At 39.0% G+C, this 72,089-nt stretch overlaps 1 long non-coding RNA gene across 5 annotated transcripts; it reads left to right on the plus strand.

Annotated features, from left to right (window-relative positions):
• Positions 1–10,150: 10,150 nt before the first annotated feature.
• Positions 10,151–43,875, plus strand: LOC113902468. 5 transcript variants are annotated; one of them, XR_003513833.1, is made up of 4 exons: positions 10,151–10,298; positions 36,990–37,291; positions 38,582–38,715; positions 43,546–43,875. It is a non-coding gene; the product is annotated as an uncharacterized LOC113902468 (long non-coding RNA). The 5 variants fall into 5 exon arrangements; XR_003513836.1 differs by having other exon boundaries at positions 37,047–37,291; XR_003513835.1 differs by having other exon boundaries at positions 10,152–10,298; positions 38,616–38,715.
• Positions 43,876–72,089: the final 28,214 nt, after the last annotated feature.

Here is a 72,089-nt window from a genome sequence, read left to right on the forward strand (position 1 = left end):
CTTGCCACGTCTTCTTAATATTTTCTGCTTCTGTTAGGTCCATACCATTTCTGTCCTTTATCGAGCCCATCTTTGCATGAAATGTTCCCTTGGTATCTCTAATTTTCTTGAAGAGATCTCTAGTCTTTCCCATTCTGGTGTTTTCCTCTATTTCGTTGCATTGATCGCTGAGGAAGGCTTTCTTATCTCTTCTTGCTAATCTTTGGAACTCTGCATTCAGATGCTTATATCTTTCCTTTTCTCCTTTGCTTTTCACTTCTTTTCCTTTCACAGCTGTTTGTAAGGCCTCCCCAGACAGCCATTTTGCTTTTTTGCATTTCTTTTCCATGGGGATGGTCTTGATCCCTGTCTCCTGTACAATGTCACGAACCTCATTCCATAGCTCATCAGGCATTCTATCTATCAGATCTAGTCTCTTAAATCTATTTCTCACTTCCACTGTATAATCATAAGGGATTTGATTTAGGTCATACCTGAATGGTCTAGTGGTTTTCCCTACTTTCTTCAATTCAAGTCTGAATCTGGCAATAAAGAGTTGATGATCTGAGCCACAGTCAGCTCCTGGTCTTGTTTTTGTTGAATGTATAGAGCTTCTCCATCTTTGGCTGCAAAGAATATAATCAATCTGATTTTGGTGTTGACTATCTGGTGATGTCCATGTGTAGAGTCTTCTCTTGTGTTGTTGGAAGAGGGTGTTTGCTATGACCAGTGCATTTTCTTGGCAAAACTCTATTAGTCTTTGCCCTGCTTCATTCTGTATTCCAAGGCCAAATTTGCCTGTTACTCCAGGTGTTTCTTGACTTCCTACTTTTGCTTTCCAGTCCCCTATAATGAAAAGGACATCTTTTTTGGGTGTTAGTTCTAAAAGGTCTTGTAGGTCTTCATAGAACTGTTCAACTTCAGCTTCTTCAGCATTACTGGTTGGGGCACAGACGTGGATTACTGTGATATTTAATGGTTTGCCTTGGAAACGAACAGAGATCATTCTGTCGTTTTTGAGATTGCATCCAAGTACTGCATTTCAAACTCTTTTGTTGACCATAATGGCCACTCCATTTCTTCTGAGGGATTCCTTAGTAGATACAATGGCCATTCACAAATTACAATGGATAAAAAAAAAAAAAACAGAATCTAGAAATCAAAAAGGATGGGAGATTGCCCCACAAAGAAAAAGAAAAGCATTTCTGAGGATTAGGAAAGAAAAATAAAAATGATTACATATAATGTGACTATTTTCTTGATAAGGAAGATACATGAATTAAGAGTATATGTTCTCATTTGTGACTGTATTTACACAAAAAATTTCAAGGTTAACAAAATATGACATTTTTATATATGACATGATTTTATTTGTAACTCAGGAAGAAATGAAATTGCAACAGACCCAATAATATACATGAATGCCATTAATAATCAGTCCAAAAAATTATAAACCTAAATATAATGTTTATTTTAAAAGTCTATTGTATTAGCATTAAACAGATGTCTGAGTCTTTAAGGCATTGATTTTTGGAAAAATGAGAAAGCATTAGTTCAAAGAGTAAAATCATGGAATTCAGTGACTTAAAAAATACATTAAAAAGCAGATAAATTTTTCAAAGTAAACTTCAGAATGACAATTTTTCAAATGAGATCATGAAATACTTAAGAAAGCTAACTTGAAATATGTTCTGAGATGGAGACTGATGTCAAGAGGTTAGCCAGACCTTAGCTAATATACACAAAGCAAATATTGATTTGGTGGGATTATAAATCGAACCAAACTTTTATATGTCCATAAATAAGAAAGGGTGAAAGCAAATAAACAGTAATAAGAGGATTAGATGCATGTAAGATCAATAGTTGTTGGCCTGGTCAAAGTAATCCCAAGCAGGTTTGCATTTTCTTTGTTATTAAATGATTCAGACACAAGGATTCTCAGCTTCACGTGCAACAGAATCACTTAGGATGCTTTTTAAAATACAGGTACCCAGGTCCCACCTCAGATTTCGTTAGTCTAACATTGGTATTTGTTATTTAAAAGATCTCTGCTAAGTCACTTCAGTCGTGTCCGACTCTGTGCGACCCCATAGACAGCAGCCCACCAGGCTTCCCCGTCCCTGGGATTCTCCAGGCAAGAACACTGGAGTGGATTGCCATTTCCTTCTTCAATGCATGAAAGTGAAAAGAGAAAGTGAAGTCGCTCAGTCGTGTCCGACTCTGTGCGACCCCATGGACTGCAGCCTGCCAGGCTCCTCCATCCACGGGATTTTCCAGGCAAGAGTACTGGAGTGGGGTGCCATTGCCTTAGGCCATTTAAATTGTAACCAAGGTTAAGAAGTATCACAACTTTCACCCATCCCCAGAATATATAAGTCAATTAATGATTAATTACAGTTGCCAACTAGCCGGTCGCAGGCTGGTCCCCATTTCACTGCATTCAGCCTGATTGGGTCATGTACTCTGATTATCATAACCTGGAGGAACTGTCAGGTTATTAAATATTTACAAAGTAACACAGTGATACTTTGGTAAGCTGTGTCTCTCAGTCACCAAAGTAGATTATATAACAGATAAAGGCAACAGATTACCAATTAACCCCACAAAGAATCTGCTATACCTATAGAAAAGCTTGTGTATGCAAAAAATACTAGTTCCCAGTTATACGAAGCAGTGTGTGTGTGTTAGTCACTCAGTCTTGTCCAACTCTGTGACCCCACTGACTGTAGCCTGTCGGGCTCCTCTGTCCATGGAATTCTCCAGACAAGAATACTGGAGTGGGTTGCCATTTCCTTCTCCAATATGAAGCAGAGTACGTGTTTAGTTTCAACATTATGCGATGGAAAAGACTGGAAAACAGAAAAGCACTCTGACATCTTAGGTTCAACTTATGAAAAATCGAATACATTTTAAATATAGGTAACATAATATTGAGCTATATTTACAGGTGATTTATAAAAGAGACACAGAAGAAATATTAGCTGAATATTGACCAAAGTCCAGGTGTAGGAGCTAGATACATGAAATACAATAGAGCACAAGAGTGGCTCCTTTTGGCTTACCAAAAGGAAAGAAAGAATGAAAGAAGAAGAGAAAGAAAGGGGAAAATCAATTTTGGGGAAAATCAAGCAAATAAAAACAGTGGAACAATTTCAAACTTACAACTTGCCAACCTTGCTACTTGATTGAAGTGATTACAATAGAAAACTCCTTTTGGAGTTATTTTCTGTAAATAAAATGATGTGCTTGCAATCAGAACATCTCAAAAGCTCTTACAGTTATGTATAGTCTACAAAACATCGGGTAAAAAAACAGATAGTAAGATCCTGAGCAGCCTAGCAAGAAAAAAATGTTTAACAGCATGGACTGCGCTCACTGTCCGTGTTTCTCTTCCAAAAGGCAATCTGATTATAATTCTCCCAGATATGGAAGTTTCTCATCCAACTAACAGGGGAAATTTATCAGCCTCCTCCCACCACTGGCTGGGCAGATGATAGAACAAAAGGGCAGCAGACAACGTGAGCAGAGGCAGCCAAGTTTCCTGCCCAGGCAAACAGAGAGGATAACAGGAGAGGGGGAAGGAGAGAAAAGAAAATGGTAACATAAGCTTTTTTTCTTTTTAATGTCAAAAATGTAAGAGTGCCTTTGTTATACAACATGGGCGTTGATTTCCTGTTTCATAACTTGTGATTGGTGAGTTATTTTTATATTTAACTTAATGAGGTTACACCCTGCTCTGAGATTTCATAAGCCATTTTCCTGCCTCTGAAACAAACAAAATATTCTCTCGGAATCCGTTTTTTCATTGACCTTGGGATAGCTGAACAAGGGAATGGTCCGGGTTACACATTAACCTCTGGGTCTAAGATGTGTGGCAAGAAGGAACAATCAGGCTTTATTTGGAATTCTTTACCTGTGAGACTCCAAAGTCAGTTATTTCCTGCCTTTTTATTTGTATCTTGAAAAAGTTACAAAGGACCAGAAAGCAAGCGTTTCCTGAATTGTGCAGTAAAAAGTTCTCCAAAAAAAGTGTAAATATATCTTTGGCCTTGAATGATGCATCTTAAATCAATTCTGACAAAAATCTTGTGTGGATGAATAAAAATTAATGGAACATGATTCACTGTGGGCATCAAATATTCAAATGAATAAAGAGCATAGCCAAGGAGACACAATTATTTTATTCTTCAGTTATGCCCTGCTTGCTGCGGTGGACAGACGAATTTGGGCTGTGTCCTTTATCGCCACCACACTGCTCTGGGCGCTGGCTTGGGAATTAAGGATTCATGCCTGTACATAATGATATATGATTAGCACTGTGAAAGTAATTGAACTCTTTGTTCTAGACAATCCCTTGCAGTGTCAGCAAGAAGCTGGAACAAACTGTGTCATTTAACAGAGTTATGCTGTAAGTGAAAAAAACCTCTGATCCCTGCACAATTAACTTCCTAATAATTTTTAAGTTCTCGAGATTAAATGAGAGAATTAATATAATAGACCATGTAAATGTGCATCAGAGAAATAAAGCGACACAAGGGCACGAAGAGGGATGGGAAATTTAAGGAAATTAACAATTGTTCTCAAATATAATAAGAGACAGGTGTCAGGCTGTGAAAAGGCTGATTGTTGTAACTGGAGCAGCTGAGGATGGTAAATGCACAGCTGTTGCAAAGATTAGTTGTATTGTAACAAAGAATACTACTTGTTTTGCTGTGCCCTCCACAAACTAAACTCTATTAGGACAAGCTTATAAAGTATCCAGAAAGTGAAGCAATAGTGATATTAACACCTGTTTTACATAAAACACTATAACTCAAATCAATGATATTGACACCTATTTTATAAAACACTATTACTCAAATCATTTACTATAACTTTGTGGCTTCAAGTCTTAGCACACTAAGACTTGATTATTTGTGAAATTTCTCAATTTTCTTCATTAAATTGATCAATTAGCTCAATAATCATTTTAAGATAATAATCTAATTGCATTAGGCTGCATTAATTTCCCGAGAAGGCAATGGCACCCCCATTCCAATACTCTTGCCTGGAGAATCCCAGGGACGGGGGAGCCTGGTGGGCTGCCGTCTATGGGGTCGCACAGAGTCGGACACGACTGAAGCGACTTAGTAGCAGCAGCAGCATTAATTTCAAAATGATGACATTTTGAAAGAAATAAGTTCTCTTTCAAGTTCCCTTGTTCCAAACACCTTTTTATACTGATAGTGTAGTTTTGTCAAAATGTTACTGTATTCTACACAGAGCAATGAATTGTATTTCAAGTAATTCTATAAAGAGGATGGGCGTACTCTTGGATAAGGTCTGGACTTGGATAAGGACTTGGATAAGGACTGTTATATTTGGTTAGAATCACACTGACCTTTAGGAAACAAAGGAAAGGAGAGATTGCTTTGTTGTTCAGTTGCTAAGTCATGTCTGACTCCTTACGACCCCTTGGACCGCGGCACGCAGACTTCCCTGTTCTTCACCATCTCCCAGAGTTTGCTCAAACTCGTGTCTATTGAGTCAGTAATGCCATTCAACCATCACATCCTCTATTGTCCCCTTCTCCTGCCTTCAATCTTTCCCAGCATCAGGGTCTTTTCCAATGAGTTGGCTCTTCGCCATCAGGTAGCCAAAGTATTAGAGCTTCAGCTTTGGCATCTTTATAGTTATTCTCAAATGAAATTTTTGTTTCTTTCAGTACCATCTAATTAATTAACACCCTCTTGTACAACAAAAAAAAAACATAAAGCTGAAAGGAAAAAATGTCAAAACAGAGATGTGATCATATTTATGGCTGCCTCTGCTATTTCTTTTTTTTAAAGAGTCTATGACTGAAAAAGGTCTTCCCTGGTGGTTCAGTGGTAAAGAATCTGCCTGCCAAGGCAGAAGACTCACGTTCAATCCCTGGGTCAGGAAGATCCCCTGGATAAGAAAATGGCAACCCACTCCAGTAGTCTTGCCTGGGAAATCCCATGGACAGAGGAGCCTGGCAGGCTACAGTCCATCTGGTTCAAGAATCTGGCACAACTTAGCAACTAAACAACAACAATGAAAGAAAACGATTCCAGTCACTCATTTACAAGAATATACATTCTTTGGTGGCAGGGACCTGGGTTTATTCAGTGAGGTTTTTGTTGATAATGTTTTGTTTTTATAAATTATAAAATTTCTTTTTCATACCTCTCTAAGTCATTACCCTCTCCTGTGAGTTCCAGTCATGTTGGCCAGTGGTTGCTAGTTCTGGCAAACATGTGAATTGAAAACTGAAATAGCAATATATTTGAGCCAATAAACTACTATGAGAATTGATGTCACCATTTTTATGCAACTTTGGAAACTCTTCTATGTTTTTATATATGTTTGATGGCTGACTAAATAAACAACAATGTTAAACTGATTAGATCCAAGATACTAGACATTAATTTCTTATTAGTGATCAGAAAAGTTTTGTTTCTACCTGGATAGATTTAAAGAAAGCAGTCATCTTTTCTTATTATTTTGTTACTGCAGGATTCAACTGCTTATAATTTAATTCTGTGGGTTTTTTCTGTCTTGTTTTGTTTGTGTGTTTGGTTTTTGCTGGAGTAAGGTTGCTATGCAATTAAGCTTCCACTAGTTTTTAATAACCACTGGCCTGTTGAATTTGGATGCAAGGTTTGATCAACATGAACACTTTCTGGCTGGTTCCCTTGCAGATTAATATCAGAATAATCAAAGAGACAATGTGAAGTAAGGATGAATTTTTATATTACTGAATGTTCTCCTTATGAAGAAGGAAAAATAAAAAGAATTATATTAACTGTTAAAGGAAATAGTTTTGGTTTAACTGTTTCTAAACATTTCTTAAAGTTTGGTTGAACTTTTTCTATACTTTAAGCAGCTACTTCACTTGCAGATTCTAAAACCTTAGTAAAATTTTGTTTATAAGAGAGTGGGTTATAATAATGTAATGGAAAATTCTACTGTTGCTGCTGATATGGAGAACTGTCAAGGATATGTCTTCAGGGTAACATCAGCATTCTGAAGTGGTGAATCTGGTTACAGCATATTTAATAATATATTGTAATCAGTTGATTTTTCCACTATCTGTGCCATTGAAATTATAAAACAAGCTCCTCTAAATCTTTCGTTCGTCGTTAAAGTAACAATCCATTGGCCCAAGAGCTGAAATGCTTAGTGAAGTTTATAGAAATATAAAGATGCATGTGAGTAACAAAAAATAAGCCTATTATATACAGTTCTAGAATTGTGACAGTTTCCAGAGCATTAAAAAAAAGAAAGCATGATTATTCTAGAAGCCAGAAAATTTAGGATTTAGATTATGTAGTATGTCAGCAACAAAGAGCATGGCGAGGCATTTAGAAGTGCCTGTGGTTCTTACCTTACTCTAATGTAGTAGTTGTTTACACACTTTTCCTTTCTTGATCTCTGCCTTATGTCTTTATCTAAAAATGTGCCAATAAGAGCAGGCTTTTGTTTTTTTCATAGTTACATCCTCCCATGTACAACAGATCATCTTTCGTTTAAAGGGTTCACAAATACATTTAAATGAATTGATCAGATGAACACACATGGATTCAGTTCAAAATAATGCACAGAAACCAACAAGAAAGAAGGTATATCGAAAGAAATGGGGAAAACAAATGAGAAGCAGCAGAGGCGCCAAAAAACGAAAAAGAAGCAACCAGACAGGCTTCAGGATGGTTATAGCAACTGGAGAATCAAGATGAAGTGAGAACTCATTTCATTCAATACGCAAATATTAGCCAAGTGCCAGGCTGAATGGCAAGCACTGGGTGACAGCAACGAATAAGACAAGCATCTTCTCCGACCTCCTGTAGTTGTTGTCTAGTGGAAAGCATAAGGAAGGAAATAAACAACGTTCTTGGGTAAACAGTAACGTATGGACAAAGGGTGGAGTCAGCCAGGACTTCTGAAAATAAATGACTTCTATTCTGAGACCTAAAATGTGTAGGGAAAAAAAAAGAACAACCATCCAAAAAGTGGGAAAAAATGTTGTCCCAACAGCATGAACATGTACCAGTTTCCTGAGAAAGGGAAAACAGAATGTCTAAGAAAGTGGAAATAAAACCTAGTGATGCCAGTGGAGTTAGCAAGAGGGGGATTGGCAAAAGATGAAGTTAGAGAAAAAGGCAGTGGCCAGATAATGCAGAGCCTTGAAAACTAAGATAAAAATCTTATTCCAAGTGCAATGAGAGAGTTTCACACCTATTCCAAGTACAGCCAAGGTCATGATCTAATTTAACTTAAAAAAAAAAAAAAGAACACTTTTCTGGTTGCCAGGTGAAGATTAGATTTTAAGGGAAACCAGAGTGGAAGTGGGAAGGCTAGTTAAAGGCAACAGAAGCATCTCTGATGTGAGGTGACGGCAGCCTCATTTGGGGCAATTATGGTAATGACGGAGAAGAGTTGGGCTCTGATTGAAGAGCATTTGCTGAAGGATTAGATGGTGGAGATGGGAGTGAGGAAAGTGAGGAACCAGGACTGACCCTTAGAAGAAATGAGCGAACTTAGGGTAAACTGATTTGGTCTTCCCTTCACCACAAAGACGAGAGATGGCCACGGTTGTGTAGAAGTAGGAATCAGGAGTCCATGCTTAGTTATGTTCATGTGGAAATGCTTATTAGCAGACATGTCTGTATATGTGAGTTTGAAGATCAAAGGACACATCTTGGCTGAGATATTAATTTGGAAATTATCAGCACAACATAGTATTTAAAGGAATGAAAATGTATGAGATCATCTGGAGAGAAGAAGAGACAAAGATAGAGAAGATACACAAGTACCACCGACAATCAGAAATGCCGTGAGATTTCCTTCAACGTATTCTGTTTCTGAACTTGGCACATCCCCAAGACCTTTCCAACTAAGGTCAGCTACAAGAAGCAAGACATAATCTTCATAGGGTCTTCCAATATTTAACAACTGGGGGAAATAATGTAAGGGATTAATAATTCCAAGTTTATGTTTTAATGTCAGCAACACAACTTTTAAGAAACACCATGTGATCTAACTCTAAATCCAAAACCCAGTCTGCAACCTGGGCACAAGGAAAGTTTTCTTCCAAATAAACATTCAAGTTATATGCCAATCCTGCAAAAAGCCTTAAGATTCCTGGCTGCAGTCAATTAAAATTATTCATGAAATGTTAATCTTCTGTGCCCTAAGTCACATCCTCTGTCTTTTCCACTCCCTACTATACATGGTTTTCCTTCCTCGATAAGACATCAAACCTTAGGAATGGAACCAACATTAATTCTGACACAGGGAAGAATGACTGATGACTTTAAAAATATTACCTTTCCCTGAGAAATTGTCTTTTCAACAAAGATTTGGAAAATTATGGTGGCATTGAAAACATCAAAGGCAGAAATAAAGCCTTCAGTGGTGGAATTTCAGGGGACTGCATTCCGAGAGATTTGGGAAGGTGAAGGAGGGAGGGTGGGATTTTATGTTACTATTGGAAGTATTAGCATATGCAATGAAATGCCCATTTACAAAGAAAAGAGTATATTAATAGATTTAGTTTAAAATGCTTATCTTAGATAAAATATCCCCTTTATTGACTACAAAGCATTGGTACCCTGAGACAACTGAACTCTGTACAGACATTAAAATGAAGGGACTTCCTGGCAGTTCAGTAGTTAAGACTTTGCCTTCCAAGGCAGGGGGTATGGGTTTGATCCCTGGTCAGGGAACTAAGATCCCACATGCCTCTAGGGCAAAAAACCAAAAACATAATACAGAAAGAGCACTGTAATAAAATAAATAAAGACTTAAAATTTTTAAAAATGTTCACATCAAAAAAATTCTTTAAAAATTGAAGCAAGTTTTTTCCCAACAAAACTTTTGTCATAAAGAACTGAAAAGTCTTCTCTTATAGGGTAAAAATAATACTAACCATGTTTAAAGTTTGTTTTGTATTTATGTATTTATATTTCTCATGCCAAAAGAGAATACGATTACTCCTTTAAAAAATGCCTCCAGCACCCTTCCTCTTAGGAGAAGCAAAAGCTACACACACTAAAAAGTACTAGATTTAAAAGTAGAGCAGAGGCCCTATTATTTGAAACACAGTTCAAGGCAACACTGACAATAAAGCCATTGGCTGGGGTAAAATTTAACTGACCCTTTCAAGGTTGAAAGAGATCTTCAATCAAAACGCTTCCCTGTCACAGGAGGAAGAGCTCTGCATTGAACTGATTTAAGCGTAAAACCTACTGAAATCGCTCTTGCTGGGGAAGCATAAGCTAAAACAAAAGCAACAACAATATAAACCTGCTACAGTTGTGGTAAGTAGATTGTGGAGCTGTATTTTTGCTACTTCAAAGGATACCATAGATGAGAGGATTTCTGTTAAAGTAAAACAAGTCCTATGGACAAAAATTGTGTTATTCCTCACTCTTGTTATCAGTTTACTCACTCATTGTAAACTCTTCACCAGACTTTAGATATCTCTCATATTAAAATCTCTGATACTTAAATAAAAGGCTATATTTTTGAGGCACAAAGGGATATTTATGATTTGCTCTAATGCGTTTACTGTCGATGTCACGGGCCTACCTTCAGGGTTGAATCCACGAGGGAACGTTCCCCATGAAGTAAATGAGTCACAGTAAGCACAACGGTAGCTGGTGCTTCTTGGGAAATGGAAAACATTTTCTCTGGAAGTTGAGGCTGTGATTTTCATCCTAGTGAGGTATCTTTCAAGGACTCTATTTTGTTTTTCGAGCTCTTGACCACTTTAGCCACAATCACAACAGGTGTGCAGGGCTATCAAGCTGGACACGTTCCGATCAGTGGGTGGTTTGAAAGGATTTGACAAGGTGAGACCGATGTGTCATCCCAGTTTTGAAATGAAGGACCACAAATACTATTGCTGTATTTCTGCTGATTCTCTCTGGGAACAAAGCTGATTGGTGCACAAATCCCTCACCAAGAAATGTTAATAGAAGCCGTAATTCTGACACCTCCTCAAATTGGGGGAAGTGAGTCAGAGGCCACACAAGAAACCCAGCAGCGTTATTAATTTCACACTTGAGCAGAACCACACAGTTAAGCATGCACTGCCTGAATTCAAGCCACAGCAGACAACTGGATTCAGTGATAATCAAAAAGCAAAGCTGATTTAAAAAAAGAAAAATAAGATGAAAACCACAGTATACAAGGCTTTTTAGCACAAAGAGTCACTTTTGCTGAAATATGTACTTACTGAATTTGATCATAATTGATAGGTATGTAGTATGAACTATCAATGAGGTCAAAGCTTATACTATATGAATGAATTAAAGTACAACAGTAATTTTCCAGAGAGTTCTATAAATGACCATTCTTCTTGCCTGGAATCTGAATTACGTGGAAATATACTCCTCCCTTTCTTTTTCTATCTGTAATTGTCAGTTATTTTTACCATTTGCTCAGTTCTTCACTTTGATAATGCACATCTCTTACCATTACCAAATTTCTCAAATAATTTTGTGATCCTTAGAAAGGCTATATAAAACATTGAACACAGCTCAGGAGATCACCAGGGAAACAGTGATCTGCATTATAAATCAGTATCAATATAAATTTTGTGGTTGCTTGCTTTCTCTTTTCCCTACAAGAAATGTGTCGTTGTTGTTTTAGTCGCTAAGCCCTGTCCGACTCATCTGTGACCCCATAGACCGTAGCCCGCCAGGCTCCTCTGTCCATGGGATTTCCCAGGCAAGAATACTCGAGTGGGTTGCCAGCTCCTTCTCCAGGGGATTTTCCTGACTCAGGGATCGAATCCACTTCTCCTGCATTGCAGGCAGATTTTTAACCACTGAAGCCCATCAATATAAATCAGTATAAATACCTTCATTGATTGAACTGTTAAATAAATGGACAATACGAGTTTGGAGTGGTACTGGCTTAGAAAAATGTATAGTGAAAAAAAGAAAAGGAGAGATTACCCAGAAAAAAATATTTGCTTGCTAAATGAAAGAGAATTAATATGTTTTTCAAAGTAACATCAAAGTAGTTTTTATGTTAAGAATTACACCTGACTTTTATCAATGTAAAACCTAACAATTTACACACACACACACACGTACACACACACACACACACACACACATTCCTGCATTTATTTTTTGTTCCTGCTTTTGTCTTAAGCCCTGCATCTGAGATCTCTTGGTGGCTTGAATTAGACATGAGTAATGGACTCATGCTCACTTAGCATTTCACTTTCTTTGTACAAGGAAACATATATTCTAGTCTAGATCCACAACTTCTTTCCTGAGCTAATACCTACAGCTGTGCTCCATCTATCAGATGAGTAGATGTTAACACAGATATTAACAACCAAAAAAAAAAAAAAAGTGAAAAGACTGGTTTAAAAAATGTTACATGTCCTTCAAAGCTCATTGTTACTGAGGAGTATTTTTAAAGCTTATTCCAAGGGAAACTATTTCCCAGGCTCCTCTCTCCATGGGGATTCTCCAGGCAAGAATACTGGAGTGGGTTGCCGTGCCCTCCTCCAGGGGATCTTCTCAACCCATGGACTGAACCCAGGTTTCCCACATTGCAGGCAGATTATTTACCATCTGAGCCACCAGGGAAGCCCGAGAATACTGGAGTGGGTAGCCTATCCCTTCTCCAGCGGATCTTCCCAATGCGGGAATCGAACCAGCGTCTCCTGCTTTGCAGGCAAATTCTTTACCAGCTGAGCTACAAGGAAGACCCATAATTGGAACCATGATCATTCAAATCCAAAGACTGATTTGCTGCAAGCAAAGGTCAAAAGTATTTGACTTAAAATTCTCTATTTTCTACTTCAATTTATGCATATAAACATGGTCTCAGAATATACAAGCTGTCCCCATGAGAAAAATCACATTTTATAGTTGGAAAATGCTTTCAAGACATTGAGCAAGAAATAGGGAAACTTATGTAGCAGGCAAGGATAGCCACAAAGCAAAATGTAACTGCTTGAAATCCAGATAAAGCAAAAAAAAAAAAAAAAAGCCAGTGGACTGGTAGCTTCTGACATGACTTTTTTGAACAGATTTACTACTGCACCCGATGCCTCCTTGCCTCATATTGTGAAAAGCTGACTAATCCATACCACATCTCATCTCAAGAAGAACATTTTTAAGATTTATGAGTGTATTTTGAGATTTTATGATGGTCATTTGATTTATGATGTATGTAGTGAATTTTCCAGTAACAGGCAGGGTACAGGCACTCAAAAGCAAAACACATACTATTTTCCAATCATTTCCGTCAAAATGCAGAAAGATATGATGGTGGGATTGAAATAATGCTACATTATACTGTTCCCTGACTGCCTCTCCTCTCCTTCACACCCCACGTTCCCCTCTGTGCATGGTGGTATGTTGAAGCCTGTCCTGAAGGCATATTATGCTCTTACTAAAGCTACTGCCGCAATATCTTTGATCTATGTACCCACTGTGTTTATGTTCCATATATTTTCATGAGAAATCAATGGTGCTGATTTCTCTTTTTTCTGAAGGGTTCCAGGAGGCCAAGGGTTTAAGGGAGGTTATAGTTCAACTTGACAGTGTTTATAATTAGAGAAGTTTAAAATTTTTAAAAGGGCTCTTTATATTCTCATGTCATAGGCATAATTTCTTCATGTGCTAAGTTGCTTCGGTCGTGTCTGACTCTGTGCAACTCTATGGACTATAGTCTGCCAGGTTCCTCTGTCCATGGGGTTCTTCCGGCAATAATACTTGAGTGGATTGCCATACCCTCCTCCAGGGATCTTTCCAACACAGGGATCGAACCCACGTCACTTACATCTCCCACGTTGGCAGGTGGGTTCTTTACCACTAGTGCCACCCAGAAAGCCCAATTTCTTCACAAAGAAGACATTAACCAAAAGGTGAGGACTGAACAGACGGCACTGGTTCATTCTCTTCACCATACCTCTGTTCCATTCTTTTGGTGGTAAAGTCATAGACGCACCACTCATCTTGTTTGAACTAAAGAGAAGGCTTGAATGCTTTTCTGACAGTCAAAAGATCTTGGAAGACCAATTAGTTAAAGCCATGAGTGAGTGATAGTTGCTCAGTCATGCTGACTCTTTGTAACCCAGTGGACTGTAGCCTGCCAGGCTCCTCTGTCTATGGAATTCGCCAGGCAAGATTACTGGAGTGGCTTGCCATTTCCTTCTCCAAGTTAAAGCCATGAGATATGTTCAAAATTTAATCATACACCATTATTATATTTGAAACATTGTATGGCCCCAAGAGATAAATTGAATATGAAATGAGTGCATGATCCCCTCAATTTTTAAGGTCTTTTTAAATTGCATAGGAAGTCATTTAAATATTATTACTTTTTTTATGGTTGTGCCAGGTCTTCGTTGTTGTCCATGGGCTTTCTCTGGTTGCAGCAACAAGGGTTACTCTTTAGTTATGGTGCATGGGCTTCTCACTGTGGAAACTTCGTATGTGGAGCCCAGGCTCAAGGGCATGTGGGCTCAGTAGTCGTGAGGCTGAGTAGTTGTGGCACACTGGCTTAGTTACCCCACACCATATGAGACGTTCCTAGACCAAAGGTGGAACTCCTGTGCCCTGCATTGGTGAGCAGATTCTTAACCACTGGACTGCCCCATTTAAATATTAAGAGAATGCAAAGACAAATCAAATAATATAGCACTATGGGTGGGAATTTCAGGTTTTCATGAGTAGCCCTGGAAAGTAGACTTTGGGGGCTATAGGTTTAGAGCTTAAAATATGAGAGGTTATAAATAGGACATATGTATGTTGTCCCATTGGTGTCCCAAAAAAAGAGGCCAGTGGATATTCTGTCAAATGCTTCTGGTTGTTGAGCAATCACAACCAGCTAAGCATATATACCTCAAATTGCTTGGCATGGTAAACGTGTTTATTTAACAAACAAGATTCCTTAAACCCAGGGAGGTTTTAAAATTCATTGTAAAAAGGCCTAAGAGAAGCAAGCATGTGATGTTAATGCTGTTGTTGTTGTTGTTCAGTCACCCAGTTTTGTCCGATTCTTTGCGACCCCATGGATTGCAGCATGTTAGGCCTCCCTGTCCCTCATCATCTCCCGATGTTTGCCCAAGTTCATGTCCATTCATCGGTGATGCCATCCAGCTACCTCATCCTCTGACGCCCTCTTCTCCTTCTGCCCTCTATCTTTCCCAGCATCAAGAATTTTGCCAATAAGTCGGCTGTTCGAATCAGATGACCAAAATACTGAAGCTTCAGCATTAGTCCTTCCAACGAGTATTCAGGGTTGATTTCCCTTAAGATTGACTGGTTTGCTCTCCTTACAGTCCAAGGGACTTTCAGGAGTCTTTTCCAGCACCACAGTTTGAAGGCATCAATTCTTTGGTGTTCTGCTTTCTTTACAGTCCAGTTCTCACAACTGTACCTGACCACTGAGAAGACCATAGCCTTGACTATACAGACCTTTGTTGGCAAAGTAATGTCTCTGCTTTTCAACACACTATCTAGGTTTGTCATCACTTTCCTGCCAAGAAGCAATAATCTTCTGACTTCATGGCTGCAGTCCCCATCTGCAGTGATTTTAGAGCCCAAGAAGAGGAAATCTGTCACCACTTCCACCTTTCCCCCTTCTATGTCCCATGAAGTAATGGGGCCAGATGCCATGATATTAGCTTTTTTAATATTTAGTTTTAATCTGGCTCTTTCACTCCCTTCCTTCCCTCCCTCCATTCTGCTCTTTAGTTCCTCTTTGCTTTCTGCCCATTAGAGTGATATCATCTGCATATCTGAGGTTGTTGATATTTCTCCTGCCTATCTTGATTCAAGCTTGTACCTCATCCAGCCCGGCATTTCTGATGATGTGCTCAGCCTATAGATTAAACAAGCAAGGTGACAGCACACATCCTGCCGTACTCCTTTCTCAATCTTGAACCAATCAGCTGTTCCATACAGGGTTCCAACTATCGCATCTTGACCCACATACAGATTTCTCAGGAGACAATATCTTTGTACTAAGATATCTGGGCTTCCCAAGTGGCTCAGTGGTAAAGAACCCACCTGCCAATGCAGGGGACATAAGAGATGCAGGTTGGATCCCTGGGTCAGAAAGATCCCCTAGAGAAGGGCATAGCAACCCACTCCAGTATTCTTGCCTGGAGAATCCTATGGACTGAGGAGACTGTCGGGCTGCAGTCCATGGGGTCACAAAGAGTTGTACATGACTGAAGGGACTTAGCACACACACATTAAGATATCTGGGCTTTTAGTTTCTACAATTTGTAATGTTCCAGAGAATTTGCCCTATTAGAGGAACAGCTTTATGATTTCAATTTAATATGCCTTGCTGAATAATTTATTTCAACTCATAATTTAAAGTTGGAAGTGTAAATGAAATAATAATGAAAAGTATTGGACATTTAATGGAACTTACAAATAACTATATTAATAATTTTAATAAGTAAGTGTACTACTTGAGCATTTGAATGTTGGTCAGTCAAAAAATCAAATTACTTTAAAAGTATGTTTGACTATGTCAAATGAAAATTTGGTTTAAAACATTTACTAGTCTTTAAGTTATAAATAGCACTAATCATTAAAGATGTCTTTAAAGTATCATTAAACCCCTCTAATTTGAACTCTATAGATTGATTTACAACTAAACAAAGAACTACATTTTAGAATTTCTGACTTTAACAAATTTAATATTAATTTTCACAAAAATCCTTGAATAGTTATTTTGTGCCAAGACACACATACACACTTATTTTAGAAGCATCTATAAAGTCCCATTCATTACAAAGACTTTACTTGGTTTTTTTTTGAAAGAAGTTATTTTTAATAATGCTATAGGTTACATAGTAACCCAAGAAATGTCATTTATAAAATATTGCAGGTCTAGAGAAATTTAATTTTTTATTCCTTTTTTTAACTTGTTATTTTATATTGGATTATAGCCAATTAACAATGTTGTGATAGTTTCAGGTGGACAGCAAAGGGTATTTGCCATACATATACATGGATCCATTCTCCCCCAACTCCCCTCCCACCCAGTCAGGCACATAACATTGAGCAGAGCTCCCTGTGCTATGCAGTAGGTCCCTGTTGGTTATCCATTTTAAATACAGCAGTATGTACAAGTTGATTTCAAACTCCCTGACAATCTCTTCCCCTGTTATTCTTCTCTGGAAGCCCTAAGACCATTCTCTAAGTCTGTGTGTTTGTTTCTGTACAAAGACTTTTGTGATCAAGAGAGTTTGGATTTTTTTCCCCTTTAGAAGTACCTATTATGCCTGGACTACATAACAAAAAGTAAACAAGAACTGTTAGGAATTAGAAAATTGATTCTAAAATAAATAAACTGCGTAATAATTTCAACAAAAGAGATGAACTAGCTATGCTGATTTTTTTTTTCCGATTGAATTTAGTCAAATTTAGTTGTATGGAGAGAAACATCTAAAGCTGTTAATTATCTGGTTGATTTACGACATTCTTACTCTCTGTCTATAAATTTTGGAAATGGTAAGTGTAAATATAATTGAAGCCATGTTATTCACTGAGTTTAGAGCAGTAGTTTGTCAGTTAGTGGCAAAAAAAGAGAGAGAGAGAGAAAAAACAGTTCAAGCAAATAATCATTAGTAGTAATTAAAATTATTTTTATTTTAACATAAAAGCACATTGGTTTGCCTCTCTTTACATATGGCTATTTGCTTTGATTATAAACAGATTAGTATTCTCCACAATCAGAAGTTCATTATCTAAAATTTCCAGTTTTATTTCTGTAAAGGGGTCCAAGAACTTAAAGAAGCGGCTAGTAGCCCAATCAGATACAGAAACTCTCAGCTGGTCCTCCTTATATCTATCCTTCACAGCTCTTGCTCATACCTAGAAACCTTTTAAAAATTTTTTGCTTTATTTTTTGGCCATGCTTTGAGACATGTGGAATTTTAGTTCTCCAACCAGGGATTGAACCCATGCCCCTGCACTGGAAGTACATTCTTAACCACTGGACCACCAGCGAAGTCCTAGAGACCCTTTTCCAGTGACTCACCTTTCTTAATTCTTTCCATAGCATTCAACATGTTTTTTATAGAAACAAAGATAGGTCCTCTACTCTATCTAGATACACTGGCAGATATGCTATGTCATGATATATAATGAAAGTATATATTGTAAAATCCTAATTGAAATAATAGCCTTCTTATTTCAGTCCCCATGTCAACACCATAAATGAGTAACTTGATAATTTGTCCAAACTGATATCTGCCCATTTAAGTCCTTGATGTCTGCAGCAAATCTGCAAAAACCTATAGAAAGAAGGAAGGAATGCAAGAAAGAAGGAAGGGATATGACAGGAGGTTAAGTTCCAGTATCTTTAACCTATGTTATTATGTTATAAAGGGCAACATCAACTAGCATGTATACATATGGAAGTGCTATTCTTAAAGCCTGCTCCTATAAGCTTATAAGCAGCAGTTCTTTAATTTTCTGGCAGTTTGAAAGTCAGTCACTAAACATAGCCATTATCAAATATTTAATCATATAAATTTAAAATTAAATAATTACATCAAAATCAAAGGCAGTAAATACTTAAATTCATCACTTTAATGGATTTTCCTATTATCTATGCTCTTGAGGTTATTTACAATGTTTATGGTGGAAATATCCTATAATGATATCCTACTAATATCTCTCCCAAAATCTTCCTTTTTGGGGTGGGGGGAGGATGGGTGTCAGGGTGCAGCAGTTAAGCATTTACCAGCATACCATTATATATAGGGTGTAATATTACCAAAAGATATGAATATTTTTGTCATGTTCTTAAAGTACAGAAATTAATTTGAGGACAACGAACCTCAAAATGTTCCTGTAGGTCATTTCTAAATGTGTTACCCCACTTCACTCAACAAGAAAAAAAGAGTGCTTTGGCAGGCTCAATGAGAAATCAATAACACACCCTGCTTTCCAGTCCAGACTTGACCCATTAAATTTCATTCCATTAATTGTTAAAAATAAATGTCAGCATATATTTTCCATTGTTGGCTGAGATACTAAATTACTTCATGTCCTATTTTATATATTTATACAACTTTTACAAATAGAATTTAAAAATTCCCACAAGAACATACACACAATATGCACACAAAATGGACACATTATAAAATAAAAAATATAGTCTTCTATATTTTTTATAAGTCTTCTATATAAGTCTCCTTCCTCCCCACCAGATACTCATGTACCAGTCACTTCTGTTTCTTAGAAAGATACTTTATTTACCTGCTCCAAATTTTACTGGGCTCTAGACTTTATTTGGAGAAGGCAATGGCAACCCACTCCAGTACTCTTGCCTGGAAAATCCCATGGATGGAAGAGCCTGGTGGGCTGCAGTCCATGGGTCCACGAAGAGTCGGACACTTACTAAGCGACTTACTTTCACTTTTCACTTTCATGCATTGGAGAAGAAAATGGTAACCCACTCCAGTGTTCTTGTCTGGAGAATCCCAGGGACAGTAGAGCCTGGTGGGCTGCCTGATGTGGGGTCGCACAGAGTCAGACACGACTGAAGCGACAGCAGCAGCAGCAGACTTTTATTGGGCTATCTGCAATAATGGGTAGAGAATTATGCCTACAAAAGCTAAGTTGGTTCATGTAAGAAAGAAAAGAGCTACACTTAGAAAATAAGAAAACAGTTGACCTGAAAGAAAGTGACATAATGAAATAAGCTAAAGACTTAAAAGACCCAAGGGAAAGAAATTTGAGAAATAATTGTCACTATGAGTGAAAGCAACATAAAAAAGACATGTTTTAAAATTAGTAGCAGTAATGAACATTCATTGATTATTAATTATGTAATAGGTATCACTCTTAAGGGGCTTACATGTACGAATTCAATTTGATCCTCACAACAACACTATAAAATAGTAACATCATCTTATCATCCTCCAATTTGCACATAAGAATACTCTGGAACTTTGAAAAGTACCTTGCTAAAATGAGTTTAACAGTAGTAGAGTTGGCATTCATACCCAGATAGTCTGGTTCTTAGCTTCTTCACTCAGCCACTAGACTGCACATAGTTTACTAACATAATATCTTTTATAGAAACATCAAAAATACAAAAAATATCAACAAACTTTACTTTCTAACACTTTTGGAAATAATATTTGTGTCTCTTTTAATCATACAAGCACATCTAAACTGGCCTCAATGGATACAATTTCATTTGGACCATAAAAGACAAATTAGAAGGATCTGAAAACCAATGTCCTAGTAGTCACTGTGACATTTTAGGAAGAGTAAATATAAAATGAATTTTGTCATTTAATGTGTTTTGGCTAAAAGCTGAAAATTTGACATTTCTTACAATGTGCATTTTTTGTTTGCATTCAGTTCAGTTCAGTTCAGTTCAGTTGCTCAGCCGTGTCGGACTCTTCGAGACCCCCATGAATCGCAGCACACCAGGCCTCCCTGTCCATCACCAACTCCCGGAGTTCACTCAGACTCATATCCATCGAGTCTGTGATGCCATCCAGCCATCTCATCCTCTGTCATCCCCTTCTCCTCCTGCCCCCAATCCCTCCCAGCATCAGAGTCTTTTCCAATGAGTCAACTCTTCCCATGAGGTGGCCAAAGTACTGGAGTTTCAACTTCAGTATCATTCCCTCCAAAGAAATCCCAGGGCTGATCTCCTTCAGAATGTACAGGTTGGATCTCCTTGCAGTCCAAGGGACTCTCAAGAGTCTTCTCCAACACCACACTTCAAAAGCATCAATTCTTCGGCACTCAGCCTTCTTCACAGTCCAACTCTCACATCCACACACGATCACAGGAAAAACCATAGCCTTGACTAGACGAACCTTTGTTGGCAAAGTAATGTCTCTGCTTTTGAATATGCTATCTAGGTTGGTCATAACTTTCCTTCCAAGGAGTAAGTGTCTTTTAATTTCATGGCTGCAGTCACCATCTGCAGTGATTTGGGAGCCCCCCAAAATAAAGTCTGACACTGTTTCCACTGTTTCCCCATCTATTTCCCATGAAGTGATGGGACCCAGTGCCATGATCTTCATTTTCTGAATGTTGAGCTTTAAGCCAACTCTTTCACTCTCCACCTTCACTTTCATCAAGAGGCTTTGAGTTCCTCTTCACTTTTTGCCATAAGGGTGGTGTCATCTGCATATCTGAGGTTATTGATATTTCTCCCAGCGATCCTGATTCCAGCTTGTGTTTCTTCCAGTCCAGCATTTCTCATGATGTACTCTGCATATAAGTTCAATAAGCAGGGTGACAATATACAGCCTTGACATACTCCTTTGCCTATTTGGAACCAGTCTGTTGTTCCATGTCCAGTTCTAACTGTTGCTTCCTGACCTGCATATAGGTTTTTCAAGAGGCAGGTCAGGTGGTCTGGTATTCCCATCTCTTTCAGAATTTTCCACTTTACTGTGATCCACACAGTCAAAGGCTTTGGCATAGTCAATAAAGCAGACATAGATGTTTTTCTCGAACTCTCTTGCTTTTTCGATGACCCAGCGGATGTTGGCAATTTGGTCTCTGGTTCCTCTGCCTTTTCTAAAACAAGCTTGAACATCTGGAAGTTCACGGTTCACATATTGCTGAAGCCTGGCTTGGGGAATTTTGAGCATTACTTTACTAGTATGTGAGATGAATGCAATTGTGCGGTAGTTTGAGCATTCTTTGGCATTGCCTTTCTTTATACTGGTTCCAAATAGGAAAAGGAGTTCATCAAGTTTGTATATTGTCACCCTGCTTATTTAACTTATATGCAGAGTACATCATGAGAAACGCTGGACTCAAAGAAACACAAACTGGAATCAATACTGCTGGGAGAAATATCAATAACCTCAGATATGCAGATGACATCACCCTTATGGCAGAAAGTGAAGAGGAACTCAAAAGCCTTTTGATGAAAGTGAAGGTGGAGAGTGAAAAAGTTGGCTTAAAGCTCAATATTCAGAAAACAAAGATCATGGCATCCGGTCCCACCACTTCATGGGAAATAGATGGGGAAACAGTGGAAACAGTGTCAGACTTTATTTTGGGGGGCTCCCAAATCACTGCAGATGGTGACTGCAGCCATGAAATTAAAAGACACTTACTCCTTGGAAGGAAAGTTATGACCAACCTAGATAGCATATTCAAAAGCAGAGACATCACTTTGCCAACAAAGGTTCGTCTAGTCAAGGCTATGGTTTTTCCTGTGGTCATGTATGGATGTGAGAGTTGGACTGTGAAGAAGGCTGAATGCTGAAGAATTGATGCTTTTGAAGTGCGGTGTTGGAGAAGACTCTTGAGAGTCCCTTGGACTGCAAGGAGATCCAACCAGTCCATTCTGAAGGAGATCAGCCCTGGGATTTCTTTGGGAGGAATGATGCTAAAGCTGAAACTCCAGTACTTTGGCCACCTCATGGGAAGAGTTGACTCATTGGAAAAGACTCTGATGCTGGGAGGGATTGGGTGCAGGAGGAGAAGGGACGACAGAGGATGAGATGGCTGGATGGCATCACTGACTCGATGGATGTGAGTCTGAGTTAACTCCGGGAGTTGGTGATGGACAGGGAGGCCTGGCGTACTGGGAGTCATGGGGTCGAAAAGAGTCGGACACGACTGAGCAACTGATCTGATCTGATCTTCTTTGGGATTGGAATGAAAACTGACTTCTCCAGTCCTGTGATCACTGCTGAGTTTTCCAAATTTGCTGGCATATTGAGTGCAGCACTTTCACAGCATCATCTTTCAGGATTTGGAATAGCTCAACTGGAATTCCATCACCTCCACTAGCTTTGTTCGTAGTGATGCTTTCTAAAGCCCACTTGACTTCACATTCCAGGATGTCTGGCTCTAGGTCAGTGATCACACCATCGTGATTATCTGGGTCGTGAAGATCTTTTTTGTACAGTTCTTCTGTGTATTCTTTCCACCTCTTCTTAATAGTTTCTGCTTCTGTTAGGTCCATACCATTTCTGTCCTTTATCGAGCCCATCTTTACATGAAATGTTCCCTTGGTATCTCTAATTTTATTGAAGACATTTCTAGTCTTACCCATTCTGTTGTTTTCCTCTATTTCTTTGCACTGACTGCTGAGGAAGGTTTTCTTATCTCTCCTGCTATTCTTTGGAACTCTGCATTCAGATGTTTATATATTTCCTTTTCTCCTTTGCTGTTCGCTTCTCTTCTTTTCACAGCTATTTGTAAGGCCTCCTCAGATAGCCATTTTGCTTTTTTGCATTTCTTTTCCATGGCGATGGTCTTGATCCCTGTCTCCTGTTTGCATAGGTATACAATTTTGCATATCAAAAACCTTTACAAGGGGACATATGTATACCTATGGCTGATTCATGTTGATATTTGGCAGAAAACAACAAAATTCTGTGAAGCAATTATCCTTCAGTTAAAGAATTAAAAAAAAAAAAAACCTTACAAATGAGCTCATACTCTTCTTTAGTAATGAGAATTTAAGAGAAAAAGCTGGTAGGCAGGATAGACTCAAGGAATATAAATTCAAAGTTAATTTTGCATTAGGTTAAGATTCATGAAAATGAAGGCTAACCTTTTGAGACATATGCCATCATTGAGAAAAACATGCACTTAAGTTGCTTGTGGCCATAAGTCCAATCTTTGACCGGTACTCAAAGGTTTATGTGCTGGAAATGCTGGAAATTAATGAAGTGAATACTCCTTTTAAGCATGAGAGCAGAGTGCCAGGAAAAGGCCAGAGGGAAAGTAATACATGAACCTGAGTTCAGAAAAAAAGCAGAGTAGAAGTATAACCTGAGACTGCAATCTTTGCCTTTTGCACAGTCATCTGTCTATCTCCGAGTCCTTTTAGCTTTTTTCTATAAAGGAGATTCATATTTCATCAAATAAAAGACATCAATTTTGAAATGTGCCCCTGGTTCATAGAGCTATTTTTTTTAATCAGCCAATTAAATTGAGTTTTTTTGATGTAATTGCTTTAAAATGTTGTGTTAGTTTCTGCTGTACAACAATGTGAATCAACCTGACAGTACTTTCTTATAACTAGAATTTTTATTTTATGTTTGTTGAAATAATATGCTGGGACTTCTTTGGCAGTCCACCTTGACTTCTAATGCAGGGATGTGGGTTCTATCCCTGATCAAGGCACTAAGATCCCACATGCCCTGGGGCAAAAAAATAACAACAAAATATAAAGTAGAAGCAGTATTGTAACAAATTCAAATGAGACTTTAGAAATGGTTCACATAAAAATGTAAATTATTACATATGCATATAATATTTTCATATCGGTCTCTTTTGCACTCATAAAAAAGGAAAATAGAATATAAAAAAATTGGTAAAGGAACCATAACTTCTTCACCAGAACTTACTCTTTTGAATCACTTCCCACAAAGAGTTATAGATAAGCTCTGCTTTGTCATAAAATAGAGGAAACAATAGAATGGGAAAGACTAGAGATCAATAAGAACTCTGTTTCACTTTCACCTTTTACTATACTCTTTTACCATATTTCTGTGTTTATTAACAGCATTTGTCAAGGATTTGATCATTTTCTTATTATGCATTATTTAACATTTCATACAATATATTCAAACAAAAAAACACATAGTTCACAAAGACACAAATTATTTTCAGAGATTTAAGTTGTATATTGCATGCTACCTGCCTAAGTACTTACTATTTCAGGACATTTCAATATAATTAATCTATGGATCTTTGTTACTGTATTTAAAAATAATTAATCAAAGTATTACTTCATTATTACATCTAATACTGAATGTTTATATGCTTTTACCTCGAGAAATTTGTGGTAATTTATATAACATGGTAAAAAGAATGAATACACCAATATAGTTATTTTACTAATTATTAAAGAAATACCTGGAGTGACAGGCAAATTTGGCCTTGGAGTACAGAATGAAGCAGGGCAAAGGCTAATAGAGCTTTGCCAAGGGAATGCACTGGTCTTAGCAAACACCCCCTTCCAACAATCCAAGAGAAGACTCTACACGTGGACATCACCAGATGGTCAAAACTGAACTCAGATTGATTATATTCTTTGCAGCTAAAGATGGAGAAGATCTATACAGTCAGCAAAAACAAAACCAGGAGTTGACTATGGCTCAGACCATGAACTCCTTATTGCCAAATTCAGACTTAAATTGAAGAAAGTAGGGAAAACCACTAGACTATTCAGGTATGACCTAAATCAAATCCCTCATGATTATACAGTGGAAGTGACAAATAGATTCAAGGGATTAGGTCTGATAGACAGAATGCCTGAAGAACTATGGACGGAGGTTTGTGACATTGTACAGGAGACAGCAATCAAGATTATCCCCAAGGAAAAGAAATGCCAAAAGGCAAACTGGTTGTTTGAGGAGGCCTTAGAAATAGCTGTGAAGAGAGGAGAAGCAAAAGGCAAAGGAGAAAAGGAAAGATATACCCGTTTGAATACAGAGTTCCAAAGAATAGCAAGGAGATATAAGAAAACCTTCCTCAGCAATCAATGCAAAGAAATAGAGGAAATCAATAGAATGGGAAAGACTAGAGATCTCTTCAAGAAGATTAGAGATACCAAGGGAATATTTCATGCAAAGATGGGCACAATAAAGGACAGAAATGGTATGGACCTAACAGAAGCAGAAGATATTAAGAAGAGGTGGCAAGAATACACAGAAGAACTATACAAAAAAGATCTTCAGTAATCATGATGGTGTGATCACTCACCTAGACCCAGACATCCTGGAGTATGAAGTCAAGTGGACCTTAAGAAGTATCATTACAAACAAACCTAGTGCAGGTGATGGAATTCCAGTTGAGCTATTCCAAATCCTAGAAGATGATGCTGTGAAAGTGCTGCACTCAATATGCCAGCAAATTTGGAAAACTCAGCAGTGGCCACAGGACTGGAAAAGTCAGTTTTCATTCCAATCCCAAAGAAGAGCAATGCCAAAGAACACTCAAACTACTGCACAATTGCACTCATCTCACAAACTAGTAACGTAATCCTCACAATCTCCAAGCCAGGCTTCAACAGTACAAGAACCGTGAACTTCCAGATGTTCAAGCTGGATTTAGAAAAAACAGAGGAACCAAACCAGAGATCAAATGGCCAACATCTGTGTCTCTTTTGCTGTCTTGCATACAGGGTTATCATTACCATCTTTCTAAATTCCATATATATGCATTAGAATACTGTATTGGTGTTCTTCTTTCTGGCTTACTTCACTCTGTATAATAGGCTCCAGTTTCATCCACCTCATTAGAACTGATTCAAATGTATTCTTTTTAATGGCGGGGTAATACTCCATTGTGTATATGTACCAAAGCTTTCTTATCCATTCATCTGCTGATGGACATCTAGGTTGCTTCCATGGCTTCCTGGCTATTATAAACAGTGCTGCGATGAACACTGGGGTACATGTGTCTCTTTCCCTTCTGGTTTCCTCAGTGTGTATGCCCAGCAATGGGATTGCTGGGTCATAAGGTAGTTCTATTTCCAGTTTTTTAAGGAATCTCCACACTGTTCTCCATAGTGGCTGTACTAGTTTGCATTCCCACCAACAGTGTAAGAGGGTTCCCTTTTCTCCAGCATTTATTGCTTGTAGACTTTTGGATACAGTCTTTTGGACTCTGTGGGAGAAGGAGAGGGTGGAATGATTTGGGACAATGGCATTGAAACATGTATAATATCATATATGAAATGAATCGCCAGTCCAGGTTCGATCCAGGATACAGGATGCTTGGGGCTGGTGCACTGGGATGACCCAGAGGGATGGTATGGGGAGGGAGGTGGGAGGGGGGGTTCAGGATGGGGAACACATGTACACCCATGGTGGATTCATGTTGATGTATGGAAAACCAATACAATATTGTAAAGTAATTAGCCTCCAATTAAAATAAATAAATTTATATTTTATAAAATAAAATTAATAAAAATAAAAGTAGCAGCTGTAATTTTCATTGAGAGGAAAAAATTAAAGGAATTGGTGGACTTCAAATAAAATTTTTTATCACAAAAAAAAGAATTGCCAACATCCGTTGGATCATTGAAAAAGCAGGATAAAACCAGAAAAACATCTATTTCTGCTTTATTAATTATGCCAAAGCCTTTGACTGTGTAGATCACAACAAACTGTGGAAAATTCTGAAAGAGATGGGGAATAGCAGACCACCTTACTTGCCTCCTGAGAAATCTGTATGCAGGTCAAGAAACAACCATTAGAACCAGACATGGAACAATGGACTGGTTCCAAATTGAGAAAGGATTACGTCAAAGCTGCATATTGTCACCCTGCTTATTTAACTTATATGCAGAGTACATTATATAAAATGCCAGGCTGGATGAAACACAAGCTGGAATCAAGATTGCTGGGAGAAATATCAGTAACCTCAGATACGCAGATGATATCACCTTTATGGCAGAAAGTGAAGAGAACTAAAGAGCCTCTTGATGAAAGTGAAAGAGGAGAGAGAAAAAGCTGGCTTAAAACTCAGCATTCAAGAAACTAAGATCATGGCATCTGATCCCATCACTTCATAGCAAATAGATAGGGAAACAATGGAAACAGTGACAGATTTTATTTTCGTGGGCTCCAAAATCACCTGCAGATGGTGACTGCAATCATGAAATTAAGAGATGCTTGCTCCTTGGAAGAAAAGCTATGACCAACCTAGATAGCATATTGAAAAGCAGAGACATTACTTTGCCAACAAAGGTCTGTCTAGTCAAAGCTATGGTTTTTCCAGTAGTCATACATGGATGTGAGAGTTGGATTATAAAGAAAGCTGAGAGCAGAAGAATTGATGCTTTTGAACTCTGGTGTTGGAGAAGACTCTTGAGAGCCCCTTGGACTGCAAGAAGATCCAACCAGTCCATCATAAAGGAAATCAGTCCTGAATATTCATTGGAAGGACTGATGCTGAAGCTCAAACTCCAATCCTTTGGCCACCTGATGTGAAGAACTGACTCACTGGAAAAGACCCTGATGCTGGAAAAGATTGAAGGCAGGAGAAGGGGATGACAGAGGACGAGGTGATGGATGGCATCACTAACTCAATGGACATGAGTTTGAGCAAGCTCCGGGAGTTGGTGATGGACAAGGAAGCCTGGTGTGCTGCAGTCCGCGGAGTCGCAAAGAATCGGACACAACTGAGCGACTGAACTAACTATGAACTATGAACCTCTGTGCCATCCAGAAAACTGGTGATACTCTTAAAATATGTCCCAATAATTGCCTTTGAGGTTTTCTTTCAAGTTTCTGACATCCTGCAAGTTTTGATGATGGTGCTTTCTTAATCCCAACTGAATACTGACCATGAAGGATTTCAGGTAACGATTATGACCTTATTCTAAAACTTAATGTTTATGTCTGACCACAATTCATATATTGAAGCCTAATCCTTAATGTGGTGGTATTTGAAGGTGGGGACTTTGGGAGGTGAGTAGGTCTTGAGGGTGGCACCCTCATGAATAAAATTAGTGCCCTTAGAAAACAGACCTCAGCTCTCTTGCCTCTTCCACCATGTGAAGACACAGCAATAAGGAGACCATCTATGAGCCAGGAATGCGTTCTTCACCCGACACCAAATCTGCTCATGCCTTGATCGTGGACTTGGCAGCCTCCAGAACTCTGAGAAATAAGTTTCTGTTGCTTATAAGCCACACAGCCTATGGTATTTTTGTTACAGCAGATTGAGTGGACTAAGATACTGTCATATTAAAGCCCTTAGATAGTTTATGATTTAGACATTGAGGGTTTCTTTTTCCCATCATGCTGCCAGAAACAACAATCAAGGTTGAGTACACTCAAGCAATAATACATCATCCGTTCTACCTGATCAGGGTCCATTTTGAGATTACATCCATTGTAAGATACATGCCCATTTCATAAAAGCTAAAAGGTGGAAAATGTATAATTTAGAATTAATGGCATTACATGTTCAAGCTGTTCCTTGTTAATGTGAGCAAAACAATTTGAGTTTTGACATAATTCTTTATTTATTACAGTGAAACAACTGCTGATTAATGTAACCTGTTTAACATGTCTATGTGACTTTTTGTTTCATAAGAATACTGACCTTTCTGCCCTCAAAATCCATTAATTTGGAGTCCCCTACATTGTTCTTCATGCTTGGATCTAGAGAGATTATAATGTCAGCAAGGTTTGTTCTCCCAACTTCTTCCCTGGGCAGAGTGTACCTTGTAAATACCTTCTTCTCTCAGATGAGGATCCAACATTTTTTTTCAATCAAATAATAAAACGTGTAATAAAGTACTATCCAATTTGAAGTTTAGGAATACCAGCTCTACAATCTATTCTCTAATGCCTTGGTACAGATGTGTGTCAGAATTCTCAATTTCTTTTAATTTTATAAAGAAAATACCATATTTGTATCATATCCTATGTAATCCAATAGGATCTAGAGCAGCACCCTGTAATCAGATGTTTTAGTACTTCTCCTCAGTGTATCCAGCTTTTTGTGACCCCATGGACTGTAGCCTGCCAGGCTCCTCTGTACATGGAATTCTCCAGGCAAGAAAAAATAGAGTGGGTTGCTATTCCCTTCTCCAGGGGCTCTTTCTGACCATGGGATTGAACCTGGGTCTCCTGAATTGCAGGCAGATTATCATCTGAGCTACCAGGGAAGCCCTAAGTACCCTTATAGAGATGATTTATTTTTAGCTTTTGTGCTCAGTCACTCAGTCATACTTGACTCTTTGCAAGCCCATGGACTGTAGCCTGCCAGGCTCCTCTGTTCATGGAACTCTCCAGGCAAGAATACTGGGGAGGCAGCCATTCCCTTCTCTAGGAGATCTTCCCTACCCAGGGATCAAACCTGGGTCTCCTGCATTGCAGGTGGATTTTCTACCATCTGAGCCATCAGGGAACCACCAATATTTCTGCACTAAAATGTAAGAATTGCAATACCAAGAGGGATGAAAGTTATAAACTGGCCTCAATTAAATTCAAGCTTGAATCTGCCACCAGATGAGATCACATCAGATGAGTTTTGTCACCAGGCGAGTTATGCAAACCTTCTAGTTTTTCAAGCTAATGGATCTTAGAATTGCAGACATGGAGCTCTAGACAAATGTTAAGCATCAAAATTCAAGTTTTTGCATAAAGTTCTAGGCATGAACTAGAAGGTGAACGACGTCTTGAAAGGAGGAAGGAAGAGGCAGGTTTACTCGGTTCCTAAGTCATCACATTTGAAGGAATGGACACCATCAGCACCTGAGGTTGGCCAGGTGGCTCTGAACATTTTCCTCATGGCATCATTTTCTTCCTCCTTAAATTTCCTCAGTTCAGCAAATGGTATCACAGACTACCCAATTGCATGCCGAAAAACTTATAGCTGTCCTTGATTTTCCTGTTTCTCCTCCTGTCATACTCTACTTCCAGAATATGCCCTTTTGGGGCATGCATGTTATAGGGCCTATAATATCAACTCTCCCCATCTCCACAGCTACTACCTTAAGCCAAGGCTCTTCATGTCATGTTTACTATACTTTGGCATCATTTTATGCTTCTATCAATGCTGAGAAGTTTAAGTGACTTGTCCAATATCTTGAATCTAAAATCCAGTGGCATTGCGGTTGATTCCCGGATTCCTCAGTGCACAGATTTGAGGAAAGGAATGAAATCACTCAATTTATATTGAGATGAATTTAAACTTCTTTTAAAGATTCAAATGTCATGGTGAGAATTTTGCTATTCTCTAGCACAATGAAAAAAATAATGGTTATTTGACTCCTATGGGCCTCAAAAAGTATAACATTTAGGAGAGCTTACTGTGTCTGTACATTGGAAAGATTATCTTCTCTGTGGAAAACCCAAGTTCAAGGCCTCCAGGTTTAATATGCTTATAGAAGATATAAATAAATTAGGAAAACCCTCTCATGAAAATAACTGGGTTTGCAAGGCTATCATTTTCAGTAAAGAGACCAAAACTGCCTTCCCCTATGCCCTTGACCTGAAGGGAGACATGTTTTCAGTAAGAAATGTAAATGTTTTGGTTTAATATTTATAAGAATATTAACCCTTTGTGTTATAGTAAAGAAAATCCAAATTATTTATCAGGACAAAATCATTTTCCTGTAATTCAATTAAAAAACATAATATATTGCAATCAACGGGGGTAAGGAAGTCTCCTGAATAGACGAACAGGGTGAACAAGATGAAACTTATGTGCCTATTTAAGACTATCCACCTAAACAGCATTTTCTTTGGCTTATTTTCTCATTTCTTTATAATGTTGCAAGACAGTGTAAGTTTCCTCAAAAATGACATTCACGCTCAAAAAATAGAATTTTAAATCAAAAAGTTGTCTTGAGGTTTTATTTTCAATTCTTCTTGTCAACACGTCTCCTTAATGTCGACTATATTTAGTGAAACTTCCTTTATAAGTGTGTAACGACCCTTTCGGCTGTTAATATTAACAGCTAAAGTTTGAGGTGTGATTGTAAATGACTTTTCACATGCCAAAAGTGTTTTATTTTTTTGAAGTGTCAAATACTTTTTAATTGCTGGCTCCACCCAATGGCTATAATCATCCCCAAAGCAAATTTTTAAAAAGTCATTTTAAGAAACATTATCTAAAGTAATTTAAAGTGTTTTAAAACTATAAATACTCCAATACATGCTAAGTATAGAAGATTTAAGTTGACAGAATATTTATTTAAAACATTTGAGTGTTTCTTTTTTGATTTCCTTAATTACTCTTCAGTCAGTCAGTTCAATCGCTCAGTCGTGTCCAACACTCTGTGACCCCATGGACGGCAGCACGCCAGTTTTCCCTGTCCATCACCAACTTCCGGAGCTTGCTCAAACTCATGTCCCTCTGATGGCTAAAAAAGCAGTTGATTTCCTAAAAGATATAGAAGAAAGAAATCTAAACAATCCATATATAAGTCTCGTGGCCACATAAAAAGGACTGTCCATGGTCATAATGTTACTAAAGTCATCAACCGTACCTCCAACTGGGGTTCTAGCTCAGGCTGAGGCCCCCTGTCCTGGAGAGATTCCTTTTTTGGTTGAATTTACCCAGCCAACAGCAAAATCAATGCTAAGACTGGAACAGCATAGGCTTTACTAAAAGGCCAAAGAATAGAGAAGTGAGAACCTAATTCACAAATCAACTTGTCAGCCCAATTTGGGTGGAGACACTAAATATAAAGGAGGATCAAGATAAAAAGGGGAAACACTGGAAAGAGTGAGCAGAATATTCAAGAGTATTTCAAGAACAGGTGTGTGTTTTGGACCCGGAACTGATGCATCTCTCCTTTTTCGTCCTTGTATGGACTTTTCTGGTTGTTGTCATGGCACTCATCAACTGTCATGGCACTTTGGGTATGTCGTTTAACTAATGTATCACAATGAGTGTATAATAAGACTAAGGTCTAAGCTATGGTTTTTCCAGTAATCGTGTATGGATGTGAGAGTTGGACAATAAAGAAGGCTGAGGACCAAAGAAATGATTCTTTTGAACTGTGGTGTTGAAGATTCTTGAGAGTCCCTTGGACTGCAAGGAGATCCAACCAGTCAATCCTAAAGGAGATCAACCTTGAATATTCATTGGAAGGACTGATGCTGAAGCTGAAGCTCCAATACTTTGGCACCAGATGCAAAGAGCCAACTCATTGGAAAAGACCCTGCTGCTGGGAAAGATTGAGGGTAGGAAGAGAAGGGGGTGACAGAGGATGAGATGGTTGGATGGCATCACTGACCCAATGGGCATTAGTTTGAGCAAATTCCGGGAGATGGTGAAGGACAGGGAAGCCTGACTTGCTGAAGTCCTGGCATGATCACGACTGAACAACAAACAACAATGTGAGGGAGAGGTATGGTTCTGGGGCAACTGCCTTGGTAACAATAACTACAGAGAGAAAAAAAACTGAACTTTAAAATTGTATTACAAATTGTGCCATCATGCATTTTCCGATGTACATCACTTCAGTGATTTTTCAGGAACTTCATTCACTAGATCTTTGTTTGACTGTTTCTCAGTCTCTCTCATTGCTACCACACACTGGAGGCAAAACTGTCTTTGTGAGAGGTGCAGTTTTTACCACACAGAACAGGGGGGTCAGCTGAGCAGGGCTTATGTCAAGCCCTAGCTTACTGACTCAGAGAGACAGGGCTGGAATTTAACCAAAAAGGAGGCTTCCCTTGTGACTCAGCTGGTAAATAATCCACCTGCAATGCCAGAGACTTGGGTTTGATCCTTGGGTTGCGAAGATCCCCTGGAGAAGGGAAAGGTTACCCACTCCAGTATTCTGGCCTAGAGAATTCCATAGACTTTATAATCCGTAGGGTCATAAAGAGACAGACATGACTGAGCGACTTTCTCTTCCTCGAAAAAGACTGTCTTTTACTCGAACGTCAGCAAACGGATTGATTTAGAAGGCTCAAATCCTAAAGTTCCTCCATAGAGAGAATAATATTGACATTTCTCATTGCACATAATCCTCCCAATAGCCCTGTCTTTTAAGTTCTGCTATGGTTCCCATGCTACAGAGAGAAGATACTGAGGAGCAAACAGCCAGTCAGGTTTAGGAAAGGCTTTGACTAGGCTTTGACTAAAAGCCTCTTTGGTTGCACGTTATTCTACTGCTTATACTTCCTTTCCAAATGCTGGAGAACTGATTTATAGGCAAGTAGAGAGGGTTCAGGGCAGTGATTCTCAGTTAGTTTATGAATAAGTAATGTTTTATGTATATGTGTATATATGTGTGTGCTTAGTCGCTCAGTCATGTCTGACTCTTTGTGACCCCATGGACTGTAGCCTGCCAGGCTCCTCTGTCCATGGGGATTCTCCAGGCAAGAATACTGGAGAGGGTTGCCATGTCCTCCTCCAGGGGATTTTCCCAACCCAGGGATCAAACCCAGGTCTCCCGCATTGCAGGCAGATTCTTTACTGTCTGAGCCACCAGGAAAGCCCAAGAATACTGGAATGGGTAGCCTATCCCTTCTCCAAGGAAACTTCCTCACCCAGGAATTGAACCGGGGTCTCCTGTTGAGCTACAAAGGAAGCCCATAAACATATACGGGCCTCCCAGCTGGTGCTAGTGGTAAAGAACCTGCTTGTAGATGCAGGAGACATAAGAGATGTGGGTTCAATCCCTGGATTGGGAAGACCCCCTGGAGGAGGGCACGGCAACCCACTCCAGTATTCTTGCCTGTAGAATCCCATGTTCAGAGGTGTCTGGAAGGTTGCAGTCCATGGGGTCACAAAGAGTCGGACAGGGCTAAAATGACTTAGCACATATATAGAGAGAGAGAGGAGAGGCAGAGAGAAAATAATATACCATGGTAGATTATATACAATGGTAGAAATATACAATGGTAGAAAATACCAACTTTTAAGAACAAATGTTTAAAAATATAAATATAAACATTGAAAAGACAGAAGGATTAACACTATGATTGCTTATTTAGAGAAGAGGATTTATTTTTCTGGTAAGTTTTCATACATGAAATCCCCTCTGTATGCATTTAGAACAACCTTCATTCATTTTAAGAGAAATTAATTGCTTTCCATTTCATTTTCACTTAAAGCTGGCCAGTTTCTTTCCTAATATTACACACTCATGCTTCATTATTTAAAAAGAAAAAAAATGCTTTAAAGTTCATATTGAGAAAGGAATGAAAGGCTGAAGAGCTTGAACTTGATTTTCAGATTGCCCCTGGATTCAAGTCAACTATACCTCAGTTTTCTCTCCCATAAAATGGAAGTTTTGAAGATTAAATGAGAAGGTACAAATAAAGCACTTGAGATATGAAATGAACATTAAATTATAGCTCTTACATCAATAAAATGGCTTCAGTTGTCAAAAATTCACTCTAGAAATTCACTGGAATATTGAATCAGTTCTCTAGTGAATACAGCATTGATTGCCAGTTTCCTTAACTCTTCAAATGATAAGCTTTCCTTAAAGGTGAAGGATATTCCATGGGCTTCCCTTGTGGCTCAGATGGTAAAGAATCTGCCTGCAATGTGGAAGAGCCAAGTTCAATCCGAGTCAGGAAGATCCTCTGGAGAACGGAATGGCAACCCATTCCCGTATTTTTGCCTGGAGAATCTGCATGAACAGAGGAACCTGGCAGGCTACAGTCCATGGGGTTGCAAAGAGTCGGACATGACTGAGTGACTAACACTTTCAAAGGTGAAGGATATTCCATAGGTACAAATGCCCCATGCCTTTTAATCTTAAAACTATACTCCAAGTCACTCAGGAATCACTTCATTTAGGCATTTGAAAAACTCAAATCAGCATAACACAGCCTTATAATGTTCCCTGCTGCTGCTGCTACTAAGTCGCTTCAGTCGTGTCCGACTCTGTGCGACCCCATAGATGGCAGCCCACCAGGCTCCCCCGTCCCTGGGATTCTCCAGGCAAGAACACTGGAGTGGGTTGCCATTTCCTTCTCCAATGCATGAAAGTGAAAAGTGAAAGTGAAGTCGTTCAGTTGTGTCCAACTCTTAGCGACCTCATGAACTACAGCCTACCAGGCTCCTCCGTCCATGGGATTTTCCAGGCAAGAGTACTGGAGTGAGTTGCCATTGCCTTCTCTGACAATGTTCCCAGTGTGACCCTCTAAAAGATTTACTGGTCAACAGACAATAGAATCATGAAAAACATTTTACTTTATCTGCATCATGAAGTCTGGCTTTCTTGAAAGTATGAAAATTAAAAGCCTTTATAGTTAAGTATTTTTCCTCCAAAATCCCTAGCTTCATGCAGGCTAGATTAAGGATGATATGGTTGAACAATTAAATGCCCAGGATTTCGAGAGTAAAGCTGTATTGCCCCAGGAGCAATCTCAAAGTAGCAGCTAGCAATTAGCCATTCAGAGCAAAGGGCTATTTGACTATTTATAACCCCTGACCGTCCACTGCCTTCAGGGGCCCATGTCTCCTTCATATTAAGGAATGAAGATATGGCAGATTCCATTCCTAGGAGCTATAGAATCTGGGTGGAGCTTGGCATTGATACTGTTGCTCAGCTGGTCTTGTTTCCTATGCAGCAGGAACTCTGTGACTTAAGGATGGAGACTTTCACTTACAGTTAAGGTATGTGACATCTGCATGTGTCCACTGGGCCATCTGATTCACACAAACTTGAGCAAATTTGTGTTTGTTTTTAGGTAAGTCAGTGATAAAGGCAGTATTTCAGGTGCCTACCCAAATTTCAGAGACCATAGGTATGGTGGTATAACATTTACACAGTAGATATCTATAAAATCTCTATAGATTATATAGATACAAAATATCTATATAATACCTATATATTATCTTGTCTACTAGAGCAGGGACTTCTGACTCATGTAGCAATACTGAGAATATAGTCAAGTCCTCAGTAAATATCTATTAACTGATTGAGCAAAGAAATGAATAAGATAAAACCTTGAAATTAGTGACTTGGGCAGGAAAAAGGAAAAGAACACCAGGGTATAGGTGGAAAGGAAGAAAGAACCAGGTACTTACAAGATTGGTATGACAACGCATTGTCACATGCATACATGCTCAGTCATGTCCAACTCTTTGCAACCCCATAGACTGTAGCCTGCCAGGTTCCTCTCCATGGAATTTTCCAGGCAAAAATACTGGAGTGGGTTGTCATTTCCGGCTCCAGGGAATCTTCCCCACCCAGGGATGGAACCCACATCTCTTGCCTCCCCTGCATTGGCAAGCAAATTCTTTATCACGGGCTCCATCTGGGAAGTCACTATGACAATGCATTAAGTGAAAGTCACTCAGACGTGTCCTACTCTTTGCAACCTCTTGGACTAGTCCATGGAATTCTACAGGCCAGAATACTGGAGTGGGTAGCCACACTCTCCTCCAGGGGATCTTCCCAACCCCAGGGATCGAACCCAGGTCTGCCAGCAGTGTTTTAAAATATATTCTAATATTGTGTAACATCGTGTCACACACCCCACCCGTGGTAAATCTAATGATATAAATGCAAACATTCTGCTGCAGTTGAAAAAAAAATGTTTCAAGTGTCCTTTCTTTCAGCAAACTCATTGTTAAAGAGGAAGAAACCAAGCTGACATGTGCTGTGGGCTGTTCTAGAACTCTGCACAAATTGTTCTGAGAGAACCCAGGAAGTTTGGGGAAAACCGGGCCAGAAGCACAACTCTGGGCACGAGAGAGAACAAGGAGAAGCTTTCCCAGCGGAGGCCGGGATGCAGGCCATCACTGTGGTAGTGAAGACTCCCAACAGAGGAGTCCAGCCGGGGGCTGCCCAGCTGCTTCACCCTACATAGACCTGCATCAGCCTGGATGAGGGCCATCTTTGTGCCATCGTCTGTCCCCAGGTGAGGGAGGATGGGTTGGGAGGAATTCACCTGCTAGAAAAGCCTCCTTTTCTAACTCATCTTCCTGGAAAGTGAAAGTCACTCAGTCATGTCTGAATTATTGTGACCCCCATGGACTATACAGTGAATTCTCCAGGCCAGAATACTGGAGTAGCCGTTCCCTTGTCCAGGGGATCTTCCCAACCCAGGGATCAAACCCAGGTCTCCCACATTGCAGGTGGATTCTTTATCAGCTGAGCCACCATCTTCCTGGAGGGGCATCTTTATTCTAATTTGCACAGACACCATCATGCAGCTTGATTAGAGCCATACACTGTGAAAATGTGTGTGTGCTCAGTCATTTCCAACTCTTTGAAACCCCATGGATTGTAGCCAGCCAGGGATTTCCCAGGAAAGAATACTGGAGTGGGTTGCCATTTTCTCCTCCAGGGGATCTCCCCAACCCAGGGATTGAACCCGGGTCTCCCGCATCTTCTGCGTTGGCAGGTGGATTCTTTATCATTTGTGCCATGATGATGAGTCTAATTGCTCACCAAGTGGGTTTCAATTCCTTCTTCTTTCCCAACTTTCTCTCCCATTGTTATAAATACAGAGATGCATTGCTGGGGTGGGGGGAGCTCGAATCTTGTCTCTATTCAGTATTCTTCCAATTTACCCTCTGCTACAGAGAAAATAATATCCCCCAAGATATCTACATATCTACATTCCCCAAAATCTGTGAATACGTGTTACATGACAAAAGGGAATTAATGGTTATAGATAAAATTAATGTTAACTGGTTGACCTTAAAATAGAGAGTATCTTGGAATATTTAGGAGAGTCTCACGTTATCACAAGATTCCTTAAAAGTGGAAGAGGGAGACAAGAGAGGAGGTCGGAATGATGTGATGTGAAGAGGACTGGATACATCTTCACTGGAGGAAGGGACCCCCAGCCGAGGGTGTTAGGCAGCCTTCTTCTAGAAGCTGGGAAAGGGTAGGCAGCGGATTGTTCCCTCAGTCTCCAGGAGGAACACGGAGACTCTAATTGATCCCTTCCTGGTAGCCCAGTGAGACCCAGGTCAGACCTCTGCTTAGGAGAACTTAAAGATAATATACGTGCATTGGTTTAAGCCACTACGTTTGTGGCGATTTGTAACAGCAGCAAAAGGAAACCAACACACTTTCTCTCTGACCCCAAAGACATCCCTGTTTTGCCTCTTTTTGTTTCCAGGTTCCACATCTCTTACTGTTCCTTTGCAATTTCTTGTTAGCATCTCTCGAATATCTCTAAAATATTGTTCTTTCCCAGGTTACACAGTTACTTCTCTTTTCCTGCTCTTCAGGAATCACAAATTTGCTGAACATGGCCCAGATTCAGCCTGTAGCTATGTTTCCATTGGCCTCGCAGTGTTTTTTTCAGGAGCCAAATTGAAATGTTCTTAGGTAAGTAAGACATGTGTCCTCTAGTTTTTCATAACTCACCCTACTCCATATTGTATTTCACCCAGCCTACTTCCCCGGCTTAAACTAAGGAAAATCCTTTAAGGTTTTGAGTTGAAGCCCTCGTCTCCTAAAATATAAATAGATAATGAGATGTTGAGATGTTATATACTGGGCTTCCCAAGTGGTGCTAGTGGTAAAGAACCCATCTGCCTGCCAATGCTGGAGACATAAGAGATGCGGGTTTGATTCCTGGGTTGGGAAGATGCCCTAGAGGAGAGCATGGCAACCCTCTCCAGTATTCTTGCCTAGAGAACCCCATGGACAGAGAAGCCTGGTGAGTTGTGGTCCATAGGGTTGCAAAGAGTTGGACATAACTGAAGTGACTTAGCACACATGCAAGATGTTATATTAAAAAGAATTCTTGAGTCAAATAGGTTTAGGAAATGCCAAGATTGATAAAAGTAGGTTGTTATATGACAGAAGTTGACAGCCTTAATTATGCTAATTATCGTATATCATATAATATAGGATGTAGATGCAAATGGCATGTGACATCTCCCCAACTTATGTCCCCATAGAACCTTAGCGAGGACAGCGTCTTATAGGTGGGGTGCTCCAAGTAAGCCGTTGAACAACATGTGTTGTTCAATACACTCTTTTCATTACCGCAACTATCATGCATATTTTTATGTTGCTGCTGCTGCTACTGCTAAATCACTTCAGTCGTGTCCGACTCTGTGTGACCCCATAGACGGCAGCTCACCAGGCTCCCCCGTCCCTGGGATTCTCCAGGCAAGAACACTGGAGTGGGTTGCCATTTCCTTCAATGCATGAAAGTGAAAAGTGAAATAAAGTCGCTCAGTCGTGTCCGACCCTCAGCGACCCTGTGGACCGCAGCCTTCCAAGCTCCTCCATCCATGGGATTTTCAAGGCAGGAGCACTGGAGTGGGGTGCCATCGCCTTCTCCGATCTTTATGTTAATGGCTTCCAAAAGCTATAAACATAATAAATCAGACACATACAAAGCACACACTGCATGTTACATACTGTTCTAAGCGCTTTCACACATATAAGCCAATACATGATTCTGAATGATAAGAGGCACTATTCTAATCCCAATTTTACAAGTAAAGTAACTAAGATCTAGTGAACTTATCATGTGCCCAATGTCACACGCTAAGAAGGTTACAAAGCTGTAACCCACCTTGTTTCCGAGTCTGCACTGAACCATCTACTTCGAGCACTCACTCTGCTCTTGAACTGGAGGTGTGGGTTCCATATAAGAAAGTACTTTCTACCAGAAGTAGCTGAAAATATAACAAGTCATCTCAGATAAGATTAAATTCACTGTCTCAAAAAGAGGTTTGGAGGACTTCTTAAAAGGGAATTTTCTGGGAGGCACTAGTATTGAAGACATCTAACCATAAGATCTCTCTAAATATGAGATTCTAAAAGGATAAGAGAATCTATATTGAGTGGAAAGGCGACACGAGCAAAGGTAAGGAATGTTGTTTGAAGCAGACCAGCCTGGCTGTTATGAAAAACTTCACGAAGAATGGTTGCCAAGTAACGTTTCAAATATAAACTGGAATCAGATTGCAGGAAGCCTTGAATGTCAGCAAAAGAGGGATTTGACCTCAATCCTTTGATATGGAGTGCTGAAAAGCATTGCATCAGGAAAGTGACGAAGGTTTTAAACATACACACACACACACGCACGCACATACACACACGTACATAGTGACAAGAAGGAAATGAATCAATTGTCTTGATCTGCTGAGTGGTGACTCCGGTCAGGCCTCTTTGGCATGCTCTATTCCTTCCCTTCCCACTAGGTGGCACCAGAACTCAAAATCAGGTCACCAGAAAAGGCTGTCCCTCTGTTCTTTTTTGTAGGATGACTTTGTATAAGGAAAATTGATGTGATGTGAACATACCAAAAAATATTTTTATAGCCAATTCTTAATTTGCCTTTTCCTTCACCCTGGGGTGTATTTCCCAATAGTTAACAATTTTCAGCTTAACTGACTGTAACATTCTAAAGAACAGCTTCTGGGGACCCTGCCAGTTTAGAGCACTAGCGTAGACCAAGTACTGCATCCTGAAGAAATAGCTAACAGCCAGCTGGAAGCTGATACAGTGGAAATTATTCCACTCTTGATGCAATAAGGGGGACCATGGAGGATTTTCAGCAAGCTGGTTGAATTACCTCCTAGAACTGAACTCTAGTTAGAGGATGGAAAGGGGGTGCAAGCCTGAGCTAACTCATTACCTAATTCTTCAGGAAAGAAATAGCGTCCAGAACATTGTCCCTCCTTCCTTTCTGAATGCCTTTTCTTGGTACAAACTATTTTACACGAAAGACAGCTTCTCTTTTAGGTATTTCTCAACTTTTTCCTTTAGTGCCACAGGTCTTATTCTGTCCTTTTAAAGGACGGGAGGAAAGTAGGCTTTCACTTTGTTGGAAAGTCAGTGTGATCACAAATTGACACAGAAAGCAGTCATTTCTGGTCACAAGTAAATTTGTATGTGGTGACAAAGTACCCATAAATCAAGATTCCTGTTTTAAACATCCTAAGACCAGTTCATATGTTTCAAAAAATCAAAAGGCAAATGGCAGAGAGCCCAAATCTTCACAGGTTAAGTGGGCACATGGAATTTTCCCCTAAATCCTTCAAGCTGAAATTTGAGGAGGAAATGCAAAGTTAGTGAACGTGTTACAAAGGAGGCTTTGTTAAAGATACACAGACTCTGTCTAAATACCACAGTCTCAATTTTTCCCTGATTCTAAAGACAAAGGAAAAAAATATGTGTAACATCACTTAATTTCATTTGAAATTTTTATGCTTCTAGTTTTTCTACACCCACCTCTTCTAAAATGGGACATAGAAGAGAGTGGCTAAAATAGATGATAGACTTATGGACTTGGATAAATAATTAATGGCCTGGAGTAATTAGCTGGAAGATGTTTAATCATTAATCTGTCTGAGTCATCACAAGCATTTGCGCCCACTCACAAAGTATTGCACTCATTATGCGTGTATATATTTTGTCAAGATGGAAATTAATATATGATGAGAATCAGCACTTTGAGAAATTAAAATATGAAACAAGTCTGTTTGGTCTCTTCTTTGTTCAAGATAAACGAGATTTCACTTTTCTTTATTTTACCTAATAAGAAAAAAGTTGTAGAAATTCCATCTGTGTGCATAAGCAAGAAGTCAAACTTTTTGGTGAGGGAAGCAAAATAGTTGGCTCATTTTGTCTTTGTTTCGGGACTTTTTCCAGGAGAACATAAAAGGCCAAACCAAAAACACCTCATTATTAAAGTATCTGGTGAACAATTAGGGTTCTTTCAGAGGACTTCGGGGGAAAAAAAATGTCCTTTAACATAATGCTATTTTGCAATTTATAGCTGTGTTCTTCAATGTGGTGTTTTCCAATACAATTTTATTACAGGCTTTAAATTATACTTTCACAGGAAAGGTCTGCCTTTAAACTTTTAGGTCAGAATTGTTCAGATCTTTTCACACTGAATCAATCAGGTTTAAAGCTGGCAAAATCCTTGGCAGCCTTGTAAATCTTTCAAAAGATGTTATCCAATTACCCTTCATGGGCCACAGGATTCTACAGCGTGACTATTTCCTTCTCTATGAGGAATTAAGTGCTCATGAGAGGTTAGAAAGCAATGGAGTTGAAAAGTAAGGTTTTGCATTTTTTTTCTCCCATTTACATGGTATAGATATAGCTCCAGCTACTAATATATTGTGAGAACCGCCACAGACATTCTGATATAAACAGTGGCCCTGGTATCACTGAAGTTTTTTTTTTATTTGCTTTAAATTAGCAAAAAAAAAAAAAAAAGAATTAAAAAAAGAAAAAGCACATACTAGTATCAGAATGGTGCGCATTACAAAACCTTATTTAGGACCTGTATTCAGAATTTAGCATAAAGTTATATGCCAAATAGAAAGCACAAGAGATCACTATTTCTCTCAAGTGAATTTGTTTTTCAAGAAAAACAAATTTTTAGGTATACTCTATAAATACACATGGGATTGGAAAAAATAACAAAGAAGATAAATGTACTTCTTTAGTGTGGGTCTTGATCTTCTAAAAAATGTGCTTATTTTCCACTTTTAAAGAAACACATATTCATCTTTGTTAGTTTTTCCTCTAGGTTGTCAATATAGAATACTAATAAAATGCTAAGGAGACATTCAATTTATATAAAAGCTTATTTCATGCCACTTGGCTTTGAGAGGAAGAATTATCATGGGCAGAATCATTTTGAAATAATTTTTCAAGAAAAAGTGTGAATGTGCCTACAGATTTCCTTCATGAAGCCTAGAAAAGCTTTGCTTTCCTTTGTGATGTAAAAGGCTGCTTGGAGGTTATGGGATCCCAGTTGCACCTTTGACCTCAAAGCCTCTGGAGTCATTCATTTGTCATGACCTTTGACCTTTGGCAAATCACAACCCTGACTTATCTGTTTCTCTTGATTTTTACTACCTATAACAAAAGCTCTTTCCCCCTCTGGAATGCATAAGCAGAAGTCATATAAATGTTTAAAAATAGTTTGTCAGCCAACAATCTGGCCAAGAGAAGATAAGTATCATAAACAAAAACAAAAAAATCACAAAGCATGAAGGAAAATATCTAACATTTAAAGTGTCCTCTGGTGGAATAGATTGATTTCAGGGACTACAGTGTGAACAGTTGGCCACATGTTCCCTCTCTTAAAATCTTTGTTTTCTTTGATTTAAAATGTGATGTAGCAAGAGGTGGGAATTTGGTGCTGTTATAAATTGTGCTTCTGATTCTTTGCAGGCTGGTCATTAAAACTTGCAGACATCACCCCTGCAGCTGTGTGTTCATCAACACTTCCTTTTAACCACTATCTAAATTGCTTCCATGTCCAAAGAAATGCAGTTCCCCTTATCAGGATTGTGAGTGAAAGGTGAATATGTGTAAACATTTGGACTAAAACAGAATTGGAACCAACTCAAGTACAGATGAGGAACCAAGACAGTTCATTTTAAAAATGTGTGTAAAAAAAAAAAATAAAATAAAATAAAAATAAAAATGTGTGTAGTAGCCCTCTGCATCGAACAGTTACTCAGTATATAAAATGTTCAGTCCCAAATATTACTTGGTCTTTTTTTTAACAGTAATTCTTTTTTTATTTTATATTTTATTTGATTATTTTTTATAGTAGGTCCCTGTTGGTTATCTATTGTAAATCTAGCAGTATGTACATGTCAATCCCAAATTTAGTCTTTATGATATCAACTGTTACACATGTGTACATTCATGCTTGGTTGCCCAGTTGTGTCTGACTCTTTGTGACCCCAAAGCCTGTAGCCCACCAGGCTCCTCTGTCCATGGAATTTTCCAGGCAAAAATGTGAGTTGCCGTTTCTTTCTCCAGGGGATCTTCCATACCCAGGGCTAATACAGACTACTGATTGGTAACTATCAATTGATTTGACCTTTTGCGAGTTTTCCTTTCTAATACTCAAGTTTGTTCATTTGCTTATTTGTTTAAAGCAAATATTAGGGAAGAGGAAGCTTGAAGTTATAGTTTAATAAAAGAGTGAAGGCTTAATACAGCAAAGGGTGATGTATGCTTTTTCACCAAGCTGAGAATTAAATGCAATCTCTTTAATACTCTGAGATTTGTCTACTTAAGGAATACTGTTATGGTTACTTATTTCCCAGCCCCCATGAAGATTCTTATTTTTTCTTTTTGCATTAAGATAGACCATTTTAATATTTATTTTGGGGACAGTTTTATTTTTAGCTATTTTTACTGGCTTTATAGTGGAAATCCACCGATTTTTTTTTTTTTTCCTCACAGCTTCTCTTTCTCTAAGGATCAAAAGAAGTGCTTGCTGCTTTGAAAATACAGTCCAAACTGGCACATTGATGAAGTTAGTTCTAGATGGACAGTAACCTGGTTTAATTATAATTTAGAAGGAAGATGAAGGGTTTGCCAAGTACTCAAACAAGTCTAGTTAAAATCTTGGCAACAAAGATTTTTCAGTATTTTTAATTCATTTTAAATAGTTGAAAATGGAATCTCTTTTTAAAATCTTAATACAAATCTGTTTATAGAGGTATATCTGCAGTCTATCAATTTTGTAATCTCTAGACAGATTTCAATAGAAAGTTGTCCAACTGGTATAACATTATCCTTCCTAAGGTCCAGGTAGGAAAAAGTGAATGGGCTGCAAACTGTGGAGTGGCAGGTATACTCTGCTCTCTGAAAGTCTGTGGATACCATGTAACATTCTGTGCTATTTGAATGTATTTTTTTCCTAATTTTCGCATCTATCACCACAACACCAAAAACTTCCTGCAGCAGCCAGAATCTTTCCCCCCTCAGATCTCAGCTAAGGGTCCTGTGGTTTCAAATTAGAAATCTCAGAATTCACTCTTCATTACTTTCCCATTGGAATATTTATGACTTCCTGTAGAGCTAGTCTTCAATAAAATTTAATTAACCATATGGAAATTGGAGGGAATTTGTTGAGTTCTAAAAGTGTTTTGAGTCTGAAAGTTGAGTCAATAGAAGATAAATTGACCCCTTAATTTCACAGAAATCTGGTACATCATTTGGATAAGATAACTAAATGATGGACATTATCCATGTTTTAAGTGTTTCCCCTACTTTAAGCCATTCAAATAAGGCTGTCTCTCGTTTTTTCTCCTTCTTCCTGAAAAAATGGGGTCTAGAATTTTTACAACTGTGATTTTTAAGTAATAATACATGAAAGATAATAAACAAATTTTACTTAGGGTTTTAGAAGGGTAATACTAACAGCATTATTTCTTAAGACCCCTTTGATCTCAGTGTACACCTCTAGAGCAAGGCATTTTTGAAATGTAAAACATCAGTCTCATTGCTCTTGCCGCCCATCACCTCACCCCAACAACCACAGGCACAATTCTGCTTAACATATGTCAGTCACTATCCATCCAGATAGAGCAGACTTTCTCAACATGGCTACCATTGACAATATGGATGGGATGATTCCTGGTGGTGGGGATTGTCACTTCTCATTTTAGAAGATACAGACTGGTCTCTATCCCCAGATACTAATATCACTCTCCCCAAGTGGTAACAACCAAAAATGTCTTCCATGCCATGCTGCTGTGCTAAGTCGCTTCAGTCATGTCTGACTCACGTCTTCAGATATTGCCAAATGTCCCCAAATTCCTGTCGGCTGTGAATCACTGAGATAGATTGAGATAAATGCTCAAAAAAAAGTCTGCATGTCCTTTTCCTACCTATCAAATCCTGTATTATTCAGAGTTCTCCAGAGAAACAAAACCAATAGTATGTGTGTGTGTTTATTCACTAAGTCCTGTCTGACTCTTGGCGACCCCATGGACTATAGCCTGCCAAGCTCCTCTGTCCATGGGATTTCCCAGGCAAGAATACTGGAGTGAGTTGTCATTTCCTTCTCCAGGGGATCTTCTCGACTCAGGGATTGAACCCAGGTTTCCTGCATAGCAGGCAGATTCTTTACTACTGAGCCACCTGGAAAGTCCTTATAGATAGTGTGGTATCAATAGAAAGAGATTTATTATAAGGAATCGGATCACATAAACAGGGAGGCTGGCAAGTCCAAATCCACAGCATGGCCCAGCAGGTGGGAGACCCAGGAGAATGGATGGAACAGGTGAAGTTAAAGGCGGTCCACTGGAGACTTCACCTCCCTCAGTGATCCCTTCCCAAGAAGAGATCCTCAGCCTTCAGGGACACAGACCTTCCTTCAGTTCCTTGAACATATATTCTTGCGCATCTCGGGTCTTTGCCACCTGATATGCCCAGTCGTGCGGCACTTTTTGCCACCACATCCTGTCATTGAGCAACTAACTCCTTTCCATTAACATTCTCTTGTGCTTCCTGATGGCATTTTCCCCAGCCTTCTTGGGTAGGTAACATCTTCTCTAATTTTGCTTCCACAGCACTTATGCAGCTTCTTCAAATCACTTAGCACTGCAAAGTCCTTGGGGCCCTTTCATTTTTATTTTGCTCTGTAGCCCCAGTACCTGGCATATAGTAAGTACAGTTGTTCCTTGGTATCCACAGAAGGTTGGCTCCAGGAGCCCAGTGAATACCAAAATCCATCGATGCTCAAGTCCTTCATATAAAATGACATAGTATTTACATATAGCCTATACACATGGTTTCAGATATTAAAATCATCTCTAGGCTACTTATGATACCTCATACAATGTAAACACCATGTAAATATTTGCTAGGACACAGGAAACCAGTTTTGTTTGGGAGAACTTTCTAGAATTCTTTTTTCAGAATATTCTCAATTCTGGTCAAATCCATAGATGTGGAACCCACAGATACAGAGCTGAATATTTGTTGGCCGCCTGAACAAATGAATGAACATTTACCCCAAATAGTTTTCAGATGATTACTGGCTCCCCAAGTGGTCGTTGGTGAAAGTACTGATACCCTAGGCCTCATTCCCACTGTTTCTTATTCCAATCCTTTTGAACACTGTAAAACACATCACTTTTTTTATACTACAGGAGCACTTGTCTGTTTTTTGTTGTTGTTTGTTTATTTATTTATCCATATTTGGCTGCGATGGGTCTTTGTTGGCAGTGCCGGCTCCTCACTGTGGTGGCTTCAGTTGCTGCAGAGCACAGGCTCTTGGGCATGTGGGCTTCAGCAGTTGCAGCTTGCGGGCTCTACAGCATGGGCTCAGTAGTTGTGGCACACAGCCTTAGTTGCCCTGTGGCATGTGGGATCTTAGTTCCCCGAACAGGGATCGAACCCACATCCCCTGCCTTGTCAAGAAGACTCAACCACTGGACCACCAGTGAAGCCCCATGTCATGAGCATTTGTAAATACACTCTATACATTTTGGAATTTAACACCTTAAGGAAAGGTAGGTATCAGTGATCAATGTATTGTCTCTGGGCTCCAAATTCACCCCTCAGCTCCTTGCTTTGTGATACTGGAGTTGGAACACATGAAGATTTCTCCTTTGCCATTTGGTACCATACTAAGCTTTGTCAATAGAGTATGTCACAGGAGGGACAGTGCCAGAGAGACTTCATTTGACTGGATTGCATCCTCTCATCTTGTCCCTCAGATGCAGCTGCTAGAGGTGTGGGTTCAGCAGGTCCAGTTGCACAGCCCTCTGGCAAGTTTTGCCAGGACCCCAATGGAAGTCTCTGAAATCAGTTCCTCCTCACCAGCCCCTTCCAGCTGGCCATAACCAGTTTTGTCCTAGGGCTATTCAGTGAACTATTCTGCCACTGGATGGGTCCAGTCACACTCTCACCAGTGAATTCCAAATCTGTGTTGGAGAGGGTGCCCAACCCTCACTCTAATTGTCTTCCTTCATCAGGTACTGTCTGTCAGTGCTAGGGGATTGTTCGAGTTCTCCTTTATGCCCTCTGAGAGGCTATATACTTGCTGCTGCTACTGCTACTGCTAAGTCACTTCAGTTGTATCGGACTCTGTGTGACCCCATAGATGGCAGCCCACCAGACTCGCCGTCCCTGGGATTCTCCAGGCAAGAACACTGGAGTGGGTTGCCACTTCCTTCTCCAATGCATGAAAGTGAAAAGTGAAAAGTGAAAGTGAAGTTGCTCGGTGGTGTCCAAGTCTTAGTGACCCCATGGACTGCAGCCTACCAGGCTCCTCCGCCCATGGGATTTTCCAGGCAAGAGTACTGGAGTGGGGTGCCATTGCCTTCTCTATATACCTGCTACCAGTTAATAATTCTTTGTATTAAATGATCTCTTTTCAAATTACTGGTGTGAATTCTGTTTCCTAGAACTCTGAAACAGCAGATCAATGAATTAAAAAGTCTGAATACATGCACATGAACACACGCATGTAGTTTTATTTCAAGAACATTGAAATATGCCTTTCTAAGATGAAACACTGTAACAAACAGCTTTTTAAGGACATCCTATAATGATCAGTATCCAAGAAACAGAATTTTACTGCTGGATGGAGTCCAAACGGCCACTCAGCCCCTTTTTTTCAGTGGAAGCATCACAGTCACAAGAGGTTAAGTGACTTCATATACTGAGTGGATGTTAGACCCTGGGGACCTGATAGGAGGCAGCTCCTCCATAAAATGTTCCCCCACTCTGTGCCCCACCCCCATTCCCGGGGAAGATGCTCTCTGGACCTTCACAAGATGACTCACTGGCTTTTTTATGAGGACTCATGGGAGGGAGAGATTTCTCTCAATTCTAAGTACCAGAAATAATTATGCTTCTTCTTAACAACTGCTCCAGATTTAGCTCATAGACAATGTGAATTATGTAAATGCTCATTTTCCATTTAGGACGGTGGCCAGGAAGCTCCTGGCCAGGGGACAGCACCTTAGGACAGACATACCTTTTGCATCCCCACCCTCCTCCCGCTTAATCTCAGCTCTTTTCTATCCAGTGATCCCCTTTCCCTTGATTTTAACCCTCATTATCTTATTACACATCAGACCCTTTAAAACAATGATTTAAGAATAGGCTCACTATCAGCTCTACTCCAAAATAAAATAAAATTTTTTAAATGGATAGGTTAGCTATAAAAATATTCAAGTACAAACCTTCAGTTTTCCTTATGCTCACTTCAACATTCTTTTCATTACATTGTGTTTGCTGACAATGGAAAGGAGTTTAAATACTTACATACTCCCCAAAATGGGTGCACCTTGAACACCTAAAAGCAATGTGTTCAAACGTTTCAAAATATCCCCCGTCGAATGTGCTGTATGTTGCAGGGAACTCAACCTGGTCCTCTGTGGTCCTCTAGGTCCTCCTGGTCCTCTAGGTCCACAATCTCGAGGGGTGGATGGGGTGGGAGGTGGGAGAGAGGTTTAAGAAGGGGGCACATATGTATAACCTATGTCTGGTTTGTGTTACTGTGTGGCAGAAACCAAGACAACATTGTAAAGCAATTATCCTCCAATTAAAAATAAATAAAATCACCTGTCACTTGCTTACCTAATTAATATGCTTAATAAATTGTCCAAATAATAGAAATATTTATCAACTTCTTAGCTGTTCTGTCAGTGCAAAGACATCCAAGCTGATAAAGCCTGACTATAGCAAAGCTGGCCATAGGTTCAGCAAAGATAATCTTTTATCTTTTTCTTACCAGTTCATTGAATTATAGTGTCAAAATTCGGTTTGTTTCAAGGATGGTCATTTAGCCATGTTCCTCAAAATACAGAGGGGGGAAAAAAATCTCTTCTCTGTCCTTTTTCTTTATTTTTATGATCTTATTATTTTTTCTTGCTGAATAAGCCCCTTTCTTTTTTGTGAGTCTCTCTGGGATGGTGAGAGATGGCTATTCGGAACCTTATTTACACCCAGGCGCCCTCATGTTTCTGTGCTTTTGTAGCCCAGCTCTCCACCTGCCATTTATCATGGGCAGTGACTAAGACTTTCTAAGGGCAAAATAAATATTTGCTGAATAAATCCTCAGAGCTGCTACCAAATATGGAAAGTACTGGAGACAAAGAAGCAATCTCTGATATAAAGTAGCTGCAGCTGGAAATACAGAAATTGCATGAAATTCCTGATCTTCTCCTCATAATTCCCCCAAATGGGAAAGGTTTCTTTTTTGTTTCTTTCTGTACTGAAGCTGAAAAGCCATATACTTTTGGCTTTGTCTGATTTCAAAGACATTTTTCTGACCAATGTTTTTCTTATTTTCCTTCACTTCAGAGAAACCCAGGCACTTCATGCCCTTGGCAAAGATTCATTCTTTTCATTCAGTATCTCTGTGAGAATTTGCCAAAGCTTTTGTGCAAATACACCTGATAACCTTTGGCTCATTCATACCCAGAAAGCCTTCAGTGAAACAAAGTCAGGCACATTGACCTACAGACCAACCTAACAGAGGGAATCCTGGGAAATGGGCCTCAGAAACAAGTGGGCTAAGAAGGTAAAAGTTAGAATGAAGCGCTAAGGAGGCAATGCCTCTGCATTCCTCTTGTTGTTAGGAGTGTACTGTAAGACAGAGGCTTTCTGCCATTTCTGACTTAACTCTGAGTACGGTTCATAGATAGTGGTCCACCATCCTTTTAACCTTCAGATTTCTGGTTTATTTCAGAAAATATAAGATCAATTTTCCAAGTAATTCAATCAGCTCATTGGGTTAATGCCCTTCATGGCTTCAAATATCTTCTTGTGCCTAATTCTATTACCCAAGGCTTTGATCTTCAAAACTAAAGTCTGTGTTCCTCTGAGGGCTCTTCTGGGGGTAAATAGCTTGACTGAGTCAATGATGAATTAATCTTTATCTTTGGACACCCTAAGTTCTTCACATGAACTAATGGAAAATAGAATAGACAAAGGAATTAAGAAAGACACATTTCAAATACCATGTCATTTCAGTTGATATTTATTAAAAAAACACTAACATTAGTTGTCGTTCAGTTGCTCAGGTATGTCTAACTCTTTTCAACTCCATGCATGGACTGCAGCACACCAGGCTTTCCTGTCCTTCACTATCTCCTGGAGTTTTCTCAAAATCAGGTCCATTGAGTTGGTGATGCCATCCAACCATCTCATCCTCTGTCACTTCCTTCTCCTCCTGCCTTCAATCTTTCCCAGCATCAGGGTCTTTTCCAATGAATCGGCTCTTCGCATTAGGTGGCCAAAGTATTGGAGCTTCGGCTTCAGCATCAGTCCTTCCAAAGAACATTTAGGGTTGATATCCTTTAGGGTTGACTAGTTTGATCTTGCAGTCTGAAGAAATCTCAGGAGTCTTCTCCAGCACAACAGTTCAAAAGCATCAATTCATCGGTGCTCAGCCTTAGTAGATTTTCAAATATATACCAATCTGAAAAATGTGTTTTTTTTGAAATTATTCATAGAAAACTATGCTTATGCTTTCCAGTGTTATCAATCACCTGAAATTTTCTGATGAGCACTTTTAAGACATTTTAAGACTTAAGACATTTCAGACACTTTGCCTGAAGTTTGTAACTGTATGCGTAATGAAAGCATGCACAGTGGAAGTGGAAGTTCTCCTGGCTTGGTGATGTAATGTTGGGCAGTGATATAAAAAGCAGTGCAGAAAAAGAGCTTTCTAGATGCTCTGCACAGACAGGGTTCCTGGGAGCCCGGGGAAGCCATGCTGGAATTTGCTGCAGTTCCATCTGCTCTTGCCCATTTCTGATAAGATACGGAATCCTTGAGTAATTAAATCAGAGCTGTAATCTCCCCACTGGAGAGCCTGTCCTTGGCATTAACAGTGGTGTTGCCTCGTTAAATGCATTACCTGAGCTTCCTTCCCCCTGACAACCACGCAGGTTCCTCCAAGGCCATTTGCCGGATAATATGAATGAGCAAACATGAAGAAGGCAGGCTTGCACAATACTTAGTAACATACCTATGACAATTATCATGGCTATTTTTTACTCTGGCCGAATGACAGTGGGAATAAAACTGCATGGAGAAATCTACGGCTTAAGTGTGCTTAGTTTTGGGGTGAATATAGAGATAAGGGCTGGTGCAGTTTAAAAATAAATGATTCTGTTGCCATGGTTTCCTTCTTTATAAATTCTTTTCAACATGAATTGCTGTTGTTGTGTTTAATTTTAGATTCATGCAGATTTTCGACAAATAAGAATCCCTATACATATGAGAAATGGTTTTTCAAAAGCTGCAGGAAGAGATGTTTGGCAGTCTGGCTTAAACACTTCTGAGCAGAATAAACTGCAGGGTTCTGGCTATAGACAACTGCCAAAGGAAAGCAAATAAAGAGAATGAGAACTTAGAGAACACATAAGACTACATTTAACCTTATGATTAAAAAGGAATTCATGTTACTGCAAGCTTTAAGGGAAAATGTTGAGTCTTAAAGATGGCCTCTCAATAGCGGGGGCCATAGGGAGACAGATGTCCCTCCTAGGAAGTAAGTCTCTAGACAACCAACCGGTAAATGTCAATTTAGATAAATATGCATTTATTAATATCAAAGGGTCTAATTGTGTTTTCAAAATCTGTTCTATTACTTCAAATACAGTTGCATTCTTGAATAGGGTGTCAGAATTGTTTATATCTGCTCAAAAAATAGCTCTGCTTCATTCTTTTTTCCAATTTAGTAATGGTTATTTCAAACTTGGATATTCTATGACAAACCCAGACAGCATATTAAAAAGAAAAGACATCACCTTACTGACAAAGGTCAGTGTAGTCAAAGCTGTGGTTTTTCCAGTAGGCAGGTACGGATGTGAGAGTTGGACCATAAAGAAGGCTGAGCACCAAACATTTGATGCTGGAGAGTACTCTTGAGGACAGACAGCAAGGAGATCAAACCAGTCAATCCTAAAGGAAATCAACACTGAACATTCATTGAAAGGACTGATGCTGAAGCTCCAATACTTTGGCCACCTGATATGATGAGCTGACTCATTGGAAAAGACCCTCATGCTGGGAAAGGATGAGGGAAAGAGGAGAAGGGGGCGATTAAGGATGAGATGCTTTGATGGTATCACTGACTCAATAGACATGAGTTTAAGCTAACTCCATAAGATAGTGAAGGACAGGGAAGACTGGTTGTGCTGCAGTCCCTGGCGTGGCAAAGAGTCAGACATGACTTATTGACTGAATAACAGTGATTCCAAACTTGGAAAAGCATAAACAGAAAGGAAGAGCTGACTTTACCAAAGAAGTTCTTCTTCCTCACGCATTTATTACAGGATTTTTTAAATGGTAAAATCCTCTACCACTATTAAAATAGGACTTGATTTTAAAAAGAAGGAAGGGATAAAATTACTTTGGCAGAAATGCATTATAATATACTTATTATGTAAGCAGTAGACTCTGAAATGTTGGTAAATGCTTGTTTCAAGTGTAAATTTAATGATTTATTTAAAATTTTGTTTTTGCTATTCATTTTCTTTTTCTAAGGATTTTGCAGTTAATCTCAATAATCCAGCAAATGAAAAATCCAGAAGTTAGAAGACATTAAGATAGTAAGGGTAGGAATTCATTATATCTGAAAGGAAATGAGTGAACCATATTTGTCTTCATAAACTTATTTTCTAATTTGGTTACTCTGATTTATTACAGCAATTAATCAATTGTTTTGTTAATTGTACATTTGCTGTTTAGTCATTCAATTTCTGTTTTCATTTAAAAAAACTGAAAACTCAGAAAATAAATTCTTGAAATATTTTAGTCCAATTAAAGTTGAAACAGAAGTTTGTTGTATTTCTCTTTTTTAAAATTGAAGTATAGTTGATTTACAATGTTATACTTGTTTCAGGTGTACTCCATAATGTTTTTGTGGATTATATTCCATTATAAGTTATTACAAGATGATGGCTATAATTCCCTGTGCTATGCAGTATATCCTTGTTGCTTATCGTTTATCCATAGTAGTTTGTATCTGTTGATGTCATATCCCTAATTTGTCCCTCCCCCTTTCCCCTCTCCCCTTTGGTAACTGCAAGTCGGTTTTCTGTATCTGTGAATCTGTTTCTGTTTTGCATATGCATTCATTTCTATTATTTTTTTGATTCCACATATAAGCGATATCATACAACATTTGTCTTTCTCTGTCATTTCACTAAGCATAATATTCTCTGGGTCCATATACATTGCTTAAATGACAGAATTTCATTCTTTTTATGGCTGAGGAATATTTCATATATATATGTACATATACATGTACACATATATATACACACAACACATTTTTATTCCCTCGTCTGTTGATAGGCACTCAGGTTACTTCAATGTCTGAGCTATAATGCTGCTTTGATCACTGGGGTGCATGAATCTTTTCAAATTAGTATTCGTGGTATTCCTCTTCATGTATCTTATATTAAAATTTACACATAAAAATTTTAGAAAGTTTTGGAGGTTGTGTGTGTGTGTGTGTGTATTTGGAAAAGAGACAGGGGATTTGATGATTAAGATATTTCAACTAATAACATAGACATAGCCCAAGTTAATGGAATGATTTTATTAGTCTCCACTTCTTTCTGTGAGAGTATTGCCTCATGTTTTATAATATTTCTATAGTATACAATCAGACAAAAACTATTGTGTAAAGTCATACGTGTTTTGAAATTTTCGTGCATAGATCAGAGCTGCTCCTCAGAGCAGACTTTATCAAATATCTACTTTTTCTAAAGGGGTAGGGATTGCTAAGGACCTGCTTCTTTGATTTTTTTCTCTGAGTTTTCAACTTCCCAGTGTCACAAACTGTAAGAAATAAATCCCTGTTGTATACAAGTCACCCAGTGCGTAGCATTCTGTTACAGCGGCCTGAACAAACTAAGACTAAGAAAACTGAGATCTATTCAAAGAAGGAATGAAACAAGCTCTCCAGAACAGAAAATTATGACCAACTGAAACTAAGGATGCCCTAGATAAGCATAATAAAAGTTTAGACACAACTGAAGAAAAGAAAATGACCTGAAAAATGGATCCAAGGACAAAATATCCAGTTTGACGTATAGAGAGGAAAGAAAGCTAGAAAAGAGACTGAGAGAATATTGGACAAGATGTCAAAATCTAACATGGCTTCCCAGGTAGCTTAGTGGTAAAGAATCCTCCTGCCAATGCAGGAGACTCAGGAGAAGCGGGTTCGATTCCTGGGTCAGGAAGATCCCCTGGAGCAGGAAATGGCAACCCACTCCAGTATTTCTTGCCTGGAAAACCCCATGGACAGAGGAGCCTGGAAGGCTACAGTCCAGGGGTCACAAAGAGTCAGACACGATTGTGTGAATGAGCAGGCACACATGTGAAGTCTAATATATGTGGATTATAGTCCCAAAGGGGAAGACAAGAGCAGAAGAGAGAGAACTAATATTTGAAGATATAATAGCCTAGAATTCTATCAAATAAATTAAAAAACATCATCACAAATTTAAAAAGCAACATGAACCTTGAGCGTGATAAATACAAAGAAAAACACACCTAGGCAAATTACCAAAATGTGTGAAGTGACTTCCCTGGTGGCTCAGTGGTAAAGAAGCCACCTGCCAATGCAGGAGACACAAGTTCAATCCCTGATCTGGGAAGATTCCACATGCCACAGAGTAACTAAGCCTGGGAGCCACAACTACTGAGCTTGTGCTCTAGAGCCCGGAGCTGCAAGTACTGAGCCCACGTGCTACTGCTGAAACCCACACACCCTAGAGCCCGTGGTCTGCAACGGAGAAGCCACCATGATGAAAAGGCCATGCACCTCACCCCCACTCGCCACAACTAGAGGAAAGCCTGTGTCCAAAGCCCACAATGCAGCACAGCCAAAAATAACAAATAAATATTTTTTTTTAAGGGAAAAGAGATAACTTTCAAAGCATCTAGAGAAAAATTACAGGCTTTTACTTTCAAGGAGCAAAATAATCCCTATAACAAATAATAGAAATAAGTGAAGCCAGAAAACATCTTCTAATTAAAAAAAACAAAAAACTGCCAACTTAGAAATCTATGATAAGTAAAAATATTCTTCTAAAATGAAGACAAATGAAGACATTTTTATACAAACTAAAATTATAACAATTGTTGCCAACAGATTTGCATATAAGAATATTATATATATTTTTTCAAGCCAAAGGAAACTTGTAATAGATGGAAGCACAGAAATACAGGAAAGAAAAACACACTGAAATCTTAAATAGGTGTGTAAGTTTAAATAAATAAATATTAACTGAAAACAATCATAATATTTTCACACTGTATGGTAAAAAGTATTTATAGAATTAAAATGCATGACAGCAATTTGAAAGGCAAGCGGTGGCAATAAATGATATTAAAATAAAGCATTCAAGATCCTCATATGGGCTTCCCAGGTGGCGTAGTAGTAAAGAACCCACTTGCCAATGCAGGAGACATAAGAGATTCCGGTCTGATCCCTGGGTTGGGAAGATCCCCTGGAGAAGGAAATGGCAACCCACTCCAGTATTCTTCCCTGGGAAATCCCATGGACAGAGAAGCCTGGTGGGCTACAGTTCATAGGGTCGCAAACAGTCAGACATGACTGAAGCAACTTAGCAAGATCTTCATAGAGTCCAAGATTCCATTATATTAGACTCATAGGTCAAGGATTCATATTATGATTTGTAATACAGTTAATTAATGTGTAAGTAAAAACCTAAAGGAAAGTAAATGGAACAAGAAGAGCAAATGAAAAACAGAACAAGATAATAGACTTAACGTCAAATGTATCAATGATTACATCACAAGTATTTAAATGGTCTAGTAGAAGTCTAAGGCAACTCAATGGCTTTGAAAAACTTTTTGACAGTTTCTTACAAAACTAAAAGTACGTCTATCCTATGACCCCAAAATTTCAACCTGTTTTATTTCTCCCAAGAAAAATGGAAACGTATGCACATACACATGCTTTTAATAACTTTAAACATAATATGCAAGAACTGGAAGCAATTCTATGTCGACAGAAAAACAATCATACACTGTTATACTACTCAGCCATAAGAAAGAATATGTGACTGGAGAAAGTCAGTTTTCATTCCATTTCCAAAGAAAGGCAAAGAAAGACAATGTCAAAGAATGTTCAAACTACCGCACAATTGCACTCATATCACACGCTAGCAAAGTAATTCTCAAAATTCTCCAAGCTAGGCTTCAGCAGTATGTGAACATAGAACTTCCAGATGTTCAAGCTGGATTTAGAAAAGGCAGAGCAATCAGAAATCAAATTGCCAACATCCCTTGGATCATAGAAAAGGCAAGAGAATTCCAGAAAAACATCTACTTCTGCTTCATTGACTATACCAAAGGCTTTGACTGTGTGGATCACAACAAACTGTGGAAAATTATTCAAGAGATGGGAATACCAGACCACCTTACCTGCCTCTTGAGAAATCTGTATGCAGGTCAAGATGTAACAGTTAGAACGTGACAATCAAACAATGGACTTGTTCCAAATTGGGAAAGAAGTATGTCAAAGCTGTATATTGTCACCCTGCTTATTTAACTTCTATGCAGAATACATCATGCAAAAGATCGGGCTGGATGAAGCACAAACTGGAATCAAGATAGCAGGGAGAAATATCAATAACCTCAGACATGCAGATGAACCACCCTTATGGCAGAAAGCAAAGAGGAACTAAAGAGCCTCTTGATGAAAGTGAAAGAGGAGAGTGAAAAAGCTGGCTTAAAACTCAACATTCAAAAAATAACAAAAATCCATGCATAAAAATAGGTGGACTAAATACTCTAAAAAAAAAAGCTACCAGACTGGAGTTTTTTAAAATCCAAGACAAATGCTGCTTAAAATACACATTAACAAAACACATAAAAAGACAAAGATTGAAAGCAAAAGCATGAAAGACAGTTTATGCAAATATCAATTTGAAGAAAGCTAGCATGTGTAAATTAAAATCAAAGAAAAATGTAAGCAAAAAAGCCTGCTAGACATAGAAAGTGATAGTCCCTCATGTTCCTCCACAAAGAAAATAAAGCAACTCTAAATTTGTACGCATCTAATAATATATATCCGTAAAATATTTACTGTAAAAATTGCCAGAGTATAAAGAGAAGTAGAAAGGTCATTGTGAGAGATTTTAAACACCTACCTCAGTAATGGAAAGAGAAATCAGACCAAAAAAAATCATTAAAGTTCTAAAAGATTTAAACAATTATTCTAATCCTCTTGACCTGATTGACTTAATATATAACAAAACACCATGAACAGATGAATATATATTCTCTTTCAAATAAGCATTGAGTAGTTATCAAAACTGTCTATATGCATTTCTAGAAAGCAAGCTGCAACAATTTCAAAGGAACTTAATCAGATAGAGTATCTTCTCTACTATAAGAAAATCCAGAAATCACTAATGGTCAAATCACTGTAAATCTACCTTATGTTTGAAATTTAAGTAATTCGGAAAGGGAGGAAAGAAGGAGAAGAAAGAAAGAAAGGAGAGAAGGAGGGAAGAGGGAAAAAATTGAAATTCTTACATTCTAATCAGGAGAGTCCAAATTGGTATTATCACTTTTGAGAATGCAACAGTAACAAGTGAAGGGCTTCCCAGGTGGCGCTAGTAGTAAAGAACCTGCCTGCCAATGCAGGTTAGATGGAAGAGATGCAGGTTTGATCCCTGGGTCAGGAAGATCCCCCGGAGGAGGGCAGGGCAACCCACTCCAGTATTCTTGCCTGGAGAATCCCATGGACAGAGGAACCTGGCAGGCTGCAGTCCATAAGGATCACAGAGAGTTTGGACACAACTGAAGTGATTTAGCACACACACACAGACACACACACAGTAACAAACAAAACTGACGAAATACACGTCCACCAGAGAGGCAACTCCACTTCCAAGAAGGTACTCAAGAGAAACGCATACATAAAAACACAAGCACAGAAATGTTTACAGCAACGCTATTTCAAATAGCCCCAAATTGGTTGACATTCCCTTCAAATGATCATCAAACCATTACATGGACAATGGACTATATTCCTAATATTCATTTGATATATATCATCATGTAAAAATGAATAAACTATAGACATATGCAACAATTTGTATAATTATCAATTTTGAGTAAATAACGCAAAAGTGTACATACTTCATGACTGTCTGTATAAAGTTCATCTATATAAATGATGTTAATGGGTATCAGGATAGTAGATAACTTTGAGGAAGAAAAGAATTGATGAATACTGTAAGAAGGCAGAAAGGGGGTTTGGGGGTGCTAGCAGTGCTCGGTTTTCTGACCTGGCAACTGGGTAGCGAAGAACTGGCATGTCCATTTTGTGAAAATTCATTGAGCTTTACACTTAGGATTTACAGAACTTCCTATATGTAAATATTATTTACAGTAAAAAGTTAAATTAAAATGTGAGGGAATTTCTTGTGAATATCTTCAGTAATGGCAAATGTTCACTTCACTGAGGATATGAGTAAACTTATTTTTAAAAAGTCAAAGGTAATTTTGAAGCTGATGAATAAAGTAGGTGATTAAACCGAGGAAAGATGTTCTAACCAAAAAAGAAGTGCGGCTGTAATCTAATGAGATTGATTTTGTTATGAAGCATGGAAAGTGGCCACGATAATATCATCCAAAAGAGGATTTCTAAGAATTTTAATCAATGGAATCAACTGGGAGGAATTACTGTACCGTTTGTATGAAATCATGCTATTTGACCACGAAGGCATGCTTTTAACTGTATTTCTGTATAAAGCTTCTCATTTTGACCACTCCAAAAGTCTGGTGAAGTAAGGGTTATAATCACTTTGGGAAGACATGCGTTAATATTTCATGAGTTTAAAAATTTTTGAAAGAGAGAGATGAGGAAGAATTTTAGGAAGGTGGTCAAAAGGAAAAGACTTCCAGATAAGTACTAGGGAGGTAATAGACACCATGAGGACTGTAGTTAACACTGCTGGGTGTTGCATGGGAAAATTGTTAAAAGGTAGATCCTCAGCACTCATCACAAACAGAAATTTGTTTTATTTTCTTTTTGCATCTAAAATATGGGCTTTCCAGATGACTCAGTGGTAAAGAATCTGACCGTCAATGCAGGAGACACAGGAGATGCCAGTTTTATCCCTGGGTTGCGAAGATCCCCTAGAGGAGGAAATGGCAAGTGACTCCAGTATTCTTGCTAGGAAATCCCATGGACAGAGGAAGCTGACAGGCTTCATGGGATTGCAAAGAGTCGGACATGACTTAGTGGCTGAACACCCATGCGTCTAAAATGTATAAGATGATGGATGTTAACCAAACCTACTGCGGTAATCATTTTATAAAATACGTAATTCGAATCATCATACTGTACACCTTAAAAATATGCAATGATGTATGTTCAGCTGTTTCTCAATAAAACTGGGAAAAAATATTAGAACTGAAGAGAAAGAGAGACAGACATACAGACAGAGAGAGACAGGTAAGCTCCCCAGTCAGTGAATCACCCAACATTACATACTGTGGGAAAGTGCTTCAGGCTGAATTTGTCCAGCATCTTCTGATTCCTGTCCACTTTCCAGTGCCACGAATTCTTGAGATCAATAATGATATCTGTATCTCTTTTTATCTTTGAGCTGTTTCCTTATCTACACTACTGTTTTGAGCAATATATTATGCTCAGCTTCTGATCTTATTAAGCTACATGCATTCATGTTACCACTTCAGTTGTGTCAGACTCTATAGGACCTTATGGACTGTAGCGCCCCAACCCACCTCCAGACTCCTCTCTCTTTCCATGGGATTCTCCAGGCAATAACACTGGAGTGGGTTGCCATGACTTCCTCCAGGGGATTTTCCCACCCCAGAGATCGAACCCAAGTCTCCTGCATTACAGGTGGATTCTTTAACCACTGAGCCTCCTGGGAAGCCCAGCTTATAAAGCTTACATACCATTTATAGCATTTGTAAGGCAGTAATTTTAATGTAAGATCTAGCAGTTTTATATCTAGGTTTGTGTCATCCAGGAGTGATAAAGTCAGTATGAAAAATTTTTTAATCAATATTTTTTCTTGTACCATTGCCACCAATACCCTAATTAATCAAGCTTTTCTTTTGGGGTGAATTGATTGATTCAATTATTTTCTCATGCAGAACTGGGTCACTATTTAAATCCAAGTACAGAGTTTCTCTTTCAAGTTTACTAACACATTTATTCATGTTTGGATGATAGCTCAAGCTACTTCTGATGAATTACTCTGTCCTCAGAGAATTAACCTGAAGCATAGAAAGATAACTTCCTTTCCCATACAATGCATTTTACATAGTAGATGACCAAAAAAATATTTGCAGAATGAATGGATGGATGATTAATGAGACATAGCACTTCAAACAGAAGAGAAACTCAGAGCATCCCACTATTTCAGGATTGTACCTTGGACATGCTGTGTTTTCTCTGCTTTTTTAACAACTTATGCAATTGTGCTAGGCAATGCTGGGTATGCATCTGATACCATACACTCACATATAGGTGGGTGATTCCAATTTTTTTCTGTTGAGTTTTGTAGCTTTTTGGTGTTTTTTATTTTTATTTTTCAATGTGGAAAATCTATAAGACTTATGGGAATAATAACTAATAGGCATGACCAAAGCCAAATTAAACTTTTGTTGATGTATTTTAGAAAATGATGTTATTCTGGATTTCTTGTGAAAGAAGGGTGGAGACAATGATTTTTTTTTTTCCTTTTCTTTCTTTATTTTATTTTAGGCTCTTCTGAGCTTTATCTTTGTTGCTGCAAGTGGGCTTTCTCTAGTTGAAGCAGGGATTACTCTTTAATGTGGTACACAGGCTTCTCACTGCAGTGGTTTCTCTTGTTACAGAGTACAGGATTAGAGTGCCACAGGCTTCAGTAGTTGAGGTACATGGGTTCAGTAATTGTGGCTCGCAGGCTCTTGATCATAGGTTCGGGGCTCGGGAGTTGTGGCACATGGGTTTAGTAACTCTGTGGGATTTAGGATTTTCCTGGACCAGGGACCGAATCTATGTCCCCTGCATTCTTAATCATGGGAAAGTCAGACAATGATAATTCTTTGTTCAACTTTCTTGTCTTATATTTACAGCTATGAGTTTTTTTAAATGGTGGCATATATATTTATATGAAAAGAGCACATGACTAAAAAACTTTTACAAAATTAGAGACTTTTAATATTTCCAGCACTTTTCCCCTCCAATTTTAGCATATCAACTCAAATGGGAAAGAGATAGCTAACTCAAAAGATTAAAAAGAGAATATTTACAGAACTATAGGAAAAGTTAAAATGGAGCTGTCCTACAAAATAAAACATGCACTGAACATCCAACTCAGCAATTGTACTTTTGGGCATTTATCTTAGAGAATAAAAACTTATGTTCATAGAAGCTACATTCCTAGAGCACAGAGTAAGGCAGAGAAAGGCAGAGATTTGACCTGGGGGCCAGGAAGAAGGGCACAATGAGAGAAACCTGCATGTCTCTGCTACATTCAAATGCTTCCTTCTAGTATAATATTTCCCAGAGTGAAATTTTTCTTTTAAAAGTAACATTTACGTTTCTGAAATTTCACTACATTTTTTTCAGTTCGACATTCTAGGAATCAGCGAACTGAAATGGACTGGAATGGGTGAATGTAACTCAGATGACCATTATATCTACTACTGCAGGCAGGAATCCCTCAGAAGAAATGGAGTGGCCATCATGGTCAACAAAAGAGTCCAAAATGCAGTACTTGGATGCAATCTCAAAAATGACAGAATGATCTCTGTTCATTTCCAAGGCAAACCATTCAATATCACAGTAATCCAAGTCTATGCCCCACCCAGTAACGCTGAAGAAGCTGAAGTTGAATGGTTCTCTGAAGACCTACAAGACCTTTTAGAACTAACACCAAAAAAAGATGTCCTTTTCATTATAGGGGACTGGAATGCAAAAGTAGGAAGTCAAGAAACACCTGGAGTAACAGGTAAATTTGGCCTTGGAATACGGAATGAAGCAGGGCAAAGACTAATAGAGTTTTGCGAAGAAAATGCACTGGTCATAACAAACACCCTCTTCCAACAACACAAGAGAAGACTCTATACATGGACATCACCAGATGGTCAACACCAAAATCAGATTGATTATATTCTTTGCAGCCAAAGATGGAGAAGCTCTATACAGTCAGCAAAAACAAGATCAGGAGCTGACTGTGGCTCAGATCATGAATTCCTTATTGCCAAATTCAGACTTAAATGGAAGAAAGTAGGGAAAACCACTAGACCATTCAGGTATGACCTAAATCAAATCCCTTATGATTATACAATGGAAGTGAGAAGTAGATTTAAGGGGACTAGATCTGATAGATAGAGTGCCTGATGAACTATGGAATGAGGTTCGTGACATTGTACAGGAGACAGGGATCAAGACCATCCCCATGGAAAAGAAATGCAAAAAAGCAAAATGGCTGTCTGGGGAGGCCTTACAAATAGCTGTAAAAAGAAGAGAAGTGAAAAGCAAAGGAGAAAAGGAAAGATATAAACATCTGAATGCAGAGTTCCAAAGAATAGCAAGAAGAGATAAGAAAGCCCTCTTCAGCAATCAATGCAAAGAAATAAAGGAAAACAACAGAATGGGAAAGACTAGAGATCTCTTCAAGAAATCAGAGATACCAAAGGAACATTTCATGCAAAGATGGGCTCGATAAAAGACAGAAATGGTATGGACCTAACAGAAGCAGAAAATATTAAGAAGACGTGGCAAGAATACACAGAGGAACTGTACAAAAAAGAGCTTCATGACCCAGATAATCATGATGGTGTGATCACTGACCTAGAGCAAGATATCCTGGAATGTGAAGTCAAGTGGACCTTAGAAAGAATCACTACGAACAAAGCTAGTGGAGGTGATGGAATTCCAGTTGAGCTATTCCAAATCCTGAAAGATGATGCTGTGAAAATGCTGCATTCAATATGCCACTAAATTTGGAAAACTCAGCAGTGGCCACAGGGCTGGAAAAGGTCAGTTTTCATTCCAATCCCAAAGAAAGGCAATGGCAAAGAATGCTCAAACTACCACACAATTGCACTCATCTCATACGCTAGTAAAGTAATGCTCAAAATTCTCCAAGCCAGGCTTCAGCAATATGTGAACTGTGAACTTCCTGATGTTCTAGCTGGTTTTAGAAAAGGCAGAGGAACCAGAGATCAAATTGCCAACATCCGATGGATCATGGAAAAAGCAAGAGAGTTCCAGAAAAACATCTATTTCTGCTTTATTGACTATGCCAAAGCCTTTGACTGTGTGGATCACAATAAACTGTGGAAAATTCTGAAAGAGATGGGAATACCAGACCACCTGATCTGCCTCTTGAGAAATTTGTATGCAGGTCAGGAAGCAACAGTTAGAACTGGACATGGAACAACAGACTGGTTCCAAATAGGAAAAGGAGTTGGTCAAGGCTGTATATTGTCACCCTGTTTATTTAACTTATATGCAGAGTACATCATGAGAAACGCTGGACTGGAAGAAACACAAACTGGAATCAAGATTGCCGGGAAAAATATCAATAACCTCAGATATGCAGATGACACCACCCTTATGGCAGAAAGTGAAGAGGAACTGAAAAGCCTCTTGATGAAAGTGAAAGTGGAGAGTGAAAAAGTTGGCTTAAAGCTCAACATTCAGAAAAGGAAGATCATGGCATCCGGTCCCACCACTTCATGGGAAATAGATGGGTAAACAGTGGAAACAGTGTCAGACTTTATTTTTCTGGGCTCCAAAATCACTGCAGATGGTGGCTGCAGCTATGAAATTAAAAGACGTTACTCCTTGGAAGGAAAGTTGTGACCAACCTAGATAGCATGTTCAAAAGCAGAGACATTACTTTGCCAACAAAGGTCCATCTAGTCAAGGCTATGGTTTTTCCTGTGGTCATGTATGGATGTGAGAGTTGGACTGTGAAGAAAGCTGAGCACTGAAGAATTGATGCTTTTGAAGTGTGGTGTTGGAGAAGACTCTTGAGAGTCCCTTGGACTGAAAGAAGATCCAACCGGTCCATTCTGAAGGAGATCAGCCCTGGGATTTCTTTGGAAGGAATGATGCTAAAGCTGAAACTCCAGTACTTTGGCCACCTCATGCGAAGAGTTGACACATTGGAAAAGACTCTGATGCTGGGAGGGATTGAGGGCAGGAGGAGAAGGGGACGACAGAGGATGAGATGGCTGGATGGCATCACTGACTCGATGGACATGAGTCTGAGTGAACTCCGGGAGTTGGTGATGGACAGGGAGGCCTGGCGTGCTGCGATTCATGGGGTCGCAAAGAGTTGGACACGACTGAGTGACTGATTTGATCTGATGTACCCTTCTACCTGGCTGGCCCTATGATCCAAACCATTCTATTTGTTGTAAACACTTATTTAAAGTTTTTGTCTAGTAAAATACCTTGTACACCAGAAAATTTCATTTCTTAAATTAAGAGTATTTATTAAGCTCTCACAATGAGCAAGCTACTGTGATGAGTCTTGCCAGGGGTACAATTGAAAGTTGTCCATAACCCTGTGCAGAAGATAGAAATATGTACCCAAAAAAACCCCACCAATTCACAGAACAAACTGAAAGGGAGAGAAAACTGAGTCTTTCATCAGGTGTAAAATTCTAAATTGAGATACTGACGTCATTAGGCATGGAACTTTACATTTCCACAGTGAGTCATGCACGTGTTTATGGTGGGGGGATGGGTGAAGTGAGAGCTACAGTGCTTCAGAATCTCATTCCAGAAAAGTCGACAGCCCAGTCCTGAGATGCCTTTGCATTTCTGAGGCAAATTAGGCTTTCTTCCAGTCTTCATCATTTTCCTAGGAAACTCAAGATGGTTTTTGCCGAAATCACCTTGTCCCTCTTCTTGTCTCATGTTGCAACTTTCTGGACTTCATCAATCTTTCAGCCTTAATACCCGACCAAATCTCCTGTTTTCCAGGCACATCACAACCTTTGAAGAGAAGCAAACTTACAATATGATCATAGTTTCTAACAAGAGAGAAGAGATTATGTAGATCGTTATGAATTTTGAAATGTAGGCCACATAGGACATCACTGTGACGTGAAGGCATATTTTTCATTTAAACTCCAATTCTTTGAATAAAAGGAAAGACCCAACTGGGGTTGTCCCAAGTGAAATAAATATCCTATAACCAACTTTGCAGTATTTTCATATGAGGAAATGTAAAAGGATCTGCATCTCCTCTAAAATATTTATTTAGATTTTTTTCTTTAAAATGGTGTTTTCTTGCATTTGACTGTCACCAGCAAACATAAAGAGTGATGAGTTTCCCCAATGGCTAGAAGTAAACACGGTCTCTCATTGAGTAGCAAAAATTCAACAGCCGTGGTTTTTCATGCTCACTTTTCTTATACAATGACTTCTAATTTGTCCCACAGTTACTTTCAATATAAAAGGAAGACTCTGACTTAAAATCAACACAATTAGTTTTACAAAAATCGTTTGGCTCAAATAATTTATGCAGCATGAAGATGTCAAAAGCACTTCAGATTTTTATCTTCTAAAACAGATTTGCTTTGAAATCCAGTCTAACAAGTACATACATTTTGGGTCTATTAGTCTTTAATAAAAAAAGATAGTGAATATTTTTATCACAGTGCCTCTGCAGGATAATACCACCACTCTGCATTTTAAAAAAGCATCTTTATCTTGAAAAAGTTGGCATATCTTTCATCTCGTATCCTCTTTCAGGGGGTGTAGAATCCATCTTGCAGGTGAAGAATTGAGGCGGAGACAAATGATTTATTGTCTGAAGTGACATTTGCACAAGAGGCTGGCCCTGCATGAAGACCCTCCCATCCAGCGCCGCGTGCTCATAGAAACCAACACTACAGGAGGAACAGGAGCATAAAAGCTCCTATCTCCCTCTGCAATCTCAATAGCAGTGGTCACTGCCTTTCTGAAGATGGCTGCTGTGGGCACACTTTAAAATTAGAAACTCAGGAAATCACGACAAAGGGTTTGGGTTTGTTTTCTGGGGAAGGAGGAAGTCAGGAGAACTCTCAGCAAAATGCTAAACTGATCACTCCTGGAAGTCAAACTTTTTATCCCAAAATGACAGCTTTCTAAAGGAAATAAATAACCCCTCCCATCCTGGTGGTTCAGATGGTAAAGAATCTGCCTGTGATGCAGAAGACTGGGGTTCAATCCTTGGGTCAGGAAGATCTCCTGGAGAAGGGAATGGCTACCTACTCCAGTGTTCTTTCCTGGAGAATTACATGGACAGAGGAGCCTGGTGGGCTATAGTCCATGGGATCACAAGGAGTCAGAAATGACCGAACAACTAACATGGACTCATTTAACAACCTGCATATTGTCAGGGAACTCCTTGGAAAAAGAGGTGGGACCTAAGAAGTTGCCCCAGAGGCTGGATTCCCTGGGGCAAAGGGTGCAAAGGAGAGAAAGGGCTGGGAGAGACAGAAAAGCAGATGGTAGGTGATGAGCAGCCAGGGTTGGGTAAGAAAAGAGTGCAGTTTAAAGAAAATGGGGAACTTACAGGATTGTCCACAAAGGCTAGAAATCCCACCCAGTGCTGCTCCCTGACGATGAAGTCATGTGTGCATGTTTAGTCGCTCAGTTGTGTCCGACTCCTTGAGACCCCATGAACTGAAGGCCACGAGGCTCCTCTGTTCATGAGATTTTCTGGGCAAGAATACTGAAGTGGGTTGTCATTTCCTCCTCCAGGGGATCATCCTGAGCCAGGGATCAAACCCGCATCTCTTGTGTCTGCTTCATTGCAGATGGATTCTTCACCCTCTGAGCCATCAGGGAAGCAATTCAAATCAAAAGAAAGAGGGCTCAGGGAGGGGAGGGCTTAGGCCAGACCTGTGGTTACTAACTCACAAATGATGAAGAACAGGAAGATTTAAGTCCACTATCAAACAGAATTTCTGTAAACACTTCAACTCAAATGTTTAATCAATTCTTTGGTCAATGTCCATTGTATTCAATTGTTCCCTTTTTGTGACCAATCCCAGAGAGCAACCTCAGTCTGTTATCCTTTGCGAAAACTGCTGATTCTGGGTGGCCTCAGAAAACAAAGCTCCAGCACAGGCATTTTGAGGAAGGAAAGTAAAAATGGAACATCAAGTCGGGTGTTTGGGGAACTGGACGACTTTGGAGATGACTTGGTTGCCAGCTCCCAGCTCCTTTATCTCTTCCATCTCAAATTAGGAAGTAAAACCTGTTTTCCCTGACTGCATTCCTTTTCAAAAATTTTCCTTTCTCATACCCAGATGGTGCCCTTTGAACTTAAAAGCTAAAGACCTTTGTTCCCCACTGTAAATCGTCCGCATGGCCATGCTGCTTTTCCATTTAGCTGCCAAGCTGGGGAGAATTGGCAGTTATATCGGACAATTAGCACTTTGAAATATTATCCCAGCACATATGTAACAGGTTAGCACAGCGCCTGGACACGAATGGGAGCGCCTTCTTTCCCTCTGGGCACTACCCTAGGCCGGTCTAGTTGCATTTCTACCCCTTAGACAGAGAAAAGCCGGTGTTTGGTGTCCTAAGAGGGGATAGATAGAGAAAAAAAGAAAACTATGAGAGAATGTTGCTGGACTCTCATCTTAAAATTCAGTTTTAGACTGATAAGTCATTAAGCAAAGCCTAAAAACAAAATTACAGGGAGAAAAAGACAACAGGAAATGAAAACATTAATATTGAAACCCCTAAAGCAATCACCTTTATCGCTAGCTGTAAAACAGTCCACATTCTAAAAAGTCAAGTCCGAAGTATTACAGACACTAAACAAAGACCTATCAGTGGACTGTCACTATTAATAATTAGGGATGGTTTTAAGTTTTTCCCTAGCACTTTATTTAGTACAATCAAAATGTTATCACCTAAAAAAAATAGGCAATAACAGGGGCTGTTATTTATATAATCTGTGAAAATAAGCAATAACCCACTCCTCCAGTCCCTGAATAAAACCCAACATATGGTGGGTATTAAAAAGCAAATGTAGTCTATCGCAACTTTGTAAATTTCTGTTTGTTTTGTCACAGAAACTCTCACTTAAAGGGAATTTTTCTGCTTCAATCTTCTTTTAAGAGATGAATTCTCTAAAAACTACCCACCGCTTTCAAGATCCTTAAATCCAGAGAAAAGTGGCTCTTAAAAAGTCTTCAGATTACCGTGGAAATAACACAGTAATTTAGCCAGCTAAGAATTGAGTGGGTTCGGCTTCCCTGGTGATCAAATGGTTAATCCTCCTGCTAATGCAAAGACCGAGGTTCAGTCCTTGGTCTGGGAAGATCCCACGTGCGGAGCAACTAAGTCTGTGAGTGCAGCTACTGAGCCAGTGCTCTAGAGCCCACATGCCACAACTACCGAAGCCTGAACGCTTAGAGTCCATGCTCCTCGATGAGAGAAGCCACCTCAAGAGGCAGCTTGTGCACAGCAATGAAGAGTAGCCCCTGCCTGCTGCAACTAGAGGAAGTCCACATGCAGCAATGAAGACCCAGCATAGTCAAAAATAAATGAATAAATCTTTAAAAAAAAAAGACCCCAATTGAGTTTTTCTGGCTATTCTTCATAATGATTTCCTGACCAGAAGAGAATGTAACTTCTAGCTTCACCCTGAGCTAATAAGTCAAGAGAAATTTGAGCCAATGCTTAAAGAGGACATATGTAATACAGGCTATGGCAACCCACTCCAGTGTTCTTGCCTGGAGAATCCCAGGGATGGGGAAGCCTGGCGGGCGGCCGTCTAGGGGGTCACACAGAGTCGGACACGACTGAAGTGACTTAGCAGCAGCAGCAGCATACAGAAAAAAAAAATTGCATTAAATTTGGTTGAGCTTTCAGAGTGTGATGAGAAGACTAGATTAAACAGGAATCAGAAGATGTGGGTGTTAGCCTTGATCTGCAAACTTGAACAATACCTCTCTGGTTCTCATTTTCTTCATCTGCAAAATAGGACAAGAAAATCCATTGGGCCAATCTTTATGTGAGAAAGGATTTCACAACTATAATCAGATACACGTTATCCTCCACAGTTAGATACTATTCATTTAACAAACTTCTGTTGAGAGTTTCACCTTCCAAAAGGATTTTATTCCATTTGAATGTTTATTATCATTGTGGGTAGCCAAAATCTCTGGTGTTTCTGAAACGGATAAGAAGGGTTAAATCTCAGGTATCACAAAGCTCTCTTTATTCCTCTGACCTCTAAGCCCTTAGTTCTGGAAATCCCGCCTCCCCTCTCCATGCAGACTGCTTGATCTCACTTGGGGTAGGGAAAGAGATGCTTCTAAATTTAGTCTAAGTGGATTTAACATATGGCATCATACCTTCCTGGGTCAAGAGGTCTCTGTGTTTCTGGAAAACTGGAAGACAGATTTTGCTGGGTGGGAGAAATTGGAGAAGGAAGACCATTCAACTATTTGGAGAAAAACAGTGACTTGAGGATATGGGATTGCTTTAAACTAAATTTCTAAAAGAAAGCTATGCCCCAATGCTAAAACAGCATCTTGATTTAGGCCTTGGAGATATTTCCCTGATGGCATCTAAGACATATTAAATTATTTGGCATTTGGTCCATGTGCAAAATAGACTTGGCTCTAAGGGAGTTACTCAGGCTTGGCTTTGGTAAATTACCTTTATTGGATTTGAGGATAAAAAAATAGAAACACAAAGAGGGTTAGAAGAGAGGTTTTCTTTTCCAAAGATAAAGGGCAAAAGTCAACAGAAAAAGGAGTAAGAAAAAAACAACAGTGAAATTTAAACTTTTAAATTGGAAACAATTTTTAATAAAACTGTGATTCAAATCTTATACGTTTCTTATTAAAAAAAAGACCTGCCTTTACTTTCAGGTGTGATACGGGTGGCTTCATGTCAGCAAATTACTGCAATGTGTATTTCTGTGAACTTGAAATACTCATGAGTGGAAAACAAGTATGAATTGCCATATTTCCTTACGGCTTAAGTAAGGCACCAGGATTCACGCTTTTACGTCTGTCTGGAATATCCACAAGTACTAACATTCTTATAAATGTTTTTTGTTTTTTTTCCCCTCATTGCATCAAAGGCATAAAAGGAGTCCAAGAAAAGAACAGCTTTAGAGACAGAGATGAAATGGTGTAAAATCCAAAATGAAGGTGTATATTTGGTTCTGTGCAATCAAACTGTAATAGAAAGTGCTATTGTAAACTATGTGAACACTGCCATCTAATGCATCACTAAAAAGCAGCAAGGGCTTTGGAAAGTTATGCTGGGAAGCAAGAGAAACAGAAAATGACCACCTAATTAGGAACACTATTCTCAGGATTTTACTTTAAATTGAATACAGTATTTAAATAACTCATGGTTCTTGTGCCTTATTTTTCAGCACACCAGGGGTATTTAGTGTCTAAATATGTGCCATCTCTCTTTTCTCATTTTCAAAGGATAGATTTTTTTATTTTACAAGTGCTGTGTAGCCAAAAGTATTTGCATTAAGAACTTTTTCTATCTGAGGATTACTTTGTAGCTTGGACAAAATAGGTTATCGAAATCTATCAATAGAAAAAAATCCAAAAACCTAGAACAGATCCAATAACCTGTCTTTATTCAATGTGGGATGTGATTAAAATGTCGGATGCTGTGTTAGAAGCTATCAATCCTGTATCCACTATGGCCATTTTCGTTGCTCCAAGACAACTTAGAAATAAGTTTTTTGAAAAACTGTTCACCATGGATGAGGTAAAAGAAGCATACCATGCACACACACACACACACACACACAACACACATCACACACACACACACACACACATACACACACATATATAACAAAACTAACGTAACTTCCCCTAGTCTTGTAAAGGAATATTTGGGGAAAAAATACTGAAAGATGTATCAATGACTTCTAATATTAGAAGTCTGTAAAAAGGCTTTACTAAAACTTCAAATGAGT

This window comes from Bos indicus x Bos taurus, chromosome 12 (assembly GCF_003369695.1).
Source record: "Bos indicus x Bos taurus breed Angus x Brahman F1 hybrid chromosome 12, Bos_hybrid_MaternalHap_v2.0, whole genome shotgun sequence".
Classification (NCBI taxonomy): Eukaryota; Metazoa; Chordata; class Mammalia; order Artiodactyla; family Bovidae; genus Bos; species Bos indicus x Bos taurus.